The 72,089-nt window shown below is 45.4% G+C and overlaps 1 long non-coding RNA gene across 1 annotated transcript; it reads right to left on the bottom strand.

The window, feature by feature from the left end:
• Positions 1-47,467: 47,467 nt before the first annotated feature.
• On the bottom strand, positions 47,468-66,170 carry LOC140205425 (uncharacterized). The gene is made up of 3 exons (XR_011887838.1): positions 66,089-66,170; positions 52,308-52,514; positions 47,468-47,516 (listed from the first exon to the last, which is right to left on the bottom strand). It is a non-coding gene; the product is annotated as an uncharacterized lncRNA (long non-coding RNA).
• Positions 66,171-72,089: the final 5,919 nt, after the last annotated feature.

Below are 72,089 nucleotides of genomic sequence, written 5' to 3'. Positions count from 1 at the left end.
CCGGCACTGGCCTGATAGGCCACAAGGCTCATGACGGACTTTAATCAAATATAGCACCTTTATCCAAGAAGGGATAAACCATGTAATTGTAGGCCAATTACTTTAACATCAGTAATGTAGAAATTATTAAAAAATGTTCTGACAGACAGGATTAATCAACACTTGGAAAAACGTGAATAATCAGGGATAGTCAACTTGGTTTTGTTGGTGGGAGTTCTTAACCGTGTAATTTAATAACTTTTCTGAACCCGTAACGAAGAAGTTTGCACTTGACGTGGCTTACATAGACTTCAGAAAGGCTTCTGACAAGGTATCATATCGAAGCTGGTCCAAAGGATTAGTGCCTGTGGGGTCCAAGCGAAATTGGAAGATTGGAGCCAATAATATCTTGAAAATAGGGCAGAGAGGGTGATGTGGAGAGTTCCTTTTAAGGATGAAAGCCTGTGACCAGTGGTGTGCCAGAGGGATTGGAGTTATACAGGGTGCGGGGTTAGTCACAGACTGCAGGATGTTATTGGTCATCTAGTAAATTGGACCAAGCAGTGCCAGATGGAATTCAATCCTGAGAAATGTGAGGTGATAGCCTTTGGGAGGACTATGTCCATTGTGAATGATCAGGCCTCGGGAGCATTGAGGAACAGAGAGATTTTGGTGTACCAGTATCAGGATTCCTGAAGGAGGCAGCACTGGATGATAGAAAGGTGAGAAAGGCTTATAGGATGCTCTGTTTCATTTGTACAGAATGCAAGAGGAGGGAGGTTTTAATGCAATCTTACAAAACATTGGTCAGACCATGGCTGGAATAGTACTTCCTGCTCAGGTCAGCAGACTACAGAAAGGATGTGATTGCAGTGGAGAGGGTGAGGTGGGATTCACTGGGATGTTGCCAGGGATGGAACTTCTCAGTTAGAAACAGAGACTGGATAAGCTGGACTTGTTTAGAGAGAGGTGTAGATAGTGTTAATGGTGAGAAACCTTTCCCCATAGCAGAGGTGACTAAGACTGAAGGAATATACACACACATATACACACACACACACACACACACACACACACACACACACACGGAAATGTACACATACACACACACGCACGTTGGCACACACAAATACATGCACACAATGCACACTTACATATGCACACACTTATACACACACACACACAAACACATACACACATATACACACGTACACATACATGGTTTTTTGCTCATCAGAGTGAAAAGATGAATTAGATCTAGACAAGAGAAAATCTGCAGATGCTGGAAATCCAAAGCAAAACACACAAAATGCTGGAGGAACTCAGCAGGCCAGGTAGCATCTATGGAAAAGAGTAAACAGTCAATGTTTCGGGCCGAGACCCTTCAGCTGGATCTGGAATGAATACAAAATAAGGTTTCCTCAGCCCCAGTTTTCTGATGGGAAGCCTAATTGCTGTTGGCACTGATTCATTTTGTAATCTCAGGTAGTTTATACAACTCTTGCTAGAAGCTGGCGTTAAGATGAGTTTGTTAACTAGTTCATTCATGGTCGGCTGCACATTAATCTTGTTGACCGGTTGGCTCGGTCAGTTTGCTGGTTGTGAGTTCACCAGTCAGTTATTCAGGGACCAATGGATTTTTGAATACGTTGGTTGTAAGGTGAAGCTGGTGGTCATCTCAGTCATTACCTGCTTCCTGTTCAGTTTTTGTCCCCTTTTGCATACCAGCTGATTTGCATCTCTGTACTTTTGTGAGAGCACGGAGCCCCTCTGAAACTAATTCCAAAAGTGCTGTCTCCCTTTCGCTGCTCTCTGTGTTTGAGCTCTCCACCAACAATGTTGCCTCTGCATTCATTCAGAGGTCCCCAGGGCCAGTGCCAGGCAGACAACCAGGAAACAGAGTGACCCGCAGCAGAGCTTTCTCACCAGCTACAGCCACTGGTGTTAGTGAGCCACCAGTAGTGAGAGCTCAGCAGTGTGGGAACTTAACTCTTCGGTTAACCAGGGAACGGGGGCCCACATGCAGATCACTGTTTCAACATCAGCCACCTGTGACTCAGTCCTTGGGTCTATGCAACCGCTACTAAACCCAGCACAGAACCAAGATCTGTTAACCAAGATGACAGGAGCTGTTAGACTCACAGAGTCCTCGAGCAATACAGCAACAATACAGGCTCTTAGGCCCGACAAGCCATGCTGCCCACCCAGCTGGTCCCAATTTCCTGTGTTCAGCCCATATCCCTCCACAACTCACCCCTCCATCTACCGAGCGATGAGCTTCTTAAGTGATCATGTCATACCTGCCTCAACCAGTCCCTCTGGCAACTCGTTCCATACACTCACCACCCTCTGCTTGGAAAAGTTGCCCCTCAAGTCCCTTTTAAATCCTTCCTTCTCACCCTAAACCGAGGGTGGAGCGTTACGTAGGAGGGAAGAATTAGCGTGATCTTAGAGTAGGTTGAAATGTCAGCACAGCATCGTGAGCCAAAGGGCCTGTACTCTGCTATAATGTTCCATGTCCTATGTCCTAGACCTCTAGTTTTCGACTCCCCTACCCTGGGGAAAGGACTGTTACCACCCTCCTTATCTGTGCTTCCCATAATCCACTCTTTCAGCTGTAGTTGCCTACGTAAGGACTGGGTTTGAAGTGACAGTTTCCTTGCGTCACTGGAGAGCAGATTTGGAACCCTCACACCTTTTCAGGTTTTACCTGCGGGGCTGAGTAAGTTTCCACTGGTTTCCCCAGTCCGTAGTTAAACAAATTATTTCGGCCCTACTGATAAACATTCTGCCCGTCAACCTCTTCCCCTTCTTTGTCGGGGAGTAGTCGATCTCCCTGAGCGGCCTCAGGCGACAGTAAAACAACGCCACGGGGCAAAGCCGCTCCTTGCCGCGTCAGAGACCGGGGTTCGATCCTGACCTCAGGGGCTGAGTTTGCACGTTCTCCCTGTGACTGTGTGGGATCTCCTGCCCCCCACCATGAAGATGTGTTAGCCAGTAGGCTGACTGGCTCTTGTAGCTGGCCCTGGGTGGGGATAGCTGGTGGGCATATGAGCAAGAATCACTTACTGGGAAGTGTATGATGGTCGGGGACTGTCCCAGGTAGTGGCATTAACTCAATGGGTTGTGGTTGCAAGCTCGAGAGAAGTAGATTAGACACCTGTTTGTGTTGCCAGTTCAATATCACAGCTGGTTGGCCTGGTACCAGCGAGAGGAACTGCCCGAAACTCTCTGCACACCGATTTCACTTAATACCATGTGGAGCTCCCAAGGAGGATGGAGGTACAGCCCTCGGCGACCACAAAAGCACATCCTGTGGTAGAGGCAGGAGGCAAGTCCACCCCAGCACCCTGCTGGCCCCGGGTACAGCCGGTCGGCAGCGTCGCTGCTGTGAAGCAAAAGGGAAATCTCATCCCTCTGTGCGCCACCAGGGCTAGCAGCCCCCTCACTGCATGTGGGAAAGGGGGCAGGCATGCCCCCGCAGAACTCAGCCTTCCCCTTTGCGAGCACAAAATCACTTGGTATTATGACCCTTCCTCCTCTGTGTGGTGGACAGTGATGTTGATGGAGGCTTGTACATCAGTCACTGAAAGCAAGCATTCAAGTACAGCAGGCAGTGAAGAAAGATAATGGCAAGCTGGCCTTCATAACAAGGGGAATTGAGTATATGAGCAAAGAGGTCCTTCTGCAGCTGTACAGGGCCCTGGTGAGACCACACCTGGAGTACTGTGTGTAGTTTTGGTCTCCAAATTTGAAGAAGGACATTCTTGCTGTTGAGGGAGTGCAGCGTAAGTTCACGAGGTTAATTCCCGGGATGACGGGACTGTCATATGTTGAAAGATTGGAGCGACCGGGCTTGTATACTCTGGAATTTAGAAGGCTGAAAGGGGATCTTATTGAAACATATAAGATTATTAAGGGATTGGACACGCTGCAGGCAGGAAGCATGTTCCCGCTGATGGGTGAGCCCAGAACCAGAGGCCACAGTTTAAGAATTAGGGGTAGGCCATTTAGAACGGAGTTGAGGAAAAACTTTTACCCCCAGAGAGTGGTGGGTATATGGAATGCTTTGCCTCAGAAGGCTGTGGAGGCCAAGTCTCTGGATACTTTCAAGAAAGAGATGGATAGAGCTCTTAAAGATAGAGGAATCAAAGGTTATGGGGATAAGGCAGGAACCGGATACTGATTGTGGATGATTAGCCATGATCACAGTGAATGGTGGTGCTGGTTCGAAGGGCCGAATGGCCTACCCCTGCACCTATTGTCTATTGTCTATTGTCTATAATTAACAGGAAGGTTTACTTATCGTCCGCCCCTGCCTGGTTACAATGGCGCAGGGTCACAGAGTCCCATGCTCAGTGGCTGGTTTCAATGGGTTCAAAGTATCAGTGGCTATGCCAACTTTCATTAGAAATCTTTCCAGTGTCCAAAGAAACTCTCTTCAGTGGCCTCCCAAGGTGAGACTGACAATCTGCTTTCTTTTAGAGACAGTAGCGTCTGATTATTGTGGAGAGCTAACATGAAAGCAGTTTTTTTTAAAAAAGACTTGTGTGACCAATAAGAAAGAATTGGAGTCCAAGGTCTTCAGAGGGATGGAGCAGAGGGAACTACTTATAAATGGAGAGAGAGAGAGAGAGAGAGAGAGAGAGAGAGAAACCAGTTCTGCTGTTTTATAGGGACAATTCTGAATTTAATAATATTTATGGGAGCTCATCCATTCTAAGAGATGAGCTCCTATAAGTATTATTTAATTCAGAACTTTGATGTAAGTACTGAATTATTAAATTTGTAATCCAAGGACGCCTCCAAGAGGACCACAACCTTGTCATAGGGTTTGGAGACTTGCGAGCCTCAATGACCCGGAGAGTATGTTGGCTGGAGTCAGGGCCTTGTGCTTTGGCTCTTGGTAGGGTCACCCATGCCAAGTAGGTCAAAGGGTAGAGGCCAGATGAAGAGTAGTCCACCAGTCCTCCAGGTTCGGGGGTTCAGCTCAGGGCTAACAACCCTGACTGGTCAAGCGAAATTGTTACGGAAACAGCAATGAAGAATCCTTCTACACCTGAGTGTGACGGTATTCCCGAGTCTCCACCTGGGGCTTGCATGATTGACAGTGGTGAAATCCAGGCTACTGACACGATGAAAGAAGCCCTGATCTAGAGATGGAGGATCTTCATTGCTGCTCTAAATGCCAGTGGTGTAACAGGCAGTAGAAGAAGAATCCAAGGATGGCCTGTACTCCAGGGTTGTGCAGAATCTCTCGCTGGTAAACAATGAGAAACTCCAGCAATGACTGCAAACAGTGTGGGACAGGAGAACACTTCAGAAATAAAAAACCTCATTCCCCTCAGGAGGCATATGGCCTGCACCAGGATCCACCTCCCCTGTCCCCAGAGAGACAGGCTGCTGTGTAACCACCCACAGAACATTCATCTGCGGTCATGTATCTGCAGCCCAGAAAACCAGCAGAATTCAATAGTTTCCATTTGCAAACTGGCAGTGGAGAGAGTCAGAAGTTTTAAATTCCTGGGTGTTGTCCTAGGCCCAGCACATAGAAACAGTCACGAGGAAAGCATAGAGGAATCTTCACTTCCGTAGGGGGTTAAGGAGATTCTGCATGTCTGACAAATTTCTGCAGATGTGAAATACACTGACTGGTCACATGGTGGTCTGGCATGGCAATTCAAAAATGCAGGAAGGTAGAACAGCAGACTCTGCTCAATACACCTCAGTCAGATCCCTCCTCACAACCAATGGTATCTACAGGAGGTGCTGCCTCAACAAGGCAAGCATCCATCATCAAAGATCCCCACTAGCTGCACCATACCATCTTCTCACAGGCACCATCCGGCAGGAGCTGCTGAAGCCTAAAGTCCCACACCACCAGGTTCAAGAACAGCTACTTCCCTTCGACCATTCAGTCTCTGAACTAACAAGCACAGCCCTAATCCAGGTTTAGCAACACAATGACCACTTTGCACTAAAATAGACTCTTTAAATTGTGGTTTCCTGTAAAAACTGTGTATAATTTATAACCTGAAGAAGGGTCCCGGCCTGAAACGTCGACTATTAATTCAGTTCCACTCCTCCTGCAATCTGTCTGTGGTGCTCTGCATAATTGACTGCTGCTTATCTGTTGCTATGTGTCTGTGAAGCTGCTGCAAGTAAGTTTTATTGCACCTGTGCATTGATGTACTTGTGTACGTAACTATAAGACGGCTTCGAATTTGTCTTTGAATCACCTTCAAAACGGCTCAGTCCCCAAAATGTGACAACTCAGGAGGTGCCAGCATCATCACCCAGAGGCCGCCTCGCCCCTCCACAAGTCCATGGCTGGATCCTGAACCATTATTCCAGAGGCAATCTGTGTACAGCAAGGGCCAACACAGACACACGAGAGAAAAGCCCACAACTTGTTTCAAGTTCAAGGTCAAGTTTATCGTCATCTGACTGTACATATATACAACCAAATGAAGCAATCTTCTGGACCACAAAACATATATCAATTGGGATTGGCTGGAGGGCTGAGATAATCCTCGACACAGGAAGACTTCACCGGGTTCCCGTCTATCCACTTGTGACAGTCATAGCATCATCCAACATTCTCAGGCTTCACTGAAGGCTCAAGTAATCACAAATGCTCACATCCACAAATGGACCAGAATTCCCCCTGTGACCGTGCCGGTCTCCCCAAGGTCTCTAGTTTCCTCCCCCACCCCAAAGGCATGCAGTTCGGTAAGTTAATTGCCTCTATAACGTGACCTTAGTGAATAGGTAAATGGTAGAATCTGGCGCGGGAGGAGGTGGTAATGGGATATGGGGAGATTAATTCGGGGATTAGTGTAGATTTGTGGTTGCCATTGATTTGGTGGCCTGATGGGCCCACTTTCACACTGTCTGACTCTTTTACAACCAGCTTCATGGCTTTATCATGAATGCTTGGTTCTGTTTCTTAAAGAGGCATGTTTGGATTTTTAACCACAGCCTTTGTTCTGAAAATAGAACATAAGAAAGAACACTAGAACATAAGAAATAGGAGCAGGAGTCGGCCATCTGGCCTGTTGAGCCTGCTCCACCATTCAACAAGATCTGGCCATGGACTCACCTTTGGAAGGTTCTGTGTGGTATTCCCTGTGATCTTTGGACAGGAACCTCCCAATGGGCTGGCCTACTTTGCACCAATGCTTGTGCTGTACATGAGCTTCTGTCCACGTTGCTTTGCCTCAGCCATTGACATAACATAGACTCTTAGCCTCACAATCTACCTCGTTATGATCTTGCACCTTATTGTATACCTGCACTTCACTTTCTCTGTAATTGTTACACTTTATTCTGCATTTTTCTTGTTTTACCTTGTTCTACGTCAATGCACTGTGTAATGATCTCAGCTGCATGAACTGTATGCAAGGTATCTTGGTATCTATGACAATAATAAACCAATTCCAATTTCATACTCTTCTACAAACTTAGCACTAGTTCAAGTTTAATTGTCATTCAAGCATAGGGGAATACTCATGAATATGGCTAAACGAAACAATGTTACTCTGGGGTCAAGGTACAAAACTCAATACCAACAGTCATACACAGTACAAAGCACACATAACATGGAAAACACATACAAGATATCAGTAAAATACAGCCACAAAAAAAATAGTCCAAGTCCCTAAGTCCATGAATATTGCAGCAGTCTGCAATTGAACACAATATGGCTTGTCTTCTGCTGAACAAACACTGGGGACAGCACTGACTCTGCCCCTCTCTGCCTCTGGAAGAGCGCACCAACTCTGGCTCCCTTCTCCTGTGTGGCTGTAAACAGGTGACACCGCGGCTTGAGGGCTAGTCCTCAGTACAACCTATGCCATGTAGCTCCCCAGTAAATCAGTGAATCGGACATACAGCTTCCACATTAACAATGCCCAACAGGATCTTGCGATCACAAGAAAAGCTACTAAGACAATCACTCGCTGTTAGACTCCACACCTCCTTCGCGCACTGACCCCTCCCTGATGTAGGCAGCAACACGATCCGCACCAAATCCAGTTTGTCTGCCAACAAGCAACTCGCCGATGGGGTAGGCCTATATGACTTCAAGTTCTTAATGTCCAGCTGGGTCTTGTGATCATAAAAAAAAATTTGAAAACAAAATAACACCTATAGTTGACGCCGTAGAAGCCACTGCGATTGAATGCGCCACCATCTCACCGGGAGTCAGTCTGCAGTGTTTTGCTTCCATTCCATGACCTCTGGTTAATTCTCATTCCTGGGCCTTGCTCAATATCTATGGACATTTGAGCCTTATCTAACTTCTTCGTAGATATCTTAGAGAGTCAAGGAGTTACAGCAGGGAACCAGGTCCACTGATTCCACATTGACCAGTACCAGCCATTTACACAAATCCCCCTCTCATTCCACACTCCAAAAGTTCGTCCCCTAGATTACACTGCTCACCTACAATTCACAGTGACCAATTAACCTGCCAAGATGCAATGTTACAGGACGTGGGAGGAAACAAGAGTTCCTAGAGGAAGTCCAGTCGGTCACACGGAGTGTGTGTAAACTCCACGCGGGCAGCATGGGTCATAGTTATCTCCAGCTGCTCTGCGAACTGTGTGAGGTGGTGAGGATATTCTGCCCTCAGCACGCTACCAGGACCTCAAAGTACTTGTCCAGAGAAATTAATGACCCTCAACTCTGCTCTATGCTCTGTTTTGCTCAAATCTCTGCTGCCTACTCCCTCCTCCACCACCTAGTTTCTTGTGCCTCTGGTTAGGGAGCACAGGAGGCCCAGCTCTGAGCCGTTAGATGACGGGGATCTCAGAAAGGATTTGGAGAGCTCCCCTTTCACATTCCATCCTCCAAACCGACAGTGGGTTCGTCTGCAGCCAATTCATAGCCAGCAGAATTTCACACAGCACTAGGGAATGAAACAGCAGTGCCATGTGTTGAATAAGGACATTTAATGAAATGATTTTTGATGATTAATATTCATTATTGGATGGGAATGGGCCACAGTGTTTCCTGAAACCAGATTCAATATTATGTATAAACCCTTCTTGGGAACCTGGCTGGAAGCCTAGGAAGAGTTTATATGTCATATATACTGGAAAAGCACTAGGTTCTCTTTCAGATTCAATATTACTTCTCAAAATGGAAAGCATGGAAAAGATGCCATTGTGGAGGAAGGAATATCTATTGCCGAGTTATAGCACAGCTCTGCTAGCTGAATGGCCTTAAGATGATAAGACACAGGAGCAGAATCAGGCTATTCAGCCCACCAAGTCATGGCTGATCTATTTTCCCTCTCAACCCCATTCTCTCTGTGTCCTTCGACACCCTTACTAATTAAGAACATATCAACCTCTGCTTTAAATATGCTCAATGACTTGGCCTCCACAGCTGCCTGTGGCAATGAATTCCACAGATTCAACACTCACTGGCTAAATAAATTCCTCCTCAACCCTGTTCTAAAGGGACTTCATTCCCTTCCGTCCATGGTCAGATCAGCCATGATCTTACTAAATGGTGAGCAGGCTCGACGGGCCGGATGGCCTCATCCTGTTCCTATTTCTTATGTTCTTACTGTATTTTGATCCTAGACTCCCCCACTATTGGAAACATCCTCGCCTCATCTACTCTCTATAGGGCCTGGCCTTCTCCGTTACAAGCTCATGTCTTATTGTTGAAGCAGCGACTGTATCCGTTTGATGACAGAGCACAGGTGCACAATCTTTGCTCCTGTTGGCCCGATGCTAGTGAGTGGAGAGAGAGCCACTTCACACCTGGGGAAGCATCATCAGTCAGTGTAAACTGTCATAACGGACAGCAGTACAGCTTGGCAGGAGTGCTCAGCTGATGCTTCAACTGCCATTTTACACCGAGCCACTCTCCAAGCTCCTCAGCGTGGCACCATGTCTCCAGGATGCCCAAACCTGCTGCGGTGGAAGGTCTGGCCCAGTTCTGCTGGGATTCCTCGGCGCTGACTTCCCGCTGTAGGGCGGTGCTTGGGAGGCCGGTTCTTCCCAGTTACTGTGAGGGGTGGGGAGGTCCGTCCCACAGTCCCAGTTTCTACTGCACCTTCTCAATCTGCTTCGGGGCTCCAGGGCTCCTGAAGGCGTCATGCAGCTTGGCTATCTTAACCATTTCCATCAGGAATCTGGAGGTGCGGACTGTACTAGCGGATCGTCCAGCCACATCGATGATTCAGTTGAAGTCTCCAGCCAGAACACCCGCAGGGACGTCACCAGAAGCAGAGGGAGCCATTTGAGAATGGCCGGCCGCTCACTCCATTGCCTCCGGTCAGGCAATGCATGCAAATTACTTAACTGGAGTCTGGAGTTACAGGACATTTTGTCTGCTACAAGGAGACGCCCTCTGACTTGACAAAATTTGCAGTTCTGATGTGAATGGCTCCCCTTTTCAGGGTGTGACGACTGAGTTTTGATTTTGCCTCTTGCTCCCCTGTAATTACTGGTTAATTCACCATGAATAGAGTTCAGTGTTTACTTGGATGTATTAGTCAAATTCCTGTGAAGAGCTATTTTTAAGTTACGCAATGCAGCCGAAAATTTTAAATGAATTCCTGTCATTCTGCCCTATTCCTCTCTCTACTTCATTCAGATGGTCAAATTTTAAACAAAAAGCAACTGAGAAGATTAGAGCGGAGATCCCAGCTTATCCAATCTCTCATAGTTTACGCTCTCTAACCCCACAACATTCCTTGTGAATCATTTCTGCACCCTCTCTAGTTTGGCTACATCCTTATAATGAAGTGATCACAGTACTCTAGGTGTGCACTCACTGATGTCTGGAACATGAGGTCCCTGAAGTTAAGCATGCCGGATGCCTGCTTCACCACACCTCCCCCATCTAACTGCATCTTCACTTTCAGGGAGCTATGCACTTGTCTCCCAAGGTCTTTCTGATTTACAACACACTCCCATGCCTTTGCCAATCCCAACCCTGGCTTAACTTCCCAAAATGCATCACTTTGGACAATAATGTTGATTAGAACATAGAAAATCCATAGCACATTATAGACCCTTCAGCTCACAATGTTGTGCTAACCACGTAACCCGCTCTAGAAGTTGCCTAGAATTTCCCTACCGCATAGCCCTCGATTTTTCAAAGCTCCATGCACTTATCTAAGAGTCTCTTAAAAGACCCTATTGTATCCGCCTCTACCACCGTTGCTGGCAGTACATTCCACACACCCACCACTCTCTGTCTGGAAAAATTGCCTCTGACAGCCCCTTTGCACCTTCTTCCAGGCACCTTAAAACTACGCCCCCTCACGATAGCCATTTCAGCCCAGGGAAAAAGCCTCTGGCTATCCACACGATCAATGCCTCTCTTCATCTTATACACCTCAATCAGGTCATCTCTCATCCTCCGTCGCTCCAAGGAGAGAAGGCCATTCACTCAACCTATCCTCTTAGTTGAACTGAAATCCAGAAAAAGTATTCTAACGTACATGTTCTTGTTTTCTAGGTGTGTCAGTGCTGGGTGAATGACAGACGATATGGCATCAGTCATAGACTGGTTCTGTAGATAAGCATATTGGTGAGTGTCCAGTGTGGCAGAAATGGAAGTTTTGGTATGTGCCATTACCAGCCCTTCAAAGCACAAGATAATTGCCATCAGTGCCACTGGACGTTCAGTTCTGAAGGTGTAGAGCTGTCTGGTACAGGGGTGATGGTGGCTGACTTGAAGCATGTGGGACTAGCATCCTGGATGAATGAAGTGCTGAAGATGCCCGTGAAGACATCAGTGAACTGGTGTGCACACTCCCTGAGTTCTTGGCCTGGGATGTTGTCTGGCCCAGCTGCCTTATGGGAGTTGACTCTCTGCAGACTTCTTCTCGTGTCTGCTGCTGTGACAGAGATTGGCTGCTTAGCAAGAAAAGGGGCAGGTTTTGTGGCTGGCATGGTATTGTATGCTTCGAAGCATGCATAGAGATTTAGAAAGTCAGGGAGGGAGATGTCACTGGCACAGTCGACACTTTTTCTTTGCGTGGTCAGTAATGCCTTTGAAGCCCAGCCACGTATGCAGAGGATCATTTTTGGACAGGTGTTACTGAATTTTTTGATCATAGGTGGTCTTTGTCTTGTTGATGTATTTGGTGACATGCCAAATCTGCTCAAATTCCTAATGAAGTAGAACCACTGTTATACCTTCTTCATGACTGCATCAGTGTGTTTGGCTCAGGATAGATCCTCTGGGATGTGGAAGGAAAGCCATGTTTGATTTATCTCCTTGAGATGTGACTGGTAAAATGGATAAGAGGGAAACCAATGGTGGTCTATTGAGATTGTTAGAAGGGTTTCAATGATATCCCACACAGGAGGTTGGAACATATGCAATTCAAGAACAGTTATTACCCGTCAACCATCAGGCTTTGAACCAGAGGAGATAACTTCACCCAATTTCACTTACAGCATCACTGAACTGTTCCCACAACTTTTAGATTAGATTAGATTATGAGGACACTTATGGACTCACTTTCAAGGGCTCATCATTTCCTGTTCTCAATATTTATCTATCTATCTATCTATCTATCTACCTACCTACCTATTTATTTATTTATCTATCTATCTATCTGTCTATCTATCTATCTACCTACCTATCTATTTAACTATCTATCTGTCTATCCATCTATTTATATATCTATTTATTTATGTATGTATTTATGTATTTATTGTTGTATTTGCATAGTTTGTTGTCTTTTGCAGACTGGTTGTTTGTCCGTCCTGTTGGGTGTGGTCTTTCATTGATTCTAATGTGTTTCTTGGATTTACTGAGTATGCCCGTGAGAAAGCAAATCTTTGGGTTGTAAATGGTGAGGTATATGTCTTCCGAGAATAAGCTTACTTTGAACTTTGAAGTAGGGGCAATATACTGGCAAAGATGAAGGACCGGTTCACAAACACCAAACAGTGGGAACATTTCTCAGGTGGCAGGCCACCGGTGATGAATGGGTATTCATAGGGAACAGGGTTGGGGAGCTGATCATTGGTAATTGAACTGAACAAATTCAATGCCATATAACCGTATAACAATTACAGCTCAGAAGCAGGCCATCTCGGCCCTTCTAGTCTGTGCTGAACGCCTACTCTCACCTAGTCCCACTGACCTGCACTCAGCCCATAACCCTCCATTCCTTTCCTGTCCCTATAGCTATCCAATTTAACCTTAAATGACAATATCGAACCTGCCTCAACTACTTCTGCTGGAAGCTCGTTCCACACAGCTACCACTCTCTGAGTAAAGAAGTTCCCCCTCATGTTACCCCTAAACTTTTGCCCTTTAACTCTCAACTCATGTCCTCTTGTTTGAATCTCCCCTACTCTCAATGGAAAAAGCCTATCCACATCAACTCTATCTATCCCCCTCATAATTTTAAATACCTCTATCAAGTCCCCCCTCAACCTTCTACGCTCCAGAGAATAAAGACCCAACTTGTTCAACCTTTCTCAGTAACTTGAAACCCAGGTGACATTCTAGTAAATCTTCTCTGTACTCTCTCTATTTTGTTGACATCTTTCCTATAATTCGGTGACCAGAACTGTACACAATACTCTAAATTTGGCCTTACCAATGTCTTGTACAATTTTAATATTACATCCCAACTCCTATACTCAATGCTCTGATTTATAAAGGCCAGCATGCCAAAAGCTTTCTTCACCACCCTATCCACATGAGATTCCACCTTCAGGGAACTATGCACCATTATTCCTAGATCCCTCTGTTCTACTGCATTCTTCAATGCCTTATCATTTACCATGTATGTCCTATTTTGATTAGTCCTAGCAAAATGTAGCACCTCACATTTATCAGCATTAAACTCCATCTGCCATCTTTCAGCCCACTCTTCTAACTGGCCTAAATCTCTCTGCAAGCTTTGAAAACCTACTTCATTATCTACAACTCCACCTATCTTAGTATCATCTGCATACTTACTAATCCAATTTACCACCCCATCATCTAGATCATTAATGTATATGACAAACAACATTGGACCCAGTACAGATCCCTGAGGCACACCACTAGTCACCGGCCTCCAATCTGACAAACAGTTATCCACCACTACTCTCTGGCGTCTTCCATCCAGCCACTGCTGAATCTATTTTACTACTTCAATATTAATACCTAATGATTGAACCTTCCTAACTAACCTTCCATGTGGAACCTTGTCAAAGGCCTTACTGAAGTCCATATAGACAACATCCACTGCTTTACCCTCGTCAACTTTCCTAGTAACCTCTTCAAAAAATTCAATAAGATTTGTCAAACATGACTTACCACGCACAAGTCCATGTTGACTGTTCCTAATCAGACCCTGTCTATCCAGATAATTATATATACCATCTCTAAGAATACTTTCCATTAACTTACCCACCACTGACATCAAACTCACAGGCCAATAATTGCTAGATATACTCTTAGAACCCTTTTTAAACAATGGAACAACATGAGCAATACGCCAATCCTCCAGCACCATCCCCGTATCTAATGACATGTGAAATATTTCTGTCAGAGCCCCTGTTATTTCCACACTAACTTCTCTCAAGGTCCTAGGGAATATCCTGTCAGGACCCGGAGACTTATCCACTTTTATATTCCTTAAAAGTGCCAGTACTTGCTCTTCTTTAATCATCATAGTTTCCATAACTTCCCTAATATCTCCAAGTTCCCCAAATGATTTGAGTGGGTATGGAGAAGGACGTAAGCAAGGTGCAAGAGATAAGGACAAGATGATTTGAGTGCGTGAGAACATGACAGACAGAATGTAATTGTAAAATTGTGAGCTCACCACAAAACAGAAAGCAGAGTATTTTTAAAATGGTGATAGCTTGGGAAACATTGGTATTCAAAGGGACCGGGAAGTCTTTGTCAACCATTATACAGGTGAAACAAGAAATGAAGAACCTTATTGCAATAAAGATTAAGACAGGAGTAAATATATCTTACTATACTAGATGAGGCCTTGGTAGGACCACACTTGAAGTATTGTATATCATTTTGGTCTCCTTACAAAAAAATAGGGTGGTGGGGTGGAGTTACGTCTCTACCAAGGAGGTGTAAGGTGCTCCTTCCTTCCGTTAGCCTGCAGGTCACCTGATTAGCTCCACGACCAGGGTCACATGAAGCCATGGAAGCAGGTGTGGATGGTCACGCGACCACTGACACCAAGCAGGCAATCTCTGAAGAGTACTGATAATGGCTGGGGTCATCCGGCTTGTAAAGACACTGCCCAGAAAAAGGTAATGGCAAACCACTTCTGTAGAAAATTTGCCAAGGACAGTCAAGATCATGGGAAGACCATGACCGCCCACGTCATTCGACGTGGCACACAAAGAACAAACGAACCAAATAAAGGACAGATTTGCCTTAGAGAAAGTGCATCCTATAACATTGGACCTGCTGTATGAGAAACGATTGAGTATACCAGGCCTGAAGTGTCTAAAGTTTAGAAGAATGAGAGACGATCTTGAAATTTATGAATTCTTACAGGATGGATGCAAGGAGATGTTCCCTCTAGCTCTGGCTCTGGAGTCTAGAACTTGGTCACAACCTCAGAATAAGAGACAGACAGTTTACGAATGAAATGAGGAGAAATGGAATTTGAATTGGTTTTGTCATAATCATACGTATGAGGTAGAGTGGAAAAGTTTGTTTAGGATGTCATCCATACAGATTATTTCATCACATCAGTACATTGAGGTAACACAAAGGAAAACAGTAACAGAATGTAGAATGATGTGCTATAGCTAATGAGCAAGTGCTGTTCAGGCAGACATCAAGTATTAGGTCATGACAAAGTAGATTGTGAGGTCGTGCCTATCTTGTGTATTAGGGGACCATTCAATAGTGGGTAGAATCTGTCTAGGAACCTGGTGGCACTGCTTTCAGACGTTTGTATCTTCTGCCCAATGAAAATAAATTTCCAATCAGAAATCAGTTTTGGATTGGGAACGGATATTTGGAATTTTCTATCCTGGAGGACTGTGGAGGCTCAGTCATTGATTTCATTCAGAATGGAGAAGGAGAGATTTCCAGATATTAAGGTAATGAAGGGAGATGGCATGAGCGAACAGCAATTCCACAGGCGACATCTTTCAGATAGCAAAACTTTTCAACTATTTCACTTTTTGTATGCCTTCTGCGTGTTCTTTTTGTGTTGTTCGTGTTATGGAAACTGTTGGAGCCTGTGACGTACAGTTTGGAATTCAATCGAAGGATCCAGCGCTCTGCTGTGTCCAGAGAACAGCCTTGTGGAGATCAGAGATGGTGGGGGGTGGGGGGGGGGACGAAAATGTCCGAGAACAAGCTGACTCGTGGAAAAGACCAGTGATGTGGCGTGAGGCCATAAGTGACTCTATCTTGAAGCGGCGAGGGGGATTGAAACAATGAGGCGAATGTGGAGGTGGTCAGCGATGGCTTGGCGTGAGGTGGTTGGCTCCAGGAGGACAGCATTTGGCCCGGATTGGTGGCGTTTGGGCCTGGGTCGGGATCAACGGCGTTTGGACCTGGGTGGGGTGGTCAGCGCTCAGTCCGGGATCGACGGCGTTAGGATCCGGGTCGGTGGTCATTCTACAAAAGGACTGAGTTTGTGCAGCTACTCTCCTCATGGGCAGTGAAAAGGCGTTTCCTATTTCCCGATATTTATGTGATTATTGGACGGTATAATGGTTTCCTTCAGTTTTTCAGTGTTTTCTTTGGCAATTGGCGGGGGAGGGGTGGGGTGATCTGTTAATTTTTTGTGTCTGGGGCGGGTTGGGGATTTGGTGTCACTGTTGTTCTTTTCTGCGAGAAAGGGGGTCGGGGATTGTTATGCGTAGAGGATCATTGCTTTTGTTTCTGCTTTTGCTGCGAGTGAGGGGGAGGGATTTTGAGGTCTGCAAGTTTTGTTTTTTTTATTTTTCATATTGGTTGGGGGGGGGTGCGGTAAGTTGATGTCTTTTCTTTCATCAACACCCATGGTCTTTCTGTATTTCATGGCTACCTGGAGAAAGCAAATACCAGAGTTGTATTGTACGTGCATAATTTGAACCTTTGAATATGTTATGTTCCTGTGCTTTACTGGATAAGCTCATGTGGTCAAGAAAGGCAGGAGCAATAACCCAATAGCTACCAGGTAACTAGACTAGTAAGTCTTGAATTGTAAAAATGTTCTAAGGGAAAGACTGATCTTTCTTTGGCAAGGCGAGAATAGATTCAGGATAGTCATACTTTATACTTTATTGTCACCAAACAATTTATACTAGAACGTACAATCATCACAGTGATATTTGATTCTGTGTTGTTCATGGAAAATGTGAATCAGTTAGCAGTGGTAAGGCAAGAGTGGGAGTGAACAGATAGTTTTCAGGTTGACAGCATTAAGTCAGTGAGCTAATCTATTAGAATTAATTAACATGCAACAAACAAACTAGTTACTTCCTCTTACTTTTTTAATGGAGATTAGTTTACTCACTTACTACCCATTACACCTCTGGCATTTAGGGCAGCAGTGAAGGTCCTCCATCTTTGTCTGTCCTTGGCCATCTTCTCTAATGTGCCCCAGGAGTGGCTCAGGGTCCTCATTTCACCCTCTACCAGACAGTGCCAAGTTGTCTTTGGTCTCCCACATTTCCTCCACCCTTCAGAGGTCCAGGGAAGTTCTGTCTCGATGATGGAGTTGGCCTCTCTTCTTATCACATGCCTAATCCATCTCCACCGTTTCCTCATGATGATCATGGCCATATTCTCTTGGTGACACTGGAGGAGAAAGGCATTGTTGGAGATACGGAGGATCTTCTGGAAGCTCATAGTATGGAACAATGTTCCCACTAATTTGTAATGACCTGCGTGTGCAAAAATCTTATGCTGTGCAATTTTTTGGCCAGTGACAAGAACATGTGCACACTGAATTTTATATCTCGAGGTATTCGTTTTAACACTCAGCAAAACACTCTCAATAAGAACTTTGATCTCTTCTGGGTTTGTTCATTTTCATTCTTGTTCATCTGCCCTCTCACAAAACATATGGCAGGCCTGTAACGGGTAACAAAGGATTTTCTCGCCAGAGCTTCTTCACATCGTCCATATGTGGTTTGCTTTCTAAGTAATACTTTAAAAAGTCAAATTTCCAAATATCACTCTACTTCTTCCCACTTGCAAATTCTCCAGCAACTTTTGCATCATGACAATACATGCAGACAACACCAGTTTCTGCATTGTACAGAAATATTTCTCGTAGCTGCACATTCCTGACCTCATGAGCTTTTGCTGTTGCAGTTTTTACTGTTTCATTAAGCCATTCCACTTTAAATGAACTAGTAGTTCTTTTACGCTTCATACCCTTTGCTTCTTTGGATTTTGAAATAGTGAATTAATAACTTCTTCAATAAAAACAGTATAAATAAGCCAGTTCTAAAATCTGCAGACAAATCATCACAAACTCCACGTTGTCAACACCATCTGCATCAGAAACCGGAAAAGGAGCTATGAGTGTGTATGACTGTGAAATATACTTCACGTGCCAACGAGGTAGAGGGTGACAACCTTTGGTGCGCAGTTTGAACTCCTTTGTGCACTAGTAGCGAAGGATGTGTCTATTGGTGTGAAATGACGACAGCTTGGCAAGATCGCTCTCTGTCATGTGCCAGCACTCTGATCTGTACAAGAATGTGGACAGAACGCAGCTCTCGTACAGCTTCACCTTGGTGTGGATGTTGTTCTTGGTTGAATCCCATATGTTGCTCATTGTGCTGAAGTTGTTGCTAGCTTTGCTGAGCCTGTGCTGGACATTGTCCTCAGTTCCACCATCTTGCGGAATCATGCTGCCCAGGCAGGTGAATCTGCCGGTGCTGGGTAAGCTGACGCTGTAGGCCTTATCGGGATGAGGAGACTCTACATTGAGGGTCATGGTAGCAGTTTCTCCGGCTGACTCTGAGTTCAGCCTGTTCACCAAAGATACACAGGCATTGAGTTTTCTCTTGCATGTGCTGGTATGCTTATGTGATAGTAATACTAGGTTATCTGCAAAGTCAAGGTCTTCTAAAGTAGAGAATAGAGTCCACCTAATGCCTCTCTGCTTATCCTTCATTGTTTGCCTCATAACCCAGTCAATTGCCAGGTTAAACAATATCGCTGACATCACACGGCCTTGCCTGACTCCTGTCTTAACCTCGAAGCTCAAGTTGCCGCCCCCAGCTGTGCAAGTGAAGCTAACACAGAAACACGAGGAATTCTGCAGATGCTGGAAATTCAAGCAACACACATCAAAGTTGCTGGTGAACGCAGCAGGCCAGGCAGCATCTCTAGGAAGAGGTACAGTCGACGTTTCAGGTTGAGACCCTTCGTCAGGACTAACTCACCAGCAACTTTGATGTGTGTTAGCATAGAAACTCTGGATGAGCTGGTCAATTTTGGAAGGGATCCCATATGATCTGAGAATTTGCCAGATGCCCTCCCCGTGGAAGCTGTCAAAAGCCCTTTGAAAGTCCGCAAAGTTCACCCATGGTTGTCTCTGCCACTCTGTGAACTGTTCACACTGTTATGCAGTGGGAAGATCTGGCCGACCAATCTCTGTTCTTCCTATAGCCAGCTTGCCCATTCCTCAAGCACACGTTGACAGCATCTGTAATCTGCTGGACAAATCTTTGGCGAGAACCTTGCTAGGCACTGACGAAAGTGCGATGCTACACCAGTTGTTGTGATCACTTAGCACTCCTTTCTTGGGGATCCTAACAACAACTCCCTTAGTCCAGTTCTTCGGGATGTCTCCGTTCCCAGATGATAGTAAATAGTGTTGCAGGATGGCTGTTGTAACTTTTGGTTCAGTCTCGAATAGTTCGGCATTCATATCGTCATGTCCTGGAGCTTTGCTGATCTGTAATGATTTGATCTCAGCAATGATCTCTTCTTTCTTGGGAGGATCTGTGTTAATGTCAAGGTCTTCTGCTGCCTCTTGTATGCCAGGTTCTTTATTTTGTGGTGGTTTATTCAGTAATTCTCTGAAATACTCTGTCTATCGTGCTTCTTGCTCTTTCTCAGTTGTCAAAAGCAGACTCTTCTTGTCTCTCATGGGACCATTGGACCTGGCCTAGAACTCCCCACACACCAATCTTGAAATATTTTATACATTTTCTTGGTTACCTCAATTAACTGCTTCTTCATCCTGCACTGCAACTTCGTCCATGTAGATTCTCTTATCCTTTCTTACAAGTCTCTTCACTTTCTTGTTAGCTTCAGTATATGCTAGTTGAAGTTTCACCTTCAGTCATGTTGACATTACATCTAGCACTTTCTTCTTAATTTTCCATCAAGGCTGTCCATGTTTCCTGCTGTATCTACTCGTTGTTCTTTCCAGCTCTGCATTTTAGACAAGCCTGGCTGCTCTCCCTGAAGACTGAGGCAATCTGTTTCCACATTGTGTCAATCCTGTCTACTGACACATCGTCGTCAAAGTCTTGTAAGCCCTGGAGTCTGTTCTTCAGCTGAAGGTATCTCTGAGCTTCTCAACATCAAAATGTCTTTGCACATGCTTTCTGGTTCCACTGCTTCTCAGCTTGAGTTACATCACTGCTACAACAAGATGGTGATCATTTCCTCCCTTCAGCTTTACGTCCTGCAAGGATCGTCTCCCTGTACCATTGATCATCAAATAGTCAGTCTGGTTCTTGTTGCGTCCATTGGGTGAGCACCATGTCAGGTTGTGGATGTCAGGGTCCCTCCCATGACTAGATTGTTCATGGCACAGAATTCCACCAGTCTTTCACCATTGTTATTCATCGTTCCACACCCATGACCCTAGTGAACTGTGAGCTGTAATTTCCCGCTTGGGCGTTTAGATCTCCCGTGACGATTATGCCATGGTGTGGCGTTAACTCTACTTCCGATTGCAGTTGTTCAGAGAAGATGTCCTTTTCTTCAATGTTATTATTTTTAGTTGGAACATCACTGTCATGTTCACCTGCTTCCCTTTCAGTCTGACGCTCATCAGCCTACTCTTGATTGGTTTCCACTCCAGCCAGCACTTCTCAATGCCATTCATCAAAATGACAGCTGCACCACCATGATACTGACCATCCTCCCTTCCTGAGTACAAAACTGCCTTTAGTCTGCCAGACCCTGTCCATCTGCTTTCACACTGACACCCAGTATATGTGTAGGTTGTAACGATGCATTTCTGCAGTTATTTGTGCTAGCTTATGCTATTTTTCATTCATATATTCTAGAAACCAATTCTGTTTTTGGCAATATTCAGGTCTTCCCTCATCATGCCAGTAGCCTCCTCTCAGTCTGCTTTACTATTATCCATGCAAGAACCCGGTAGAGACTCAGGAACACCATCACACACACAGATGTAGAAGGATTCTTCACTGCTGATTCTGTAACAGTTTTGTTTGACCAGTCCAGGTTGTTAGCCCTAGGCTGAACCCTCAAACTTGGAGGACTCTTAGTCTGGCCTCGACCCTTTAGCAAGGGTGACCCAACCAAGAGCCAAAGCATAAAGCCCTGACTCCAGCCAGCATAACTCTCCAGGTCACTGAGGCACACAAGCCTCCAAGCTACGACAAGGTTGTGCTCTTCCTGGAGGAATGAAAGTCAGCGTCCCGAACTAAATGACTGAAGTGGTGCCAGCGGTGGCAGTGAAAAGTTGAGGGGCCAGGCCAAGCTTATGTAACCTCCCGGCTTGGTACAGTCTGGGATGAGGTTCGGTGGGGGACCAAGTGTTCAAGTGCGCCTGCACACGCACACTGCAGCTTCTGTACAGAATTATTGCCTTGCGGCAACAAAATCAGACTCAATTAAAAATAGCTATGTACAGCTACTGCTTTAGTAAAGGGGAAACAATGGGACTTTGCTGATCACCGCGTTATCTGAATAAAATAAAGAGAAGAATATCTCAAAGGCCCTGGAGCAACCTGGGACGTCGTGATGAGATTGATGGGCACAGACTTTCCCTTCCCTAGAGAGTAACACTTCATCATCCATAAGCATGCTTTGACATTCTGCCTCTACTTTCAATAGAACAGAACTCCCACCCCCCCCTCCCCAATTCCCCAGAGGACCACCTAGGCTTTTCTCAAGATGCCGAGCAAGCACAAATGACTCACAGCGGGAAATGTTGCAAATAACAAAACTCAGTGAAGCAAGACTGCAACAGACACAAAGGGCAAGACTTCATCTCAGTTTCCCACTGGTTCTTAGAACCATTGACTGAACTGTTGGCTCCTTTCACACTATGGTTCTTCTTCAGGAGAGGAAGATTAACAAGCTGAGTCAAATCCAGTTGTAAACAAGTTGCAGTACAGATTACACAGCAATCATCACACCACTCTGCTGCTTTGGGCCCGTTACTGCATTTGCTGTTGTATTTATTTTTGATGTGTACACCGTTTACTCCATGAACTGCATGCAGCTGGTGTCTAAACAGCTAAAGCAATGAATTCATTATCACGTTCAAGTGGAAGCTTGTTCTGAGCTCCAGGGAGCGACTGGAAACGGAACTGATGGATGGGCCCAGAGCAACACACACACAAATCACTGCAGGAACTCAGCAGGGTAGGCAGCATCTATGGAAAAGAGTCAACAGTCGACGTTTCAGGCCGAGACGCTGCTTCAGGACTCAAGAAGGGTCTCAGTCTGAAACAGTGACGGTTTACTCTTTTCTATAAAGGCTGCCTGTCCTGCCGAGTTCTTCCAGCATTTTGTATGTATGTGTGTGTTGCTTTGGATTTCCAGCATCGGCAGACTTTTTCATGTTCGCGGATGGACCCAGGCCAGGGAGTGACCTGGACACCAGGACAGGATTTGTTTTCTAGTTTCAGGATGACACCATGGTACAGCTGGTGGAGCTGCTGTCTCTCAGCTTCATCGATGCAGGTTTAATAGTGTCCAGGTGGAGCCTGCATCTTCCCACTGTCACTGAGTGGGTTTCCTTCAGGTCTTTGTTCCAAGGGTGTGCAGGTTGGTAGTTCTGGCCCTGGGCGTAGAGTGCAGCAGAAATGATGGAGGTGCAGGAATAGGGTATAGGAAAAATACATGGGGGGGGGGTTGGGATGAGAGTTCTCTGTAAACCAGCTTAGATGCCATGAAAAATAGATTCCTTCAATATAACATGGAAAGTTTAAAAACATAGATACAGAAAATAAGAGCACGAGAGAGGGAGAGAGATATGAAGGGTCTTGGCTCAAACCAGCGATTGTTTGTTCCCCTCCATCGATGCTGCAGCCTCCAAGAGGACCACAACCTTGGTGTAGGGTTTGGAGGCTTGTGTGCCTCAATGGTCCAGAGACCTATGTTGGCTGGAGTCAGGGCTTTATGCTTTGGCTCTTGATAGGGTCACCCTTGCCAAGGGTAGAGGGCAGACTGAGAGTGGTCCACCGTTCCTCCAGGTTCAGGGGTTCAGCTCAGGGCTAACAACCCTGACCGATAAAACATACGGTAACTGTCACGGAAACAGCAATGAAGAATCCTTCTAAATCTGTGTGCGACAGTATTCCTGTGTCTCCACCTGGGACTTGCATGACTGACAATAGACAATAGACAATTGGTGCAGGAGTAGGCCATTCGGCCCTTCGAGCCAGCACTGCCATTCACTGTGATCATGGCTGATCATCCACAATCAATACCCTGTTCCTGCCTTCTCCCCATATCCCTTGACTCCGCTATCTTTAAGAGCTCTATCTAACTCTTTCTTGAAAGAATCCAGAGACTTGGCCTCCACTGCCTTCTGAGGCAGAGCATTCCACAGAACCACAACCCTCTGTGTGAAAAAGTTTTCCCTCAACTCCGTTCTAAATGGTCTACCCCTTATTCTTAAACTGTGGCCTCTGGTTCCAGACTCCCCCAACATTGGGAACATGTTTCTTACCTCTAGCGTGTCCAATCCCTTAATAATCTTATATGTTTCAATCAGATCCCCTCTCATCCTTCTAAATTCCAGTGTATACAAGCCCAGTCGCTCCAATCTTTCAACATATGACAGTCCCTCCATCCCGGGAATTAACCTCGTGAACCTACACTGCACTCCCTCCATAGGAAGAATGTCCTTCCTCAAATTTGGAGACCAAAACTGCACACGGTACTCCAGGTGGGGTCTGACCAGGGTCTTGTACAACTGTAGAAGGACCTCTTTGCTCCTATGCTCAACCCCCCTTGTTATGACGGTAGCGAAGACCGAGAGGGTGAGCTACTGGCATGATGAAGGAAGCCCTGAACACCACCAGAGATGGAGGACCTTCACTGGTATCTTAAATGCCAGCGGTGTAATGGGCTAGAAGTAAGTATAGATGCTGTCTACCCTGCTGAGACCCCAGCATTTTGTATGTTATTCAGTCACAGCGTTATGTGTTTGAAAATTGACTTTACCGTGTGTAACAAGCATTAGTGGCCATTTCTGAATTACTTCACATTGCTCAGGAAGTTTTACCAGGCAAATTTAAAGTAACCTTGTTACGTCATTCTGGGAATGTGATAGTACCAATATATATCGCCTTGACAGTCATTATAGAAGTGAAGGTTGCACTTGAACATGGCCCATAGTCTGAAAATAAGCTGAATGTAAATACAGATTTAAGTACTAAAGTGTAACTAATAACCAGCTCCAAGAAGACAAGGCATAATATGATGTCAGCAGTTTGGAGAGTAAAACTCCAAATCAAATTAATGAACTGAATGGTGATATTTTCTCTTAAATAAAGAGAAAAGGAAACACAATCCTAATCTGCGATTATGCGTCCTGAGAGTGTGGAAGTGGCTGGGGTAACTGTAGAGCTGTGCCCCAGGATGATCAGAGTGAAGGTGTTTAGAAGATCAAAGTAGAAGTGTCAGAGCTGGTGGTTTGAAAAGCATCAGGGATGAAGGGAGTTCAGGATGGGAGAAAGGAGTCTGCTTCCTTTCAACGGCTGGGAAATAAGCGAGTCAGAGAATAAGAGTTCCGACAAGATTTTCGAAACGTTCAGAACGCTCTCGGAGCCAAAATCAAATCATCGGATGCACAGGTGTGGAGTTGGGAATCAGGCAAATTGTTGATGAATTCCTGACAATGCCTAGAACCACACACAGTAAAGGACATGGACAATAGGTCAGTGGACTGACTCACTTGGGGTTCGGTAAAGTCAAGGTGTAGAAAGCCGCCTGGGAAGAAACAAAGAGATGAACATGATCCTACTCAAAGAACTGACTCCCACACAGCCCTGTGCAGAAGTCTGAGGTACATATATACACTAGGGTATCTCAGACTTTTGCACAGGACTGTAGTGATTTTATGTATTGCTCTGTACTGCTGCCATACAAAAAAGCAAATTTCATGACATAAATGAGTGATGATAAACCTGATTCTGATATGGGTCTCTATTGTGGATTGAGAGTGGGAAGGGGGCAAGGAGAGGGGAATCACGGTTGGGAAAAGAGGAAGGGAGAGGGGAGGGAGCAGGAAGCACCATAGAGACATTCTGTAATGATCAATTAACCAATTGTTTGGAAGCAAATGACCTTGCCTAGTGTCTCAGGCCTAGGTCTGCACCTGTGCCAACAACCCCCTCCCCCACCCCGGCACTCCTTCTCTGCCACCTGTCCCACACCCCTCCCGCGGCGCTCCACCCTCACCATTCCCAACATCCTTTAGTGCTGCTAGATTTACAAACTAGCTCCATATTGACAAATACAGTACTGTGCAAAAGTCTTGGGCACCCTAGCTATATACACGTGCCTAAGACTTTTACACAGTGCTGTACAGGAGAGGAAGCAGGGTTGACATAGTTACAAACAAGAATGAAGTGAAGCTATCAGGAGCTATGAACACATCTGTGAAATGTGTTTTAATAACCTCAAGGAGGAGGTGTGTAATACTTAAAAAACACTTGGACAGGTACAGGGATAGAAAAGGCCTAGAGCAGGGGTTCCCAACCATTTTTATTCCGTGGACCAATACCATTGAGCAAGCAGCCAGCTGACTCAGGTTGGGAACCAGAGGGATATTGGCTAAGTGCAGGCAAATGGAACTAGCTCAGAAGGATGTTTGGGTGAGCATGGACAAGTAGGGCTGAAGGGCCTGTTGTATAACTCCATGAGATGAGTGTGTTAAAGCACAACATGGCGACGCAGCAGATAACTCGTTAGACTGGTAATCCAGAGGCCTGGATGAACAATCAAGTCCACCAAGTTCACATCATTTATAACAGTCAATAACCTTGAATTTGGAAAATCATGAACAACCATCCTTGGTAATAATCAAGATAAATAGTGCTGGACTGTTGTAAAACTTATTTGGTTCACTCATATCTTTCATGGAGGATATCAGCAGCCCGGCCCTCTCTGGGCTGTATGTAATTCCATTCTCAACCATGAGCTTGACTCTACGAAACAGCCCTGCGAGCCACTCGCATTCAGTTACTGCCATCTTCAAATTCACTATGACGGTTGAAGACTGCAGCTCATCACCATTTTCTCAAGACTATTGGGAATGCATGAAAGGAAAAGAAGCAACACACACAAAGGGAAAGAAACTTGTTTTACAGGCAGATGCTTCTGTTTGAGTTCTTACGGGATAGCCCAAGTGCAGGATGGCTAGCCTGCTCACACAAGCCTCCACAAAGAGCTCTGATTATTCATACATCCGTGAAGCTTCTATGAAGGAAATTTGAATTAATCACTTAGAACTAATAGAATCATTGTGGTCAAAATCAGGATCTGTGGCTAGCGAAGTCTATGGTGACCACTGACCATCTACTTACACTGTGACCCCAGTTGGTCAGGGTCAACCACTGATGTTATGTCCTAGCTGTCTAGATATGCAAGCCAGGCCAGTACAATGTGGAGAGCAAGCTGTTGCCCATGTAGCAGGCTCTCCCTCTCCATGCAACTGATGAACCCAAAGGAACGGTAGAGACCGATACAGTTTGATACCAGTAGCATCTCAGGAGTTGCCAGTCAGCATTGAACTCAATGTAGGACTGTCCGACGGACTCCAGCTCCGGATTTTTCCCTTGGGGTTTACTTCCAAAGCCTTCCCCATGAGTGGGTATAGCTGCAAGGCGCGAAGGTTTGCGATTGGAGTTTTCCTCCTCCTGGATGAGCTGCCAACCAGGGTTGATGAGCCTCATCTACTCAAAGCGACTGGTTTTAAGTCACCAGTAACCCGCCTTTGTCCCTTCTCTTGTCAGTAGAAACAGCTCTGCTGGGCTTAGTAGCTAAACCACACGTGAAGGCCGTGAGAGGGACTTGGTCGTCTGAGGCTATTTGAGATGTATGCTATTGGGAGCATTTAATAGGTAGTGGGAGCTTAACCCCACTAACTCCCCTGGCTATGACAACCTTAAGGAACTACCTAATTACACTATTCCCTCAGTAATCCTATTGTATTCCCGGAGAGACAAGAGAACGTAGATGCTGGAATCCTGAGCAAGCGACAAACAGCTAGAGGAACTCTAGCTGGTTGGCAGCTCATCTTGGAGAAGGAACTCGGGAATGGTTGATATTTCAGGTCGAGACTGCCATCAGGACAGTGTAGAGAGGAGGTGAAAGCCCTGTATAAAGAGGTGAGAGGGAGAAGGTAGCAGGAGCCGGCAGCAATAAGACTTAGCAAGAATCCTCTAGATTCCAGCACCTGCAGTTTCTTGTGTCTCCATTTTTCTACTCCACTGTGAAGATATGCCAACTTTGAAGAAGATTTTCTGCATTATTTGATGGGAGTTATATGAGACTCTCTCTCACTGCTCTTCCTCTGTGACTTCTGCTTCTCTCTTGCTCTTTGATCACATTCTTACCAAGACCCATTAGCTATGGTTGGCCTGAGTATCCGGTCAACATTCAGGCCTAGAACCTGCAACCTTTTTGATGGTGGGACCACTACCCTCTGGTTCTCTGGGCTGTAGCCCTTGAAGCTGATATGAAACCACCAGCTCAAATATGACAAGACAGGAAATACAAGGCAGCTTTATCAAACAAAATTCTGTCCTCTAAAAGATGAACAAGAAATAAGATGAAGGAATGCCTTGTGTACAAGTAGAAGGAAGTCAACATTTGAAGGTCCTGCAAAGAAAACCCAGAACCAAGTTAACATTACTTGTAATACTCTGAGGTATTGAAGAGGGTGTAGAAGAGGTTCACTAGGATACTGCTTGGTTTAGATGATGTGTGCTATCGTGAGAGGCTGGATAAACTTGGGTTGTCTTCACTGGAGCAGTGGATGCTGAGGGGAAATCTGATAGAGGTTTTCAAGATTATGAGAGGCGTAGACAGTGGGCAAAGAGTATCACTTCTCAGGGTTGAAATGTCTAATACCTCAGGGCATGCATTGAAGGTGAGAAGGGGTAGGTTCAAGGGGGATGTGAGGGGTAAGTGTTTTACTCAGAGAGTGGTGGATGCCCAAAATGCGCTTCCTGGTATGGCGGTAGATGTAAATACATTGGAGGTGTTTGGATGGGCACATGGATGTAAGGAAGATGGAGGGATATGGACATGGTGTAGGTAGGAGGGATTAATATTTGGGTGTTTTTGATTTACTTTTTAGCTGGTTCAGCACAGCATTGTGGGCTGTAGGGTCTGTTCTATGTTCTAGGTATTAATAAATAAAACAGTATGCAGCAGAATTCATCTCTGGCCTCCGAACTGTGTCCGGAGTTGTGCCATCAAGATTGAGTGTTACAGTGACTAGGACCAGTCATTATCCCAACATGTTAACTTCTCCACAGAGCAATGTGTACATGAAGAAACAGTGACTAACCATCGAAGGAATATTATTAACAATTCTTAAAAAAAATTGTGATAGGTAATAACAAAAAATTTTGAAATAGATCAACTACGGAAGTTGCTGTAAGGAGGCAGATGGAAAAAGCTTTTTTTTAAAGAGAAAAGATGTGATGTTTTTGCAAGAATGGAGGGTTGAGATCTAGATTGATACAGGAATAGTATGCTTACTGTCATGCATTGCTCACTCTCACTCCACATTCTGTGCAAAATCACACATTGTATCCGCCTGCAACACATGATCTGTACTCTGAAAATAACCCCAGATTCGAGCCAAATTAAGAAACAGTCCTCTGGGAACAGCAGGACGTAACATTGAAAAATGCAAAAAAAAATTTCCAAGCATGTTCCAAAAAAATCTCGATGAAGGGTCTTGGTCAGAAACATTGACTTCATTCCCCTCCACCTGATCTGCTGAGTTCCTCCAGCATTTTGTGTATGTTGCTCAATATTTCAAGCATTTGCAGAATCTCTTATGTCTGTGAACACAGCATTCATCCGGTGCAAAGGTTTCTTTCTAAGCATCGTGGGTGACCAAAACCCAGTTTTCCAAGAATCATTGCCAACTTCAGAAGAAAAGTAGGTTTCAATAAACCAGTGCAGTTGTACAAGTTGCTGGTGAAGCTACATTTGGGGTACTGTGTACAGTTTTGGTTATCTTATGATACAAATGACATGGCTAAACTGGAAGAGAGTGTAGAAAAGATTTACAAGGATGTTGTAGGACTAGAGGATCTAAGTTATGGGGAGAGATGTTGAATCTACCCCCTCTCACCTTCAATGCCATCTGGTATTAGACATTTCAACCCTGGGAAAAAATCTTAGGCACATATTCATATCTAGGGTGCCTAAGACTTTTGCACAGTACTGTATTCATGAGCGTGGAGTGGAGAGCAAGTTTGTCAATCTGATAGGAGCAAAGGAAGTTGGGAGTACCAGGGCTGGGGTGGGGGGGCGGTGTTGGAATGGGTGCAGACACACCCAGCCCTGAGACACCAGGCAAGGCCATTTGATTCCAAATAATTGGTTTATTGATCATTTCAGAATGTCTCTCTGGTGCTTCCCACTCTATCCCCTCTCTCTTCCCCTTTTCGAACCATGATTCCCCTCTCCCTGCCCCCTTCACGCTCTCAGTGCACAATAGATTCCCATATCAAAATCAGGTTTATAATATGTTTGTATAATATGATAATAATAATAATAATAATAATACTTTATTGATCCCAAGTGAGAAATTCTTTCATTACAGCAGCAGCACTTAAAAACACACTTAGCAATGTACAGACTTAACTAATAAAAAATACAGAATAATAATAGTGGAAAAATGGTAATACTTGTAATATAAAAATAGTATACTGATATGCAGTACCGTGCAGTAATAATGTACAAAATAATAAAATAGAGACTATTGTACTATGATGTGTGCTCTTCTGTCACACAGAGATAACCTGTTGTGTATGCTTATTGCATTTGGTAGGAAAGATTTTCTGTAACGATCCTTGTGACGGTGGGGCTGAATGAGTCTGTTCGAAAGGGTGCTCTGCTACTTATTCAGTAGCTCATGGAGTGGATGTGCCTGATTGTCCATAACAGTTTGTTTAGTGACCTCCTCTCCGCTACTAACTCAAAACAGTCTGAGTTGTAACCAAGGACAAATCCAGCCTTTTTGATGAGTTTATTTAATCTTTTTGCATCACGAGCACAGATGCTGCTCCTCCAGAATAAAGCTGCAAAGAAGACTGCACTCACTACAACAGACTGGTAAAAGATCTCCAACATCCTGCTGCACATATTGAAGGATCTCAGCTTCCTTAGAAAATAGACTCTACTCATTCCCTTCTTGTAAACAGCCTTGGTGTTAGTTTTCCAGTCAAGCCTGTTGTCGAGGTGAACACCCAAGTATTTATACTCCACAACTTCTTATCTCATAATGTATACAGGACTCGTCACAGTCCTCTTTTTCCTAAAATCAATCACCTTCTCCCTGCTTTTGGCCACATTCAGGAGCAGGTGATCCCTCCCGCACCACTCCACAAACTTGTCCACCAGTCCCCTGTACTCCAACTCCCTCATCTCTGATACACCCAACCATTGCAGAGAACTTTGCAAGTTCTTTGCAACTTTGCAAGTGACCAGACTCAGAGTTGTACTGAAAGTCTGAGGTGTACGTGTAAACAGAAACAGAGACAGGACAGTCCCTTGTGGTGCTCCAGTGCCACTCACCACCATCTCAGACAGAGAACTACCCAGCCGTACAAACTGAGGTCTGTCTGTCAGGTAGTCAGTAATCCAGGAGATAGTGGATTTGTCTGCTCCTCACTCAGAAGAAGTGGCTGGATTGTACTGAAGGCACTAGACAAACCAAAAAATGTGATTCTCACAAAGCCACCAGCATCTTCCAGGTGGGAGTTGGTAGGCAAACTGTAGAGGGTCCAATGAAGATCTCACATCCAGTCCAAGGTAAGTTAGGACGAGCCTCTCCAGCATCTTCATCACATGAGATGTAGGGGCAATTGGTTGCTAGTCATTAAGTTCAGATGGCATCTTGGGTACTGGAACCGAGCAGAAAGTCTTCCATAACACTGGTATCTTTTCCTGACTCAGACTCCGATTGTAAAGGTGCTGCAAAATACCAGGCAGCTGGCTCGCACAGGCCTTCAGTACCCTGGGGCTAATGCCACCCGGTCCAGCAGCCCTGCCGTGATGTAGTCTCTCCAGCTGTCTCTTACCCTGACCTGCGGTCTCAGTCAGGCAGGGGGAGGGTGGTCATCCCCATGGAGGCAGGATACTCCAAAGTTGGGGGCGGTTTGGAACACAAGCACTCACCAGAGTAGAGTGAGCAGGGAGGGTGTGTAGCCTGGGTGTGGTAAACCATGTATATATGTTGTAACTCGGTTACCTGTCTGGACACACCCCTCTGCTGACTGCCCCTGTGGCTCCTCCCACAGAGTCCTGTATAAAGGTGTTCACCTTGCCCCTCCCCCTCAGTCCGGGGGCAGACACTCACTGTGGAGGTCGTATTGTACAGCGAATAAAAGCCTTTCAGTATTTTACCAAACCTCAGTCTTTTGGAGTAATTGAAGGTGCTTCAATTTTATTCGCTTTACGTTTTAAAACATGGAACAGGCCCTGAGACCAGAAAAATTAGACCTCAATCCACAAACACCTGAAGCTGGAAACGCTTTCAAACTCTGGCTGGCCTGCTTCGAAGCGTATCTAGAGGAGACTAAAGCGACCGACCCCGTAGCGAAGCGCAGAGTTCTACTCTCCAGGGTCAGTCCATGGGTTCATTCGCTGATCAGAGACCAGCCGAACTACGACGGCGCGATGAACGCACTCAAAAGGCAATACCTGCGGCCGATAAACAGCGTCTATGCTCGGCATCGCTTAGCGACACGGCAACAATGGTCCGGGGAATCGAGTGCTGAGTTTGTCCAGGCCCTACGGACGCTCGTGCGGGCCTGCAATTGCCAGGAGCTGACAGCGGCGCAGCATGCAGAGCTCCGAGTGAGAGACGCCTTCGTTACGGGGACCAGGTCAGTGTACGTGCGCCAGCGGCTGCTGGAAAAAGCCGATCTTACCCTAAATTCGGCGATCGAGCTGGCTGATACGTTGGAGGCCGCTCTGCATAACTTCGAGGCTCTCCAGGCACGCGATCCCCCGATGGCCTCGTGGGTGCTGCAGACCCCGCAACCTGCCGGCGAATCGACCTCGGCTGCCGCCAGTCGTGAGTCCGTGAGGTGCTACTTCTGCAGACTGGAGAAGCACCCCCGGAAATGCTGCGCAGCCCGACAAGCTACCTGTTCCAGCTGCGGAAAGAAGGGCCGCTTCACCAAGGTCTGTAAGTCAAAACCGCGAGCGGGATCGAGCAGCGCCGTGTGCGAGACATGGGGGTCGCCATCTTCCTTGCCGCCATCTTCCCTGCACGCCGCCACCACGTGCAAGACATGGGGGCGGCAATCTTGGTCGACGCCACCTCCCACTGCCTACGACCAATGGGTGCTCACGGGCCACCCCACCGCGCTGGACCAAGACAGCGACCCCACCCTGGCTTCCGTGACCCTCGACCAAAGCGCTCCCCACCAGCTCGCAAGGTCAATGATGGACATCCTGGTGGAGGGGCACAGGACAAGCTGCCTGTTTGACACAGGCAGTACGGAGAGTTTTATCCACCCGGCCATGGTGCAGCATTGTGGACTCATGATACGGCCGGTAAGTTGGAGGGTCACCATGGCCTCCAGGTCGCATACAACAGACATCCGGGGGGGGTTGTGTAGCGACACTAGTGGTGCAGGGCACAGAATATCGGGACTTTACGTTACTGGTCTTGCCTCAACTGTGTGCCCCTGTGCTGTTGGGGTTGGACTTCCAGAGCCACCTGAAAAGCGTGACAATGAAGTATGATGGGCCCCTCCTGCCAATTACTGTCATAAATCCCCTGTTTTGTAGAGATATGTAACGTACCCCACTACTGACCACACACACACACCGACTCGCGCATCCCACCCAACATCATGCCAACTGCCACACTACCGACACCACTTGCGGCCTCTCCACCCTCAGGATCCCTCCTCCACTGCTGTTCGCCAACCTGACCCCCGACTGTAAACCTGTGGCAACTAAAAGCAGGAGGTACAGCGCGGGGAACAGAGCTTTCATTAAGTCGGAGGTGCAGCGGCTGCTCAGGGAGGGGGTCTGTTACATACCCCATAACTGGGTTGCTAAACCAGCAGAAATGGATCACTCAGTTGGAGTCTGGATTACTAGAACTAAGGAAGTTTTATTAAAGAAACAAGCAACACAGTACTCTAATCAAAAGGATAATGAATGCAACAGTTCAGCAATGATAAACACACATGTACACAGAATTAAGATAACAGGATCAATCAAGCTCTATCGTTGTCTAGGGGTAAATGACCAGTTTCAAAGTGACGCAAAGTTCAGTTCGCAGTAATCGTTGCTGTGGCGATGGACAGTGGGGGGAGGAGAGAGAGAGCAAAAAACGAATGAATATTCAGGGCTTCCAGACACAGACCTTCGCAGTCAGCTTTCGGACGAGTTCTTTGTGATGTCATCTGAGGTCACCGACCGTGACCCCTCCGTTTCCAGATACGATCGTTTCCCTGCGCTGAACCTGGCATCCCGGCAAAGGTGGACACACACCAGGTTCCCGCCGATTGTCTCTTTCCACCCTGTGCGTTTATGGCCCGGTACTCCCCACCGACTTGTGAGAGACGCACCGCTTCCAGGGTCTTGTTACCTCGGGTGTCGTGTGTGTGTCCTGCCCTAGCGAACCTGTCTCTTTTTATCCCCCTGCTGGGGTATTGCCTGTCCATCACTTCAAACAGTTCAGGGTTCAAAGGGGGAGCCGCTCTTGACAGCTCTCCTTCCTTTATTAACATCTCCACATGCTGCTCCATTGTTTTCCTTATCTCTCTCTCTCTCCTGAAGACAGGTGGCAGACCAACTGCTGATTCCACAGGACAGCTAACATCTTAATCTATGTGTATTCTTGTCACAGGTCATTGAGGCAAGCACAAGTCCTTGGAGGGCGCGGGTGGTGGTTGTTTGGAACGGGGAGAAGAATAGGATGGTTGTGGACTATAGCCAGACCATCAATAGGTTCACGCAGCTCGACGCGTACCCTCTACCCCGCATCGCGGATATCGTCAATCAGATAGCACAGTACAAGGTGTACTCGACCATAGACCTAAAATCCGCTTACCATCAGCTCCCCATCCGCCGGGAGGACCGCCCTTACACTGCCTTCGAGGCGGACGGCAGGCTTTATCAATTCCTGCGCATCCCCTTTGGTGTCACGAATGGTGTATCTGTCTTCCAGAGGGCAATGGACCGGATGGTGGACCAGTGCCAACTGAAGGCCACGTTCCCATATCTGGATAACATCACCATCTGCGGTCACGACCAGCAGGATCACGACAACAACCTCCAAAAATTTCTCCAAGCGGCCAAATCTTTCAACCTCACCTATAACAAGGACAAGTGTGTATTTGGGACCACCCAACTTGCTATCCTTGGGTGTGTGGTGGAGAATGGAGTCATTGGCCCTGACCCCGACCGTATGCGCCCCTTGTTGGAACTCCCTCTTCCCAATACCCTCAGAGCCCTCAAAAGGTGCCTGGGCTTCTTTTCATATTACGCCCAGTGGGTCTCTAACTATTCAGACAAGGCCTGCCCCCTGGTCAAGTCCACCACATTCCCCCTCTCTGCCGAGGCCCACGCGGCCTTCAACCGCATAAAAGGGTACATTGCCAAAGCAGCAATGCATGCGGTGGATGAGGCCATTCCCTTCCAAGTAGAGAGTGACGCCCCCGACTTTGCGCTGGCTGCTACCCTCAACCAGGCAGGAAGACCAGTGGCGTTTTTCTCCCGTACCCTTCAAGGCCCGAAAATTCGGCACTCTGCAGTAGAGAAAGAGGCCCAGGCCATAGTGGAAGCTATAAGGCACCGGAGGCACTATCTTGCCGGCAAAAGGTTCACCCTGCTAACTGACCAGCACTCAGTCGCATTCATGTTTAATAATCAGCAGCAGAGCAAAATCAAAAATGATAAAATTCTGAGGTGGAGAATCGAACTCTCCACCTACAACTATGACAACATGTACAGGCCTGGGAAGCTCAACGAGCCCTCCGATGCCCTATCCCGGGGAACATGCACCAGCGCGCAGATCGACCGGCTATACGCCCTACGGAGTCACCCGGCTTTTTCACTTCGTGAAAGCCCGGAACCTGCCTTACTCCCTTGAGGAGATCAGGATGATGACCAGGGACTGCCAAGTCTGCGCAGAGTGCAAACCGCACTTCTACCGACCCGAAAAGGCACAACTCATCAAGGCCACCCGCCCCTTTGAGCGACTGAGTGTTGACTTTAAGGGCCCCCTTCTCTCCACCGACCGCAATGTGTACTTTCTTAGCGTAATTGACGAGTACTCGCGGTTCCCCTTTGCCATCCCCTGCCCTGACAACACTACCACGTCAGTTATAAAAGCCCTGCGCAAGTTCTTCACTCTGTTCGGATACCCATGCTATATCCACAGTGACAGAGGGTCCTCGTTTATGAGAGTGACGAGCTGCGCCAATATCTACTGGCTAGGGGAATTGCAACCAGTAGGACCACGAGCTATAATCCCCGGGGGAATGGACAGGTAGAGAAGGAGAATGGCACAGTGTGGAAAGCCACACTCTTAGCCCTCAGGTCAAAGGGACTGCTGGTCTCCCGCTGGGAGGAGGTCCTTCCCGAGGCACTCCACTCCATCCGCTCCCTGTTATGTACAGCCACCAATGCCACCCCTCATGAGCGGCTCTTTTCTTTTCCCAGAAAATCGACCACTGGAACCACCCTACCATCTTGGCTGATGTCCCCGGGGGCCAGTGCTGCTCTGGAAACATGTGAGGAGCAATAAATGCTCCCTGATAGTCGAGAGGGTTCACTTACTTCATGCGAACCCCCAGTATGCCTACGTGGTTTTACCTGATGGGCGGGAGGACACGGTCTCCATCCGCGACCTGGCGCCCGCAGGAGCTCCGGGCCCCTACCCTGAACACTCCGTGGTGACTATTGACCCCATACCCACCAATGTATGTACCTACGAGACACCGTGCACCCCAAACCCTACACAGACACCACACGACACTCCCATACCGGGCGCGACGCACACGCACGAGGGATTACTGACGCCTAACGTGCTGGCAGCTGAAGTCAGGCCGGAGCCAGCACAACCACCATCACCAGTGCAATCACCGCCGGTGCTACGTAGATCACAGCGACGGACTCGACCGCCTGATAGACTTAACCTGTAAATATACTTCTTGTAAATATTGTCAGTCACTTCACCCCGCGGGACTCTTTTTTAAAAAAAGGAGGGGTGAATGTGGTAAACCATGTATATATGTTGTAACTCGGTTACCTGTCTGGACACACCCCTCTGCTGACTGCCCCTGTGGCTCCTCCCACAGAGTCCTGTATAAAGGTGTTCGCCTTGCCCCTCCCCCTCAGTCCGGGGGCAGACACACACTGTGGAGGTCGTATTGTACAGCGAATAAAAGCCTTTCAGTATTTTACCAAACCTCAGACTTTTGCAGTAATTGAAGGTGCTTCACTGGGCATGTGGGGGAGGGCACAGCAGGAGGTCTCATGCTGAACCTGTTAAAAAACAACCATCACTCACATATGGCATGATTTTTTTTGCAGCAGCAATACAGTGCAATACATAAAATTACTACAGTACTGTGCAAAAGTCTTTGGAACCCTTGCTATATATATATATATATATATATATATATGTGATCTTTGGAGATTGAGGGGCGACCTCATAGAAGAGTTTAAAAATTGTAAGAGACCTAGATAAGGTGGATGGTAATAAGCTTTTCCTCAGGGCAGGGGTGTCCAAAACAAAGGGGCAAAGGTTCAGGGTGAGAGGGGAAAGATTTAAAAAGGAATTGAGGGACAACTTTTTCACACAGAGGGTGGTGAGTATGTGCCAGAGGAAGTAGCTGAGGCAGGTGAAGTGGTATTGTTTAAGAAGACTTGCACAGGTACACGGAGGAATATGGCTGAAAGCAGGAATTGGGATTAGATTGGTGGGCACTGTGGTTGTCAGGGACTGGTTGGGCTGAAGAGCCTGCATGACTCTATGCTGGGATAGAACTCCTGCAGGTAGAGTCTCTAGTCATCCACCCCCCGCCCCACCTCCCCACCTCACGTCTCTCGTCCTCTCCATCCTGCTGCTGACACCAGGAGGCTCTGTACCCAACCTGTCCAATATCCCGTTATGATGCCTAGATGGTCCTGACTCCACTGATGTCCTGCCTCTCCAGGAACCTGGCTCTGACTCTCAAGGTCCCCAGTGGAAGCCTCGATCTACACTCCCATCCCTGACCTCTTTGTACCTTACTGTCTACCTGCACTGCACTTTTTCTGTAACATGAACAGCATTTTCCGTATTTCGTTATTACTTTTTCTTTTGTACTTCCTCAATGTACTTGTTTGTGGAACGAGCAGAATGAATGACATGCAAAGTATTCTTCACTGCATTAATAATAAGTCAATTACCAATTACCATGATAGACCTGAATTCTATCCAGCCACCACACCTTCAGTTCACTATCTCCAGCACCAATTGACCTTAATTCAAATGACAAATTGAACAAACATCTTTTGCTATCTATGAGGAGACTGGTCTATCTTTGTCTTAGTCTTCGTGTGGTAAGACTTTTCTTAATTCCTCCATGCTCTGACTCCACCCAATTGATCCAGAGTCCGCAACCAACAAACGTTTGTTTATTCTTCTCTCTCTCTCTCTTCTCATTCTCTCCTCCTCTCTCTCATCTCTCCCATTTCTCCCCTCTCTCATCTCTCCTCTCTCTCCTCTCTGTCTCTCTTATCTCTCCTCTCTCTCTTCTCATTCTCTCCTATCTTCTCCTCCTCCTTTCTCATCTCTCCCTTCTCTCTCTCTTTTCTCATCTCTCTCATCTCTCCCCTCTCCCTCTCCTCTCTCTTATCTCTCCCCTCTCTCTCTCCTTTCTTACCTCTCTCATCTCTCCCCTCTCCCTCTCCTCTCTTTCATCTCTCCCCTCTCACTGTCCCTCTCCTCTCTCTCTTCCTCTCTCCACCCATCTATTCCTTCCTCTGTGAAATCCCATCTCATATTTTCGATATTTATTGCTTATTTATTCATTATTATTTCTTCCTCTTGTATTTGCACAGTTTGTTGTCTTTAGCGCTGTGGTTGAATGCTCAAGTTGGGTAGTTTTTCTTTAATCCTGTTATGGTTATTATTCAATAGAATTACTGAGTATGCCCACAAGAAAATGAATCTCAGGGTTGTATATGGTGACATTTATGTACTTTGATAGTAAATTTACTTTGAACTTTGAACTCCCCCTCTATATTATAGGGAATACAGGTCAGATTTATGTCAGAAACCTTCATAATTTAACCCTTGGGGGTCCAAATCCCTCACAGCACCCTGGTGTGATGTACACAATTGTGCAAATCTCAACTTTTGCTTCCAGCCTTTCCATTGCAAGGGGCAACATTCCACTAACCTCCACCAGTATTTCCTGATCCCACTACATTTCTGTTATCTATTTTACATGGGTCCACAATCTCTTTGGATCTCTGCTCCATTGTCCTTTGTTACTACCTGAGATTTACTCATATCTACCTCTTGGTTCTGTACAGCTGTCTTCACACTTATCTCACGTTAGGGATCCTCTTTGCAATTTCGTGCTCCTGTCCGCACTACTGATAATGCCAGCAGTCATTACATCACAGGCAAACATGTCCTGTTGCTGTATCTTTACCCTGCCACCGGGTTACCTAAGAGGTTCTGGTTGTGCAGTTACGTACCCTGGCCGGATATTAATAATCTCTGCATTTAGCCAAAGGAGCTCTCTGACCATAGCATCTTTGGATCCGCAGGCACCATGCAAGTGTGTCAGAAGTAATGAGAGATCACTAGTTGTAATGCAGAAGACCATGCAGCCCATCAAGTCACTGTTAGCCCCAAGGACAGCAATCCTGCCAATCCCATTCCATGGCACTTTTCCCATTGCTTCGTAAATTATTCTCTTTCAGCGCCTATGCTTCGCGATGTGGTGAATTCCAGATCATAGCTGCTCTCTGATTAATCACATTTTTCTTCACACCTCTCATACTTTTTGCCTGTAATCTTCATCCATGCCCCTTGGGTTCTTGAACACCCTACTAATGAGAACAGATTCACTTGATCCACTCCTCCAGATAAGGTCCTGTTCACTTTCTTGTCTCTTCTCAACCCTCTTTGCTGCTGGGAGACAAACCCAGCTATTGCAGTCTGATCTTGTAGCCAAATCCCTTCAACCGTGCAACACATCCATTCCCTTTTGCCTAACCAACCTCCTAAGCAGCTCAATCATTTTCTTACAGTCCATCTGAAGGTTAATACTTTATTTAGATATGAAGGTTAAGGTCAACAAAAATAAACAATCTCATTAGGAATTCTTTTTTTTCCTCAAGAAACCAAAAGTTACAATTGTAAAAATGCAAAAATCTAATTTCACATATTGCAGGTAGAGTTGAGGCTCTCCGTTAGTCGGGGTTGGAGATGGATGCTGATCGCAACTGTCTACGTGATATACAAGCCAGAGCAGGACAAAATGGAGAGCAAGCTGTTGACCATGTAACAGGCTCCCCCTCTTCACACAGCTGATGAACCCAAAGGAATGGCTAGACCAGTACAGTTTGGCACCAGTCAGCGCTGAGCTCAACGTAGGACTGCCTTAGTGACTCCAGCAGAATTTTCCTCACAGTTTACTCCCAAAAGCCTTCCCCTTGAGTGTGTATAGCCGCAAGGCAGCGGAGGTTTGAGATCAGAGTTTTCCTTCTCCTAGGTGAGCTGCCAACCATGGCTGGTGAGCCCCATTTGCCCGAAGGTGCCAATAACCCACCTTTGTCCCTTCTCCTGTCAGTAGAAATGGTTCTACCAGGCTTAGATGCTAAGCGACACATGAAGGCCAGGAGGTGGTAGTCAGAGGTTATTTGAGGCACACACCATTTGGGGACATTTTATAGGTAGTGGGAACTTATCCCCCATATCACCCCCAGCTATAACAACCTTAAGGAACAAGACACAGGTACACTTATATTTCAATGAAATATTTTCTTTTATTCTTTAAAATCCAGAACAGTTTCATTATAATCCACCATCATCCCCATCTCCTCTACTTCCCACACATCTGCCCTCACCTCATCCTCCCATCAACATAACAACGATAGGGTTCCCCTTGTCCTTATCTACAACCCCATGAGCCTTCATACCCAGCACATCATTCTCTGTGAGTTCCGCCATCTCCAATGGGATCCTACCACTAAGCACACTCCACCCCCTCCCACTCCGTTTTCTATAGGAACCACTCTCTACGTGACTCCCTTGTCCCTCCCCACTGATCTCCCAACTGGCACTCATCCTGCAAGCAGGACAAGCAGTATGCCTGCCCCCTACATCTCCTCTCTCACCGCGGTTCTGGGCCCCAAACCATCTGTCCAGGTGAGACGACACTTCACCTGCGAACCTGTCAGGGTCATCTATTGTATCTGATGCTCCCGTTATGGCCTCTGCACCAGAGAGACCTGACGCGGACTGGGGAAACGCTTTGTCCGTCCACTGCAATTGCTGGATCTCCTGGTGGCAACCAGTTTCGATTTGACTTCTCATTCCCATTCCAACATGTCTACCCATGGCCTCCTCTTCTTCCAGGATGAGGCTAAAGTCAAGTTGGAGGAGCAACACTGGGTATTCCACCTGGGTAGCCTTCAACTTGATGGTTTGAACATCAATCTCTCTAACCTTTGGTAATTTCTTCCCCCACCCCTTCTCTTTTTCCATTCCCCAATCTGGTTACCCGCTCATCCCTTTTCTTCTCCTCACCTGCCCATCATCTACTCCTGTTCTCTTACTCCTTCCATTTCTTCCAAGGTCCACTGTCCTCTCCTATTGGATTCATTCTTCTTCAGTCTATCACCTCCCAGCTTCTTACCTTAATTCCCCCCTCCTCCACCCACCCACTTTCCACTTCACCTGGCCTTGTCTACCACCTGGCAGTTTGTACTCCTTCCTCTCCCTCCATCTTCTTATTCTGCCTTCTGCCTCTTTCCTTTCCAATCCTGTGGAAGGGTCTCGGCCCTGTTTATTCCCCTCCTTTGATGCTGAATGTCTTGCTGAGTTCCTCTGCAATTTTGTGTGTGTGGCTTAAGTTTTCCAGCAACTGCAGAATCTCTTGCATTTATCATTATAATTTTAAACTTTCTTTTCAGAAGTAGTTCCTTTTATGCTTCCTTCGTAGAAAGAGGTCTAAAATATGAATTGTGGAAATTCACCTGCTGCTCAGCGCACTATATATGCAACACTCCAATGTCACACAGCACCTCTGTAATGGATTCAAAGCCGAACACACCACCCACATGATAGTATGCATTTAGAGAATGCAACAGAAGACCAGTTTCTACCCAAGATAATACAATGAATATTAATTTGAAAATTTAGCAAAGATGATTTTGGGCAGCAAATGTTATGGTATGGAATTAGTTGGATGTTCTACAGAGATTTAGCCAGGATCTTAGACTTACAGTCAATATTTTCGCTCAAATAAAGGATTCAGACAAGCTTGCATGTTGTCCGTGACTTTCTCTGCAACAGTACTTAATGTTAGCAAACAAGTTCTATTTCAACCAGGAACTTTTATTCAGAGATCTCTTCCCTCAAACTTAGTTCATGATATCGCATTCAGGCATTTACCTGCTTTAAATGAAGCCTGTGTGTTTGTATTCTCTCTCCAAAATCATAGAAATAGTAAAAGATAACAAACTGGCTAAAAACAAACTTGCAGAGTGTCATTTGTCAATGAAACAGTAAACTTTATTGTTCATTTCCTAACATATAGTATTAACAATGCAAGCAAAAAATCGCTTGTAAAACATATTGAAATCAATAGAGCCAGCACATCTTATTCATGACTACAACCTGTAGTTATATTTAGTATCTCCTGCATAGTAAAATTCCAGGTCACTTCATAGGAGTGATTATCAATTTGACTCCAAGCCAGATAGAAGGATATTGTGCTGATGATTTAAAAAAAAACCTTTGCCAAAATTGAAAAGGGGGAAAGAGAGAGAGAAGGAGAGAAGGAGGGGGAGAGAAAAAAAAGAGAGAGAGAGGAGAAAGTGGCAGAGAGAGAGGGAGGGAGGGGGGAGGGAGACAGACAGAGAAATAGAGAAGAAGTGAGAGAGAAAAAAGAGGCAGAGAGAGGAGGAAGTGGGAGAGAGAGTGAGAAGGAGAGAGAGGGAGGGAGGGAGGGAGACAGAGAGGGAGAGAAAGATGAGATAGAATAACTTTAAAATGACTCAGTGAGCAATAGGTGTGAGAAATATTGGGAATATGGAGAGAATAAAATGAGCTAGGGTAAATGTGTAAAAATGGGAACACAAGATGCAAGCTTGATGGATAGCACAGGCATGATGGGCCAAAGGGTCTATATCCATTCCATTTCTATTGTGCAAAACAGATGCAAAATCTATAATATCATTTCAAAATAAGTTAAATGACTCCAGTTCATTTTTCCAGATCTCTAAAGGAGTGATGCATCTTACAACTCATGCCTCACTGAAAGGACTGAGTGCACATTTGCCTTCTAGCAATCTGCAACTTCTCCAGTTATCTGAAGATAATATCACATACCAACAAAACCTGCCTGTTTAAGGAGCTCATCTTTCCTCGCAATGATTAAAAACCCTACATGATAATTTCTCAACTCTCCTTTAAGGGTCCCGAATGTCCTTCTGTTGTTTAAAACAAGCCCTCACTGTCGAGAATAACATCAGGGTTTGTTGTACCAGAAACTATTTGTGGAGGCCTGGCATAGAGGAGAATGAGATGGCAGAAAGCGTACTGTGACATGGAATGATGGGCTAACCTCACTCAGCCACCCACTCATGCTACCGTGTTTAAGATGTTGGTTTGAATATACAGGTAGGCTGCTGGTAAATCGACTACAGTTTTGTTTCTTGGAACGGGCTAAGCTAACACCCCCTCACTACCCACCCCCAACCCCACCCATCTGGCTGGAAGATTTCAACCTATCACCACACGAAGAAGAAAATATTTTTTTGGGGCAGATCATTTCTAGCACCGTTCCAATGAGGTCTTCAGCAACCTCTGACTGGTTTCATTACTTCACAATCCTCAATACTCAAGGCCATTTCACTCATCCTTGAATAATTCCAAATCAACTACATTTTGTTTTTGAGATTAGATTACAACACATTTTAGGTATTAATAGAAGAAATATCATAGCCATTTATGGCAGAGAAAATGTTACTTGGTCCATTCAGTCAAAGATAGGCAGGTTGTGTTAATCCCACTTCTTCATTCTCAAGTGATGACCCAAGAACTTTTAAGAGTGGTGAGGTGAGATCCAGACCTCATGTTTTCTCATCTCTTCACAATCCTTGAATCGATTAAGTTTAGATCTGCCCTTTCTTCTGAGGGGATTAAGTCTTTCCTGTTCTCCCTTCCTGGACCCCTTATTAATTTACTGGCTTCAATTATGTCTCCCCTCAGTCTCCTTTGATCCATGGGAAACAATCCCAAATTTAGTGCATTTTTCCCCATGTCTATAATTCTCAAGCCATGGCACATCCTCTTAGATCCTTTTTCTGCTGTTGCTGGTGCTTCCTGCAAGTAGTGTCCAATACATATCAATTTTGTATTCTCTGTCTCTTCCCTCAGTGTTTCCAACTGTTCTGGCACTGACTGACCTTCCAGTAACTGCATCTAGTCCACTTTTAAGCCGAATAAAAATTGGTCTTGTGCCATTTTAGAGTTTTTGTCCTTTTCTGTATCAATGCTAACTTATGATCATTGTCTTCCACCTAACCTGAAATTGAGTTTAGCCCTGGCCCCATCTCTTGTTGTGTTTGCTATGTATGCATTACAGATTTCTACTCCTCCGGTACCTTGCATTAGTTATTGCGCATAATAACATTTGTTGAAAACCCCAACTATTGTCTTGACTTTGTTAGAAATTTGCATGTATATACTGCTTCCCTTGCTTCCTCTGGCTGGTTAGAACCTACAGCACCCAGCTAATAGTAGGACTGCCTCTTTTTTTTGTTTTCAGTATGCAATATTCCCTATGACACAGTTTCAGTCCTACTTCATTACTTCTTTCCCCTATTTTTATTTTTCCCTGACTAATTATCACTAACCACCCTTTCTTGACCAGTATCGCATTACTTGTATCAATTAGCACCTCTTGCTTTCTGCCCAGTCAGATATTTATATGACCATAGGAGCAGAATTAGGCTATTCAGCCTATTGAGCCTGCTGATCCATTTCCCCCTCAACCCCATTCTCCCCGTAACCTTTCACGCCCTTTTGTTGCCCCGCTCCTACCCTGCTCTGCTGCTTTATTACTGTTGTTGTTTGTTGGAAAGTCTAGAGAGGTAACCAGGGGTGAAATTGCAAGGTTATTGGTCTGAACTTCTGAACTGTTAATTATCTCTCTTTCCTCACAGATGGAGCCAGAGTCAGAGAACCCTTTGGCCAACTTTTTTGCTCTGTGAGCGGCTGAATATTTCCAAAAGTTTCTGTCTTATTTTAAACTGATAACATCTGTAGTGTTTTCCGTTTTGAGCAATTTTGTGATTGGTTGATGGGCATCTTAATTGCTTAGAGTACCACAATCCGCGTTCCCTTTTGAACTTGGCAATTCAACGTGTCTCGACAACTACCCCTTGCAAACCCACATTCCCTCACTGTGGAACAATATTTTTCCACGTGTCATTTCTGACTCTTCTACCGTTCGTCTTCTTCAATATATCCTGATTATTGACCTCTGCTTAAAAGGGAACATTCTCTCTATATTAGTCAATCTACATCCTTCATGATTATACGTAAATACATTAATAGATCTCACCTATGTAGCAAATATTTGCCCTTTGTTGAAGTGCCCTCACTTTGTGCAACCTCTGAATGCCTCTATGAACTGCTAGCTCTGGCATCTTCACTGCAGGCAAGTCAGACAGAGAACTGAAACCCAAATCACTAATTCCTCGTAATGACTTGCCTGCAATCCAATCTGCCCTTCCCTTAAGTACTGCATTTTCTGTCTGTCAGCTTCTTTCATAGTTCAATGTGGTTTAGCCAAGGAAGAATTAAACTTACATTGTAAACCCTTCTCCCACCCTCACCCTGCATTAAACATAGACCCAGGTTTCTAGTTGCACATGATTTACTATATGAAATATTTTGGACTGTATCAGTCTTAGGAAAGTGTGTGAATTTGGGATTAAAAGTGAAGAACACTGGAAATGCTAAGTGGAGAGGGGTCTGTGCGAGAGAAACAGAATTAATGAATTAGGTCAATGCGTTTTAATTAGAACCATCAGTCTGAAATATTAGCAGCAATTAAAATGTTGGAGGAACGCAGAGGGTCAGTCAGCAGCTGTGGAGCGTGATGGGGCAGTGAACATTTCAAACGAAGACCTAGATACCTGCCAGACCCATTGACTTCCTTCAGCATTTTGATTGGTACTCCAGATTCCAGCATCTACAGTCTTTTGTGTCTCTGATCTGAAATATTAACTCGTTCCTCAGTCTGGCATTCATAGCAAGAGGATTCGAGTACAGGAGCAGGGAGGCTCTACTGCAGTTGTACAAGGCCTTGGTGAGACCACACCTGGAGTATTGTGTGCAGTTTTGGTCCCCTAATCTGAGGAAAGACATTCTTGCCATAGAGGGAGTACAAAGAAGGTTCACCAGATTGATTCCTGGGTTGGCAGGACTTTCATATGAAGAAAGACTGGATCAACTAGGCTTATACTCGCTGGAATTTAGAAGATTGAGGGGGGATCTTATTGAAATGTATAAAATTCTAAAGGGATTGGACAGGCTAGATGCAGGAAGATTGTTCCTGATGTTGGGGAAGTCCAGAATGAGGGGTCACGGTTTAAGGATAAAGGGGAAGCCTTTTAGGACCGAGATGAGGAAAAGCTTCTTCACCCAGAGAGTGGTGAATCTATGGAATTCTCTGCTGCAGGAAACAGTTGAGGCCAGTTCATTGGCTATATTTAAGAGGGAGTTAGATATAGCCCTTGTGGCTAAAGGGATCAGGGGGTATGGAGGGAAGGCTGGTACAGGGTTCTGAGTTGGATGATCAGCCATGATCATACTGAATGGCAGTGCAGGCTCGAAGGGCCGAATGGCCTACTCCTGCACCTATTTTCTATGTTTCTATGTTTCCACACCCTCTCCCACCCCCGCCGACCTGCTGAACATCTCGAGCTTTAATCTCCCGTTGTCAGTGATTACAGCATTTTGTTATCCTGAAGTTACTTTGGAGGGTGAATATCCATGAAGGTTTCTCCAAAGATATGTCCTAGCTGCGGCTGAAGATCTGATGAAACTCCAGCGAACCTGACATCTACGTTTCCACTTCACAAAGTCCAGACGGGCGATTCGGAAAGCCCTGGAGAAAATGTTGCTCGCTGAAAGTTTTGCACAGTGCGTTTACAATGTCTCAAATGTGACTGGTCAACTAGAGTCATTCAGATTATGTCCGTGCTGGGTCGGGGGCTGGCCCCTTCCAGCACTCGCTTGGTGGAAGACAAGCCAGATGGGGTTCGTCCATGGCTGCACTGGCGCGTTGAGGTGCTTGTTCTTGCAGAAACATGGTTCAGGACAACATCCCATGCACTGATGATTAACAGGCCATGATAATCAGGGACTTGGGCTGATATTATTTTGTGGCTACATGTGCTGTGTGTGACTGTATGTAATGCGTTTTGCCCCTTGGCCCTGAAGGAATGCTGTTTCATTGAGCTGTATACATGTGTATGGTTGAAAGACAATTAAACTCGAACTTGATGTGTGACACCGCCCTAAGAACTTCCCAATTTGATCTGAAAAGAGACTCAGCATTTGGAATTTTCCCTAGCAACCTGGATAGTTTTGGTGGTGACAAGGACGGTTGCTCCCAGCTCAGTAGCAGGCAATGGGAAGCTGTGATCATCGGTTTGCTGAGCTCCAAGATTATTTCCAGGCATGTAGTTTTCAGCATTGCCGCTGTGAAGCTCAGAATAAACTGTATTCCTGCTCTCCTCGGCCTTTACCGGCAAATCTTTGGAAATCTTGTTCATCACTTGAGAATTGCTGTTGTTTTCTTGCAAGCAGAAGCTCTTGTCTCTCGAGGGGCTCCCATTCAATTTTTCAAACTCTTCCGGTGCTTCCACGTAAATATTTGCTGGAAAAAATAAGGTCAAGATCCATATATTATTTGCACACCTCACATTGCTGACTTCTGTTCTGTTCTTGTCCTTAAAATGCATTTAACTTCCCTCTGCTGGGTTTTGGTCAGTAATGAAAAATAAATCTGGTTTTGGAATCCTATTTACTCTATTAATAGCATGTTATGCTATACAGTTTTATTGCTTCAAGTTTGGTAAAACTTACACAAACTTTCCATATTTCCTTCCTATATAGGAGGCCATTCAGCCCACTCAGATTGTGCTGCTCAGAGAGCAATTCCAATCTCAATCCCCATTACTTTCCTGTAATTTATTTTTTCTCTACCTCATTAAAACCGTACCCTTCCCCACTCTCAATCAATTCTCACATTAGGCATAACCTGCAGTGGGAAATGCATCCAACTACCTGCACATCTTTGAGAATTGGGAGGAAAGTGAAGCACCCTGGCTAAATCCATATGGTCACAGGAGAAAGGTGAAAATGGAGCACTGATAGTGAGAAAAGATGTTTAAAAATCAGTCATCAATATTTTTTGAGCAACGTTGAACTCTACTAAACCTATTTCTTTTTTAATGCAAACACCAGCAAACATTGGCATTCCCCTTTGAAAAATACCAGATGGTCAAGTCAATATCATTAACTTGAGTAACAAACAACCTCCAAATATCCAACGCAAACAACAGGAATTCTGCAGATGCTGGAAATTCAAGCAACACACATAAAAGTTGCTGGTGAACGCAGCAGGCCAGGCAGCATCTCTAGGAAGAGGTGCAGTCGACGTTTCAGGCCGAGACCCTTCCTGATGAACTTTTATGTGTGTTGCTCCAAATATCCAAGATCATTTTACCATCTGCTCCAAAATTTAAAGTATTGTATTTACTGTACGGAATCAGGCTGCTTTGATACAGCTAACCTTTGCTGCTCTTCATGCTTCATTCACACCTCCCGATTTCACCCTTCTCCATCTCACCCTCAACCTATCTATTGATTATTTCCTCTGAGATGTTTCCCATACATTTATCTACCTTCTCCTTAAATGCATTTGTGTGGTAGGAATGAATCGGAGGTGGGGAGGGTCAGTAACTATAAATTCCTGGGAGTCACTATCCCAGAGGACCTGCCCTGGACCCATCATATAACTAATATTGCGAAGAAAGCAAGACAGCACCTCTACTTCCTTAGGTGTCTGCGGAGCTTCAGCATGTCATCAAAAACCTTGGAAAACTTCTATAGATGGCTGGCGGGAAGTGTGCTGACTGGCTGCATTACAGCCTGGTATGGGAACACCAATGCCTTTGAGCAGAAAATCCTACAAAAGTTAGTGGATTTAGTCCATTACACCATCTACAGGAGAACATCTACAGGAAATATTGCCGTAGAAAAGCAGCATCCATCATTAAGGATCCTCACCACCCTGACCATGCTCTTTTCTTGCTGCTGCCATCAGGTAGGAGGTAAAAGAGTTTCAGGACTCACACCACCAGGTTCAAGAACAGTTACAACTCCTCAACCAGCAGGCTCTTGAACAAAAGGGGATAATTAAACCCACCTATTGAGATGTTCACACAACCAATGATCTCACTTTAAGGACTCTTTATCTTGTTATTTCATGTTCTCGTTATAATGAAATAAAATTTATTTATATTTGCATTTGCACAGTTTGTTGTGTGCTTGTGCTCCTTCATTGATCCTGTTTACAGTTACTGTTCTGTAGATTTGCTGAGTATATCCACAGGAAAAAGAATCCCAGGGTTGTGTGTGGTGACATGTATGTACTCTGTTAATAAATTTTACTCTGAACTTCGAACTTTGAACCTGTTGACTGCCGAGCACCCTGACAATGCTAAGTGGATTGGGGCTGTAGAAATCAGTAAGCGATTGCCCTGGAATATTCTAAGAGTGCTGGAGTTTGTGGGGGAAGGGGCGGCTTGCTGGGAATGGATTATGATATGCCGAGCCCCCGAGGATGGAAGAGTCAATCAAAACCGGTCTAGTTACAATGAATGAGAGTGATTGTTTTTACAATGAATGCCTTGACACTAGTAATCACAAGTAGTAAATAAGGAGACTTGCCAAATTCTATGTTGATCTTAAATAAATCTTGGGTCATCAGTGCACCTCCCAGTCCAATCAAACTGGCTGTGCTAACTTCTTCTGGGACAGGAACTATGGTAAGAAGATTGGGTATTAGACGATGAACAAAGGGCTTGCAATTGCATCTGCAGGGCAAGCTCCTGTTGAGCAGTGGAGCTGCGGAACTGGGATTCTCAGTGAGGAGTTCACCCCCCAAATTGGTTTGGGTTTTGTTCAGTCTGTTCTTTGTCTCTCTCAGGAATCTGCCTTTAAGTGGGTTGTAGAGAACACAGGGTCTCGGAGTTGCGTGGAATGGGCGGATGATAACCCATTTCTTGTCCACCTCAAGGAGTCCCAAGGTGCTTTACTGGTAATAAAGTGCTTCTTGAACTGGTATCACTGTTCTAATGTGGGGAGCAAAACTAGTTACACGTGGACTCTCAAAATCATGTGATAATGAACAGGTAATTAGTTTAAATAATGTCAATTAAGGTCAAAATATTGGCCAAGAGATCTGCTCTCCTACATGAACTGCTGTTTGGCATCTCAGGCGCCCTTTCTATTTATAGCACCCAGTTAATCTATGTTCAGTGAGTCCTGCCGAACAGTCTTGGCCCGAAAAGTTGACTGTACTTTTTTTCCATAGATGCTGCCTGGCCTGCTGAGTTCCTCCTGCACTTTGCGTGTCTTGCTGGGATTTCCAGCATCTGCAGATTTTCTCTTATTCAGTGCTGCTGGATTGTCCAATTTGACGTATTATTGCAGAGAGGGTCAGAGGTCATGGAAACAGGCTACTTGGCTATCACATTCATATTTGGTACTAGGTGCCTCACTTTCAAGGACTCTTCATCTCAGGTTCTCTATATTTATTGCTTATTTATTTATTATTATTATTTCTTTCTTTCTGTATTTTCACAGTTTATGTCTTTTGGACACTGGTTGAACACCCAAGTTGGGGCGGGTACTTTCATTGATTCTATTATGGTTATTATTCTATTATGGACTTATTGAGTATGCCCGCAAGAAAATTAATCTCAGGTGACATATATATATATAATAATAGATTTACTTTGAACTTTGAAAATACTCTGCAGGTAGACAGATAAGGTACAAGGTGTGGTGAACTGAGAGATCAAGCGTTCATCTTGATCGAATAAGAGATCAATTCAAGAGTTTAATATCAGCAAGATAGAAGCTGTCCTTGTTCCTGGTGAAATGTGTTCTCAAGCTTTTTTATTTTCTACTTGATGGGGTTGGGGGGGTGGGGAAGAAGAGAGAATGCCATGGGTAGGAGGGCTCTTTGATTATGTTGGTGGCTTTCCTGAGGCAGTGGTCAGCGCAGACACAGCCAATGGAGGGGAGGATGGTTTTTGCGATAGACTTGGCTCAGTTCACAACTTTCTGCAACTTCTTTGAGTCTTAGGCAGAGCAGTTCCCAAATAGTTTTTTGAAAAGTCTTGTGTCAAATTAATGGGTCACTGCAAGTCTGTAAAATGGGACAACTTTTGAGTGCTTTTCAGGAGTCTGTCTGTCTATCCTTTTTCTGAGTCACAAGCTATTCTGTAAGAAACTTTGTTTCAAAAATGAATTGAAAACAAGAGTTACTAGCGCTGACAACTGCTTACTTCCAAGTTGATTCTTGGAGATTTGGATTCACGATCGACTTCTCTGACTCTTGGACAGGATCTGAGAGTCACTGTCAGAACTTCGCCATTGGGTGGGGTGACCAGGTATGGGTTAGTGGTAATTTTTGACGAAATTGGGGATGGATTTGGGGGAAGGTGACCTGGACCTAGTTGCTTGGGGGAATGTTAGGGTTGGAGGTCTTTTAGGATTGAGAGGCCGGATTCATTGGAACAACTCTTTCTGAGATTAATGACCATGCTTTCCATGTAAAAATGGATACCATCCTCCAAAAGCAATTTTGCTTTCAAAATGCCTGAAGATGTTTTAATTGAATGAAAGTGTGTTGAATGCTGTATCAGGCATGTAGGTGATACATCAATGACAACAGTTTGCAATGTTAGACTTCGTTAGGCAGAAGTCCTCTCCTCCGTCAAATAAAACAAAGGACGAGCCACAAACGAAATGTAGGGGATGACAAACTTCTAAATATCTTTAATCTCCCGCTCTAGGGACCCGAGCACAAAATATAGGTCGCTGTTGCATCACAGCTGAGGGAGCAACAAAGGAATAACTCTACCATCAGAACTCTTTCTGCTACAATGCAGGAAGAAGAAGAGAGCCAGGCAAAGAGCTGACATAAAAGAATACTGCTTATCAGAGCAACAAGAGAAGACATAGTGAATTTAAGTCTAGAACAACATCAGAAGTTCAGGAATTTAAAAATCTTTAGAAGAGTTTGGGGCTTTGAAAAGCATCATGGAAATGCAAGTCTTTCCTTCCTGTGAATAATTTTGTCCTAGTGTCGCTATATTATCTTTGTAGGGCTAGATCTTTTGGTTATTCGATCTCCATGCCTTAACTGAACACTGTTTAGAAAGACTACTCTTCCCCTAACCACCCCCACCTCACTCTTTAGAGAAGGGTTACTCAGACAAGTGATAGGTTGACCCCTACCAAATGGAATTTTATCATTGAACCTTCATGGTGTATACCGGTGCCTCAAAGAAAACTCCTCTTGGTCCATTCTCCTGAAGTAACTGGAAGATCAAACTTGACTAGACTGCTATGATGAGACCATTATTCTTACCTCTTTTGGCTGCTGTCTTCCGCCGTTTAACGTGTACTGAGATGAAAACAATGATCATCACCACAATGATGAATACAGTAGATATTCCAGCAATACCGTATATGTAATTCAGGGGTAATTGTAATCCTGTGTCACACCTGCAATCGTCACTGATGTCACAACAGTCGTAGTCAACCTGGTTGTGCATGGTGCTTTGCCTGACTGGAGCTGTAACAAGACGATCAAGTATTAGTCAATGGAAGAAGGTTGGAGGGGGGCTTGCAATTGTATCTGCAGGCCAACTCAGTGTTATGATATGCACCTGACTGTGCCAGCTTCCAGGGTTTAGATGCTTGGACTCTTTGGAATATGGAGAGTGGCCTTTAAAGATTCAGGCCTGCCCCACTAATTAGCGGCCGTGTTTTGGCACCTGGATTTTAATATTTAAAGAGCACCTGAACTGAGGCTGGGTACTCAGTCATCAGCTCTACTTTGGAATCTCGTCTAATGTCTAGTTTAGAACCCTGTCCTCGTCTCAATCTTGTAACGTGTCTCGATTCTAGTCTCGGATAACTTAGTACTTGGGTCCTAACCATACCTGCCTAGGTCTCTTGTCACACTTAGCTTTCCTAAAATGGTGGCGAATGGGTGTTTCGGAGAATTGCAGGGGAACCAGTATCCTAGCAGGGAGGTTCACCAGCGTTAGTCAAGAGAGTTTGAACTAAAGTAGGAACCAGAGTTGCTGGTCAGTAAGCAGAGGAATTGAGGGGAGGGTAGATGTCTGAAAGGAACAGGGACAGGTTAATGATGGGCTGCATTACATATATTTTATTGCCAGCTGTATCATGGTTTATGCAGATGAATGGGTTGGATCAGTGCTTGAAGCTATGATGTTGTGGCCATTATTGGTTGTGAGAATGACAGGACTGGCAGATCCTTGGTTTTGATGTTTCAGATGTGATGGAGAGGCAGGTAAGGGAGTCGGAGGGGTTGCATTTCTAATCAGGGAGAACGTCGCTGCCGCACACACTGAGGACATGCTGCAAGGCCTGTCCACAGGCAATGTCAGTGGTGCTCAATTGGGAAGAGAGAGAGAAAGAGAGAGAGAGTGAGAGAGAAAGGGGGGGAGAGAGAGAGAAGGAGAGAGGAAGAGGGAGAGAGAGAGGGAGAGAGAAAGAGAGGGAGAGAGAGAGGGGAGACGGGGAGGGGGTAGAGGATGAGAGAGGCGAGAGAGGGGGAGAGGTGGGGAGGGGGAGAGGGGAAGGGGAGAGAGAGAGGGAGAGAGAAAAGGGGAGAAAGAGAGGGGAGGGAGAGTGGGGGAGGAAGAGAGAGGGGGAGGGAGGGAGAGAGGGAGAGGGGGTAGAGGAGGGAGAGAGAGGGAAAGAGAGAGAGATTTGTAGGCAGATTACAGGAAGATGTAAATACAAGAGTTGTTCTAATGGGTGACTTTAACTTCCTCAAATTGCTGGAACTTTTTACTGCAAGAGGCAGCATTTCATAGGTGATTTCAGGAGGGTTTCCTGGAACAGCATGTGAATAATCCCATGGGAGGAGCGGCCATGCTGGACATGGTGCTGGGAATTAAACCTGGCCAGGTAACTGGCCTTTCAGTAGGAAAGCATTTTGAGAACAGAGATCATAACTTAATTTTGAATTAGTTATGAATAAGGGTATGTCTGGACTCGAGGGTATGCAGGAGGCAACCTGCAAGTATTGTTTATGGGAGAGTGCTGAATTGGGGGGGAGGGCAAATCATGACTCTATTAACCAGGAACTGGGGGAGTTAGTAGGGGGGCAGCTGTTATCAAGCAAATCCACATCTGTCATGTTAAGGTTGTTTAAAGACCAGCTGATCAGAACACAGAACTAGTGTGTACTAGTAAGAAGGACCAGGATCACAAGGCAAGGAAACCCTGCACGATGAGAGAAGTTGTGAGTTCAGTAAAAAAAAAGACACATATATGTTTAGGAAACTGAAGAAGGGGAAAAAAAATCAGAGAGGGCCCTTGAGAAATGTAAAGAATACAGGTGAGAATTCAAGCAGGAGATTAGGAAGTCCCAAAGGGGCCATGAAAATAGGATTAAAGGGAATTCCAAGGCATTTTATGCTTGCATTAAAAACATGAGGTTATCTAGAGAGAGGGTAAGACCAGTTGAGGAAGAATTTGTGCATGGAGTCAGAGGATGTGGATGAGGTACTAAATTGGTGATCACCAAGGAGGGCAGTGAGGACAATTCAGAACATGCTAATGTGCAAGGGCATTTTGAGATCAAGGGGGTGGTGCTGGATAAATCCCCAAGTCCTGATGAGATCTATCCCAGCTTATTAAGAGAGGAGATTGGTGGGTTCTTGACGAAGCTGTTTTGGATCACCACCAGCAACAAATGAGGTCCCAGAGGACTAGGAAGCAGCCAATATTCCCTTTTTCAAAAAAGTTGATCCAGGGAACTTCAGGCCGGTGAGCCTCATTTCTCCTTGTAGGGGTGTCATTGGGAGGATTTTTAGGGATAGGATTTATGTATATTGGGAACACCATGGCCTGATTAGAGACAATTATCATGGTTTTTGTACAGGTCATGTCACCTCTTGCAAACTTAATATTTTCTTTTGAGGAGGTGACAACCGTGCTTTATGAGGGTAGGACAAAGGATGGTGTTTTCTGTAAGTTATTTTAAGGTTTTTCACAAGGTGATCCTTCATGGTAGGCTGATCCAGAAGATGGAATCCACGGTGACTTGGTAGTTTGGATCGGAAATGGCTTGCTACAGAAGAGAGAAGGGAGAGTAGAAGTGGAAGGGTGTTATAATGGCTGGAGGTCTATGATCAGTGGTGTTCTGCAGGGATCAGTGCTGGGACCTCTATTGTTTATGGTAAATATTATAAATAAATAAACATACGTACATATACTGCCCTGAAACTCGACCCCTGAACCTCCTGCTCCGAAACTCCTGCCCTGAATCTCCTGCCCTGAAACTCCTGCTGGTAAGACCTCACTTGAAGTACTGTAGCAGCTTTGGGCTCCTTACTTAAGAAAGGATGTGCTAATGTTGGAGAGGGTACGGAGAAGATTCACTAGAATGATTCCAGGAATGAGAGGGTTAACATATGAGGAACGTTTGTCCACTCTTGGCCTGTATTCCTTGGAGTTTAGGAGAATGAGGGGGGACCTCATGAAACATTTTGAATGTTGAAAGGCATGGACAGAGTGGATGTGGCAAAGTTGTTTCCCATGACGGGGGAGTCTAGTACGAGAGGGCATGACTTAAGGATTGAAGGGTGCCCATTCAGAACAGAGATGCGAAGAAATTTTTTTAGCCAGAGGGTGGTGAATCTATGGAATTTGTTGCCACGGGTGGCAGTGGAGGCCAAATCATTGGGTGTATTTAAGGCAGAGATTGATAGGTATCTGAGTAGCCAGGGCATCAAAGGTTATGGTGAGAAGGTGGGGCAGTGGGACTAAATGGGAGAATGGATCATCTCATGATAAAATGGCGGAGCAGACTCGGTGGGCTGAATGGCCGACTTCTGCTCCTTTGTCTTATGGTCTGATGGTCTTATACATATAATTTTATGGATTACGCTGTACTGCTGCCACAAAAGAAAACAAATTTCAAGACATACGTGAGTGATGATAAACCTGATTCTGATATGGGTCTCCATTGTGGACTGAGAGTGGGAAGGGGGCAGGGAGAGGGGAATCATGATTGGGAAAAGAGGAAGGGAGTGGGAAGCACCAGAGAGACATTCTGTAACGATCAATAAACCAATTGTTTGGAATCAAATGGCCTTTGGGTGTCTCAGGGCTGGGTGTGTCTGCACCCATGCCATCCCCTGCCCCTGGCACTTCTTCTCTGCCACCTGTCCCACACCCCTTCAAGAGGGCGGTTGCCATCACCTTCTCAAGGACAATAATCTGCACAAACACAATGGTTTCGTTCAGTGTCACAAATTTTCTATAATTCTTTTTTTTATTACTCTTAACAAAAATTCACACGTAACAGGTAGGGTATAGAGGATTACAGACCAGGTAGAGGCTGTTAGAAATCATGGTTAGTACAGGCATGGTGGGCCGAAGGGCCTGTTTCTCTATTGTATATTGTAATGTTCTATATTTATAGGACTTGCATTTCCTTGCAAGAATGAGACTTATAGTATTGCATGCAGTCCTTCAACCTTGCCAACCCTCAATCTTCAATTAATTCTATATGGCTTCTTTGTTTCATGTACATGTTTCAAAGTACCGTGCCTTTTCATGTCCATATAGAACATTATTCTTGTTTTTTCATGCACCCTTATATGTATTGATTCCTATTATCCTGCATTAGACATTCACTGTCTGTCAGCCCAGATTCTACTTCCAGCAATCACTCTGGATTTTTCCTCTGATTGTCAAGCTCCTAAATGTTATCCTCAAAAAACCGCAAAATGACCCAAAATTATAATTAATGATATTTGCACCTTGAATCATAATGCTACCAGTCAAAAAAAATCTCCATTTCCCATGCTCTGTGGTTTTCAAGCCTGTCTGCAGTCCCTGTTAGTATAAAATCCTCCTCTCCCAGTTTGTCAGCCAACCTTTGGCCTTCCATACTGTTGCCTTTGGTTGCTTTCCCATTGACGGCATGCTCGATCAATCTGTCTCTGGTGATAAGATGAAAGACAGAGCATGAAACATTTTAAGGCCTGCTTGTGTGATGTGGGATCCTTCTGTGTAGTGAAATCTGCTTGTCACGCGGATGAATATGACAATGGTTGTAGTGTAATTGAAGAAGTTTTCATGCATTATGGTTCAGGAACAGCCCTCAGGTTCCTTCACCAACTTTAGGACTCACTTTCAAGGACCCTACAACTCAGTGTTATCTATCTGTTGTTCCTTTTCGCACATTTTTTTGCCATTTCCTTAGCATTTGTCTGTTCTTATGAGGCCAAGTTACTAACTCGACACTCAACCCAGCATGGATGGAAAGCGTGCAAGGGGCTGGGCCGGTCGGATTTGAACCCAGGACCATTCGCCTCCAAGTCCGGTGCTGATGTCACTACACCACCGGCCAGCTGTCTATCTAAACCTAGTCAGCTCTGTTATGGGCAGTTGCCTCTGTAGTATCAAGGAGTGATGCCTCAAAGAGGCAGTGTCCATCATTAAGGACCCCATCACCCAGGTCATGCTTTGTTCTCATTGCTACCATCAGGGAGCAGGTGCAGGAGCCTGAAGATACACACTCAATGATTCAGGAACAGCTTCTTCCCCTCTGTCGTCTGATTTCTGAATGGACATTGAGCCTATGAACACCAACTCATTACTTTGTTATGTCTTTTTTGCACCGCTTATGTAACTTAGTTATTTAATACATATTTATAAGAAATTACTGTAATTCAGTTTTTCCTCCATTGTGATGTATTGCATTGAACTGCTGCTGCAAAGTCAACAAATTTCAGGACATATGCCGGTGATATTAAACCTGATTCTGATTCTGTCTGTCTGTCTACCTATCTATCTATCTGTCTACCTATCTATCTATCTATATATCTATCTATCTACCATCTATATATCTATTTGCAAAATTTGTCTTCTTTTGCACATTGTTGTTTATTGGTCTTTGTTTCTATAGAGCTTTCATAAATTCTATTGTATTTCCTTTACCTTCCTGTAAATGCCCGCAAGAAATTGAATCTCTGGGTAGTACAGTATATGGTGACATATATGTACTTTGATAATACATTTACTTTGAATTTGATCACTGCAAACTATTTTATCAAGTAAGCAAAGGTCAACTTGCTCTTTGCCATTTTACATATTCAGGCATCGAAACTCACCGTCCAATGGAATAATTCTTAGCTTTGAATGGCAAGCCTCTCCCCCACACTGAAGCTAATGGACGGGACAACAGAGTTGCAGAGTACAAGAGATGGCCCATGTGATAACATATTTTTGCACCGTCGCCTAATGATTAAATACTCCCCTGCAAAAGGGCAACAATTCTTGTCTGGTTATAATGTAGGATTGGTGGGCTGGAGGTACGTCTCTACCAAAGGAGGTGTAAGGCACACCCTCCCTCCACTTGCCCGCAGGTGACACTTTGGCAAGGTGTAGCACCTGCTTAGCACCCACTCTCCCCTGGGTCAGGGTCACGTGAAGCCACGGGAGGAGGTGGTGGATGGTTGTTTGAGCAGCTGCTGCTGCTGATGAGAACCAGAGCTATATTCTGGCACCCTGATACATCCTGGGTCCAGTCATAGTACCAGCGTTGGACCCTTCTCCACGCTTTACACCAAACATCAACTCAATAACCAGCGTTCATGTCGCCCCTTTACAATGATTGTCCCATCGTGCTTTACAGGAGATTTATCGAGGAAAGTTTGACTTTTTAAGATTCATTTACAGGATGTGGGCATTGCCAGCTAAGCCAGCATTTATTGCCCATCTCTAATTGCCCTTGAGAAGGTGGTGGTGAGCTGCCTTCTCGAACCGCTGCAGTCCCTGAGGTGTAGGTACACCCACAGTGCTGTTAGGGAGGGAATTCCATGATTTTGACCCAGTGACTATGAAGGAACGATGATATGTTTCCAAGTCAGGATGGTGAGTGGAGGGGGATCTCCAAGTGGTGGTGTTCCCAGGTATCTGCTGTTCTCGTCCTTCTAGATGGTGGTGGTGGTGGGCCTGGAAGGTGCTGACTTAGGAACTTTGGTGTGTTGTTGCAGTGCATCTTGTAGAAAGTACACACTGCTGCAACTGTTCATCGATGGTGGAGGGATTGGATGCTTGTGGAAGGGTACCAATCAAGTGGGCTGCCTTGTACTGGATGGTGTCAAGCTTCTTGAGTGTTGATGGAGCTGCACTCATCCAGGCGAGTGGCGAGTATTCCATTACACTCCTGACCTGAGCCTTGGAGATGGTGGACAGGCTTTGGGGAGGGGGGGGGGGTCGGGAGGTAAGTTACACACCACAGGATTCCTAGCCTTTGACCTGCTCTTGTAAGCCATGGTGTTTATATGGCCAGACCAGTTCAGTGTCCTGTCAATGGTAGGGGATGTTGATAGTTGAAAGTAGGGGATTCAGTGATGGTGACACCACTGAATATAAAGGGGCGATGGCAATATTAGGTCAGGGACAATAATCGAAGTCCAGCAAAGTGTTTTAAAGAGAGTCTTGCAGAAAAAAGAGAGTGGGAGGGAGAGAGAGTGAGAGAGAGAGAGAGAGAGAGAGAGAGAGAGAGAGAGAGGTGGGGGAGAGAGAGAGATGGGGGAGGGGGAGAAAGAGAGAGAGAGATAGGGAGAAAGAGAGAAAAGAAAAAAAAGAGAAAATGAGAATACGCTAGAGGCAGCAAAAAGAGCACAAAACCAGAATTGATAGAGAATAGATCTTGTGGATGTTGGCAGGACTGGATGAGAGTACTGAAGGGCGAGGCCAAGGAAGGAATTGAATGCAATGTGGTGAGAGTTAGTCTGCAGACAGACATTTTGGGTGAGCTCCAGGTTACAGAGTAGAAAGGTGCAGATCACTTAGAGGTGTGTTGGAATTATCATTTGGGAGAACAAAAGGAAGGCATGAGGGTTCTGGGAGCAGTTGTAAGGAAGGGATCCAGCAGTGGAATAAACTACCCTGCAATGCATCAGAACCCAGCTGTGACTTTGTGCTTCTCATAAACAAGTGATTCTAAAATCATGCTACAGTGACCACTTCCTCCACATCTCACCCTTCACCACTTCCGTGTCTGACGTTGCACCTCTGAGCCACAAATAAACCACCACTCTTCAGATCTGAATTCACCTCTGCGAAGCACACCTGGCTTCTGGGGAAATGGGACTCTCGGCTCCTTTCACTGTGATTCTGCTCCGCAGCCCACTCCCATGTGGGCTCTCTGTCTCAGCTTCCGTACTGACACACCACCGACCCCCCCTGCTCTTTCAGGCTCTGGGATTTTCCCATTACACAGAGGAGATACACATCAATGGTACCCACCAGTGTGGGACAAAGACAGAAATGATTCATGAGAGATATACGGGTGTGTGTCTGTGTTGGAGTGGGGGAGGGTGCTTTGATGATATTTACTGTAAAAGAAACTAAGTAATGAATTGATCCTAGATATCGCAGGCCCCAGGATTACGCAAGACACTCGTGCATTCTTGTTCTTTCTCAAATTAACGCTATCAGTGGGTAACTTTCTCAACTCTGAGTCAGGAGCTTTGCAGGGTTCTAGCTCTAATCATATACAAGGGACAGAGTTGGTTATGTGCCTCCCTAAACTTCCACCATCACTGATCTGATCTTGAAGGGCCTTGTTCCACCCTCTAGCCTGATAATAAATAAAGAAACAAACAAACAAACAAATGCATTTGCAGCTGCGCAGGAACTTCCCTGTAAGCCATTGAGTTGCAACAGGAAGCTGAAATATCTGGGGTTAGTTCATGGCGAGAACTGCACACGCGCACGCACATGCACACAAACAAACAAACTCAGTGGTCACTTCATTAAGTATACTCCTGTACCTAATAAAGTGGCCACTGGGTGTACGTTTGTGGTCTTCTGCTGCTGTGGCCTATCTTCTTCAAGGTTCGAATTGTGCGTTCAGAGATGCTTTTCTGCACACCACTGTTGTGATGTGCGGTCACTGAGTTACCGTCGCCTTCCTGTCAGCTTGAACCAGTCTGGCCATTCTCCTCTGACTTCTCTTATTCATAAAGAGTTTTCACCCGCAGAACTGCAGATCACTGGATGTTTTTCTCATTTTTTGCGCCATTCTCTGTAAACTCGAGAGATTGTTGTGCATGAAAACCCCAGGTGATCAGCAGTTTCTGAGAAACTCAAACCACCCCATCTGGCACCAACAATACGTCCACAGTCAAAGTCACTTAGATCACATTTCAGCCCCATCTGATGTTTGGCCTGAACCGAATCTCTTACCCATGTCTGCATACTTTTATGTATTGAGTTACTGCCGTGTGATTGGTTGATTAGATATTTTCATTAACAGGCAGGTGTAGAGGTGCAAAGTGGCCACTGTGTATATTCAGCAATTCTGTCTTCACTGCTTCGCGTGTACAAAATACCGAAGATTCATGATCCCCTGGAAGTCAAAAATCATCCTTATCTCTGCAATAAATGGATGAACCCTTATTTTGAATCTGCGACTCCAAATTCTAGATAAGCTCTACTAAGAGCACCCAGCTCTCATAACCTTTAAGATTTTTCTTCTCTTGGGTTACCTTTCGTTCTTTTAAACAAAACTCACCACTATCACCTTTTGGATGAGACAATGATGCCCCATCTATTCCTGCAGATCTGAAAGCAAGTCAAAACAAAAATAATTTTCTTTTTAATGGAAATGGAGTCCCAAAGAGTGGCACTACGTTGCAGCAGCTGAGGCTGCTTCCTCACAGCTCCGGAAATCCTGATCCCTGGTTCTTCCCGTTTCCACGTTATCTTGTGGGCAGCTGAGTTCTTCTTGGGTGATCCAGTTTCCTCCTACATTCCAGTAGTCCAGTCAAGTCAAGTTTATAGTCATTTAACGACATACATGTATACTGCCAAACGAGACATTGTTTCTCTGAAACTGGGTGAAAGGCACAGTAGTACACATAACGCACTATAACTTATTAAAGTAAGAATAAAATCTACAGATGAATCACACATAAGTAACCAACTAGTGCATCAATTAAATATTGTAGGGTACAGAACAGATTAACCAGTGACTCTTCGAATACGATGTGGCCGGGAGTTCAGAAACCTAATGGTCTGAGGGAAGAAACTGTTTCTCATCCTGACCGTTCTTGTTTTTATGCATCGGAGTCTCCTGTCTGATGGTAGAAAGTCCAGGAGGATGATGGATGGGTGGGTGGGATCGTTAATAATACTGAGGGCCCTGTGTACGCAGCGCTCCTGACCAATGTCCCCAATGGATGGTAGGGAGATCGCCCGTGGTCCTCTAGGCCATTTTCACAGTACTTTGTAGGGACTTCCGGTCCGATGCTTGGCTGCTCCCAGACCAGATAGAGATGCAGCTTGTCAGGACGCTATCACTGGTGCTCTAGTAAAACGCAGCTTAGATGGAGGGGAGTGTAGCGGATGCAGTCGCCCACTTGCCGACTGGGTGGCAGGAGAATCAGGGATAGTTGATGGGTATAGGAAAGAGAGAAGGTTACAGTGAAGTGTAGAAGAATGGGACAGCTCTGAGATAAAGCATTGGCCTGATGGGCCAAGCAGCCTCCCCTCAGCTGTAAGAAAATAAGCGAATAATATGTATAGATGCATAGAGTTGTGCAGGATTGAAACAGGCTTTTCGGCCTAACTCATTCACAATAATCAAGGTATCCATTCCATTTTCCTGCTTTTGGCCCATAACTTTTCTAATTCACATACCTGCCCAAATGTCTTTTAAATGATACAACTGGACAAACCTCTACCGCTTCCTTTGGCAGCTTGTTCCTTATACCCATCACCCTCCGTGTTAAAAACTTGCTCCTTAAATCCGTTTGAAACTTTCCCCTCTCACCTTAAATCTGTGCCTTTTAGTTTTAGACTTCCCTGTACTAGGAAAAAGACTGCAACCACTTACCTTTTTGATATCCCTCACAATTTTAACATCAAAGTCAAATTCTTTAGAATAGTCAACCTCTATTAACTTCTTTAAGGTCACCACTCAGCCTCCTTTGCTTCAGGGAAAACAGTCTTCATCACCATAATCTCTCATTACGGTTCAAGTCCTCCAATCTAGGCATCATCCCTGTGAATCTTTGTATTTATTTTTTGCGATACAGCACCGAATAGGCTCTTCCAGCCCTTCGAGCCGCGTCACCCAGCAACACGGTTTAAGCTTAGCCTACTTACACCAATCAGCCTATTTAAAGGCCTTTGGACTGCAGGAGGAAACCAGAGGAAACCCATGCGGTCACGGGGGGAGAGTGTACAAACGCTGTAAGAAACTCCTTACAGGCAGTGGTGGGAATTGAACCTGGGTCGCTGGCACTGTAAAGCGTTGTGCTGACCACTACGTCACCGTGCCGCCTTTGATAAGGGGCGAATCCTTTCTGCACCTTATCGCATCCTTGGCGACAGGACCTTTGCACAATCCTCCAAGTGCGGTCTAACCAACGACTTGTACAATATGAGCATGACTTTCCAACGCATATGATCAATGCCTTAGCCAATGAAGACAAGCATCCCATACGTCTTCTTCACCATTCTGTCTATCTATATAGCCATTTTCAGGGAAATACAAACTTGTACCCTCACCAATTTTCCCAATTGATGTAAATCCTGCCTTCAACAGCCTCCTTTACTCTCTACTGGACTGCTGATTGTGGTGTCGTCTGCAACCTTATTAACTGCGTCACCTCTGTTCAGGGGAATCACTAATCAGTACAGAGAACAAATAAGGAACCCAACACCAATCCCAGACACAGCGGGTTCTGCAGATGCTGGAAATCTTGAGCAACTCACAGAAAACTCTGGAGAAGCTCTGCAGGTCAGGCAGCATTTATGGAAGGAAATGAACAGTCGACGTTTCGAGCCATTTCCCTCTGTAGATGCTGCCTGACCTGCTGAGTTTCTCTAGCACCGCTCAATGCCAAATCCCTGTGGCGTACCATGTGTCCAATCTGAAAAAGTGACTCTCCACTACCACCCTCTGGTCTCCTAGCCCCATGTCAATTTTGTATCCAATTCACCTTGGATATTGAGGAGACTACATTGCGAACTGAATGCATTTGGATTCCTGGGTGAGAAGGTCTTTAAATGGTAGTTTTTGGATGTCTGGTTATATGAGACCTCTCCACCTTGGTGCAAACAGTATAGCAGGGAACTCACGCTGTCATCCTGCTAAGAATCACTGATGCTCCCTGAACACTATACGTTACACGATGGATATTAAACTTATACGCTCCCAGACATGTTGTCTTTCCAACAGAATGAAATACTCTCAGATGCAAACTTACATAATATCACCCTCCCTTGTGCATCCATCCAGGCACTGTTACACACAATCTCACTTCGCGCATAGACACACAACGGCCTCACGTGCTCAGCCTCTCAAACTGTCAAGAATAATCCTTTTTATTTATAATCTCTCACACACACTTCATCGCATGCACAATCCTCTCTCCCTAACACAATGTTATACACACGAAAAAACCCTCGTACACACATATTCTCCTTACACACCCCTCTCAGATACACACTCATTCACATTCACTTCCACGCCTGCCCAAAAACTCTCACATAAATATATAGACAGGTGAATATCCTCTCACACAATTGTATGCATACACTCAGTGGCCGCTTTATTAGGTGCACCTGCACACTGTTTGTTAATGCAAGTATCTAATCAGCCAATGATTTTGCAGCAACTCAGTGCATAAAAGCATGCAGACCTGGTGAAGAGGTTCAGTTCTTGTTCAGACAAGACATCAGAGTGGAGAAGAAATGTGATCTATGTGACTTTTTCTGTGGAAGGATTACCGGTGGTTTGAGTATCTCAGAAACTGCTGATCTCCTGGGATTTTCCCAAACAACAGTCTCTGGAGTTTACAGAGAATGGTGCAAAAAACAAAAAAAAATCCAGTGAGTGGCAGTTCTGTGGGTGAAAACACCTTATTAATGAGAGAAGTCAGAGGAGAATGGCCAGACTGATTGAAGCTGATAAGAAGGTGACAGTAACTGAAATAACAGCATTTACGACATGGTGTGCAGAAGAGTAACTGATTGTACAACACATTGAACCTTGAAGTGGACGGGCTACAGCAGCAGTAGACCACGAACATACACTCAGTGTCCACGTTATTAGGTAGAGGAGGTAGCTAATAAAGTGGCCACTAAATATACTTTTCAAACTTTTCCATGCATTTAAATGTACACTTACTCATACACACGCTCATTCATATCCCAGCGCATATACACACACTCACATTCATTATGCTCCTCAGATATACACTCCTAAAATTATTCGCTCACACGCAAAGCATACAGAAAAATTTAAATTCTCAAGTAAGCTGAAGCACACACGTGAATTCACATATACTCAGGGAAACACACAAACTCTCACACATACTCACACACACACACACACACTCACACTCACATACACACACACACACACACACACACACACACACATACACACACACACACACACACAGACATATAGTTACAAACACACACACACTCACACACACACACACACACACTCACACACACACACACTCACACACACACACTCACACACACACACACTCACACACACACACTCACACTCACATACACACACACACACACACACACTCACACACACACACACACACTCACACACACACACACACACACACACTCACACACACACACACTCACACACCTACACTCACACACACACACACACACACACTCACACATACACACACACACACACACACACACACACACACTCACACACACACACACTCACACACACACACAGACACACTTCATGGATTTATACATACAAGTATGTGTGTACTCAAAATTACATATCGTTATATCTATACAGATACACATATCTTCGCAAACCATGTTCCATTACACAAAGTATAGTTACAGATTCCAGCTGAGGTCATGCTGCAGTGATCAGAAGTCAGATCCCTGAGCTGAATTCTTTCCCAAATATTGTCATATTAAAGTATCCAGTTGACCCTGACCATAGGAGAGGGTCGGTCTGCCAAAGACCATTGGGCACAGAGCAAGTTCCTCTCAGAGTTACCACAATGCTTGGACATCCCCTCAGCAGGTTAACAGTTACAGTGAGAGCTCTGAGCAAACCTATTCCTACATTCCTACCTGTGCCTGTTTCAATACATTCCAAGGACAGCAAATCCTGTTCATAACCTTGAGGACACATTTCTTTTCGGTGAAGCGCCGGCTGCAGGGTGTTGAGGGAAGATGACTTGACGGATTTTTAACTCTCTCTGGGGTTTGAGCTCTGGTACCAATGACTTACCCTTCCTTCCCCGCAATCTGGGCTGAGGCGATGATTGGTGAACACGTTGCAATGACATTGAGGAAGTGGAGTCACTTTGAAAAGTTAAAAAAAGTTTCTACAGCAGCACCCATTAACACCACAGCTTTAACTTTGCAAAACATCCTTTTATAAGCTCTCACAATGAGCCATACATGGAGAGAGCTGGGGCAGGTGATGTTAAGTGTGGGTAAAGCTCTGTCTTTCAAGGAGCCTTACTGGACACAAGTACAGAAGGTGGGAGGTCTGTTAGCTCACCTGAATTACTAGTGAAATCAAAATTGGCAGAGAGTCACTAGAAATTAATGCAAAGAGCTGAAAAAAATTAGAACAACATTAAATAAGAAGTAATTTCTTTCAATTATTTTTATTGTTTATTATTAACAAAATTATGAAAGGCAGAAACAAAAGAGCTTGTTGGAAGAGCTAGTAATATATAAAAGCCAAACCAGCTTTAATAGAGCTGGCATATGTCATGAAATTTGTTGATTTTGTGGCAGCAGTACAATGCAATACATAATAATAGAGGAAACAACTGTGAATTACAGTAAATATACAGTAAGTATGTGTATTAAATAGTTAAATAAGTAGTGCAGAAATAGAAATATAAAAAGTAGAGAGGTAGTGTTCACGGGTTCAATGTCCATTCAGAAATCAGATGGCAGAGGGGAAGAAGCTGTCCCTCAATAGTTGAGTGTGAGCCTTCAGGCTTCTGTACCTCCTTCCTGATGGTAGCAATGAGAAGAGGGCTTCTCCTGGGTGATGGGGTCCTTGATGATGGATGCTGCCTTTTTGAGGTATTCCTCCTTGACGATGTCCCTGATAGTATGGAGGCTGGTGCCCATGATGGAGCTGACTAAGTTTAGAACTCTGCAGTTTACTTCAATCCTGCGTAGTAGCCCCACTCACCAGAAGGTGATGCAGCCAGAGTGAATGCTTTCCAGGGTACATCTGTAGAAATGTGCGAGTACTTTTGGTGACATGTCAAATCTCTTCAAGCTCCTAATGCAACATGGCTGCTGTTGTGCCTCCTTTGTAGCTGCATCGATATGTGGGGTCCAGGTTAGATCCTCAGAGACATTGACACCCAGTAACTTGAAACTGCTCACTCTTTCCACTTCTGATCCCTCTATGAGGACTGGTGTGTGTTCCCTCATCTTACCCTTTTTGAAGTCCACAATCAGTTCTTTGGTCTTACTGACACCAAATGCAACTAATTGAAGTTCCCAACCTGAGGTCCACAGACCTTTTGGTTAATAGAATAAAAAAGGTTGGGAACCCCTGAACTAAAGGATACTCAAGTAGTCAGATGAAATGCAGTTGGTTTTATGGATCAGTGTGGAGCAGGTAAAACAGATGGAGTTACAATTCTATGCCATTTATCACCATGCCCTGCGTACCTTGCTGCAGAGTGAACAAGACAAGCAACCCAAATGCTTCTTGCCCGGAAACCCTGAAGCTTGCAGGCTCTGGTCAGCCCAAGTTTGACTCTGACTGATCTGAAATGCACGTGGATGTCTCTGGATTCCCACTGTTTCCTGTAAATTAGAACACAGTCTCTGTGTCAAGTCCCAAGTGTTCCAGTAAGGAGTGTGTAGTTCACCAGTACAAGGACCAGTGTAGGGTAAGCTGGGTAAATCTGGTCATCATGAAGTCCATGTTGGCGCAGAGTGCAAGAACTGCTTTGTGTACAGGTCCACCTGTTAACTTGTGGAAGTACTGCAATATCCGAGGTGGGCGCAGGTCAGAGGGCTGGTAGAAACATCTTGCTCTGAACATGCTGAGATCTGGAAATCTTCACAGGCAAAGAATTAGAAAGAGCTGTCTTAACTTATGAATTTCTATTCACACAGACGGTGAAACATATTGCGATGTGCTGAATGACTGTGTTGCCTTCTTTCCCTGGTGTAGTTTAATCACCAGAGTTTTGACAAAGTCGTCGTCATCATCATTATGTGCCATACCATGTGGCAAAAGTCTCCATTGGGAGGACCTAGCTGCAGGATAAGAGGCTGGTCATTTAAAACAGAATGAGTAGAAATTTGTTTCCTCAGAGAGTGTTGAATCTCTACCGAGAGGGTTGTGAGGCTCATTATTTAAGGTGGAGGTAGGTACATTATTGAAAGCTCAGGGAAATGGAGGGATTTGGGGAACAGACTGGTTGACGTGACTATATTGAATGACAGGGCGGGTGGCCCTGTTGTTGCTCGTGTATTCTGGTGCATAAATGAGACAATGCTGACGAGCTCAACTTCCTAATTCTTATCCAGCTCCTGTTCATTATCATCCTCCTGCCAGCTGACCTCCAGACTATCTATACCTCCATTTTGTAATTCCCACTCTGCATTCAACTCATTCTCTAGCCTTAGCTCTCTCCTGCTCTGTAAACTTTTCCCAACACCGCAACACTCCCTGTGTTCCTCCAGTCTGACTTTCTGATCATTTCCAAACTCTGCCCTTGAAGCCCGAGCTTTCAGCTGCCAAAGCTCTTGGCTCTGAAATTCTCTCCTTATATCTGTCTGCCTCTCTTCAGGATCCTCCTCAAAGATCTACATCTTCTATTTCCCCTGCCCTTCTACGTGGGTAAACATTTGTTTATGGATCCCCCTGCTGCATTGGGCCTATTGCTAGGTTAAAGGTATAAGATAAATACAAAGCAAAGTTTGTGGTGTTGATTCCGGGTCGCGGATCTGGCGAGCGGGACAGAAAACACTGACTGCCGAAAGGTATATTAATCATTTATTTAGAAACAGTAAAAATCTGACTAAACATTCATGCTCCCCAAGTTACAGACACTACAAAGCTGAATATTCAACAAACATACTTAGTTAAAAGCGCATGCGGAGCATACCTTCCCAATGGTCATGTGCACCGCTTGCCTTAAGCAAAGGAAGAGAGAAAGAACCTCCCACACATCTCTGTACGTACCCAGGATATTTGAAACTGGACAGTAGCCAGCTAACCAATGGGAAAAGCAGATGCAGTTTCTAAGCTAACCAATCACAACAGAAGTGACTTTTGACAATCAGAATAAGCCACACCTCCCACAGGACAAGGTTTTCCTACAAAACATGTGGTGTGTGACCAACAACCTCTCCAAATGCATTCTAAATAGATGCTGAGCTTTAAGATGCAATTGATGATGACTGATATATTTTGAGGCTGTCACGTTTCTCTATGAAATTTAGTGACTCTGATGCTGCAAGGTATAGAGGATGCAACACGCTGGGCTGTCAGCCACAGATCTCTGGTCAATCTTGACAAAGTGTAGTGATCCAAAAGACCACCTAGAACTAGACCAGTGTGGAAGCTATGTTATTGGGAAACAGCTGAGCTCCTTTCCTTGAGCTATGAGAAAGCATACCCTGGATGTAAGATCAGCAAGCCAGGCTCCAGTGGGTCCTCTGTTGGGTGTCAGAGTAGGAGCAGGGTGTGGTGCTCCCGTCATCACTATGGATCTGGGCATTACTTTCAATCATTATGTAATTGTTTGATTTTCTAGTCTGCCAGTGTCCACCCTCCAAAGAGCAGCCATTTTAATTCCCATTTCCATTTCCGTTCCAACATGTCATTCCATGGCCTCCTCTTGTGCCATGATGAGGCCACCCTCAGGGTGGAGGAGCAACACCTTATATTCTGTCTGGGTAGCCTCCAACCTGATGGCATGAACGTGGCTTTCTCCTTCTGGTAATTTTTTTTCTCTCCCCCCTCCCCTCTTCTTCTATTCCCCACTCTGGCCTCTTAGCTCTTCTCACCTGCCTATCACCTCCCCTGGGTCCCCTCCTCCTTCCCTTTCTCCTGTGGCCCTCTCTCCTCTCCTGTCAGATTCCTTCCTTTCCAGCCCTTTACCTTTCCCACCCACCTGGCTTCACCTCTCACCTTCTGGCTACCCTCCTTCCCTTCCCCCTTTTTATTCTGGCATCTTCCCCCTTCCTTTCCAGTCCTGAAGAAGAGTCTCGGCCCGAAACGTTGACTGTTTATTCCTCTCCATAGATACTGCCTGACCTGCTGAGTTCCTCCAACATTTTGTGTCCTTGCTTAAGGAGTGGATAGTTTAGTTTTGTGAAAGATAGCGCCCAGCAGTCAGACTTATTCACGTGATCACTGTGACACAAACACACGCACACCTCGCAGAGATATTAATTGGATGTCTCCCCAACCCTGGAGCGCAAGGGAAATTTTTTTCTCTAACTCAGGCTAAGGATAATCATAAACAAAGCGTGCTGGATAAAGCACAAAATATTTGAAGTCTAAGACTCCCTTTGTGTCTCTCCAGTTATGCCCTATTCTCAGACACTTTCACTTGCTGTCATTTACATAAAAACACAAGAGATTCTGCAGATGTTGGAAATTTTGAGCAATGTACGTAAATGCTGGATGAGCTCAGCAGGTCATGCAGCATCTACAGAGTTGAGTAAACAGTCAGTGTTATAGGCCGAGACTTAGCTGTCCCTTCGTGCCCGTGTGACACGGTCAATAGTAGCCCTTACTGACTGAGCCAGTAGAGGGAGCTCAGCCACCAGCAATGAGAGAGAGTGAGAGAGGGAGAGAGAGAGAGAGAGAGAGAGAGAGAGAGGGAGACAGAGAGAGAGAGACAGAGAGAGAGAGTGAGAGAGAGAGAGAGACAGAGAGAGACAGACAGAGAGAGAGAGAGAGGGAGAGGGAGAGAGAGAGAGACAGAGAGAGACAGAGAGAGACAGAGAGAAAGAGACAGAAAGAAAGAGAGGGACAGAGAGAGAGGGGGCAGTGAGAGAGGGAGAGAGGGAGAGAGAGACAGAGAGAGACAGAAAGAGAGAGAGTGAGAGAGAGAGGGAGAGGGAAGAGAGAGAGAGGAAAGAGAGATGGAGAAAGAGAGAGAGAAAGAGAGACAGAGACAGAGAGAGACAGAGAGAAAGAGAGGGACAGAGAGAGAGAGATAGGGTCAGAGAGCAGGAGAGAGAGGGTCAGAGACAGAGAGAGCAGTGAGAGAGGGAGAGAGGGAGAGAGAGACAGAGAGAGATAGAGAGACAGAGAGAGACAGAGAGGGAGAGACAGAGAGAGATAGAGAGAGGGACAGAGAGAGACAGAGAGAGAGAGAGAGAGAGAGAGAGAGAGACAGAGACAGAGAGAAAGAGAGGGACAGAGAGAGAGAGAGAGAGATAGGGTCAGAGAGCGGGAGAGAGAGAGAGGGCAGTGAGAGAGGGAGAAAGGGAGAGAGAGACAGAGAGAGAGAGAAAATAGTCTTCACCATAACTGATTGTATCTCTGCTGCAGTTAACCTCTCCACCAGAAGTAATACTCTCTTCACCTCAAGTAATTCACTCTCCATTGGACGTTAACCCTCTTTCTGCTGCAGTTAAGCCACTCTCTACCAGAGGTAACCCTCTCTTCATGCTTCTTCAAACATAACACACTCTTATAAACAAGAGGAAATCTGCAGATACTGGAAATCCAAGCAACACACACAAAATGCTGAAGGAACTCAACGGGCCAGACAGTATCAATGGAAAAGAGTAAACAGTCGATGTTTCGTGCCGAGACCCTTCGGCAGGACTGGTTGAGGCTGGCCAGTTCGATAAGCGTACAGAGACTGTGGATGAGAGCTGGGATTTAATAGGCTGCAGGAGGTAAGTTGGAAGGGAATGACAATGACGCCTGCTAGCTGGGTGGGGGCTGAAGGTAGCAGCCTGTGCCAGCGGAACCCCTCGGTGAGTGAAGCATCCAAGGTGAAACTGGTCAGCACCCAAGACCCCTTCTCTGGGCCTTACTCTTCCCAGTCGACCAGATACTGCACACACCATCCATGACGATGTGAATCTATCGACTGGCACACCCACACTGGAC

This window comes from Mobula birostris, chromosome 11 (genome assembly GCF_030028105.1).
Source record: "Mobula birostris isolate sMobBir1 chromosome 11, sMobBir1.hap1, whole genome shotgun sequence".
NCBI lineage: Eukaryota > Metazoa > Chordata > Chondrichthyes > Myliobatiformes > Myliobatidae > Mobula > Mobula birostris.
The sequence above is the reverse complement of the archived record's forward strand: the minus strand, read 5'-3'. Positions and strand labels throughout refer to the sequence as shown.